The sequence below is a fragment of the Siniperca chuatsi genome, linkage group LG9 (assembly GCF_020085105.1).
Source record: "Siniperca chuatsi isolate FFG_IHB_CAS linkage group LG9, ASM2008510v1, whole genome shotgun sequence".
Classification (NCBI taxonomy): domain Eukaryota; kingdom Metazoa; phylum Chordata; class Actinopteri; order Centrarchiformes; family Sinipercidae; genus Siniperca; species Siniperca chuatsi.
In genome coordinates, this window is record NC_058050.1 from 23,669,329 (window position 1) to 23,740,424 (window position 71,096).

The following is a 71,096-nucleotide window of genomic DNA, read 5'->3' on the forward strand; positions in this document are numbered from 1 at the left end:
ATCTTTGATAAGCATGCCCATGATGAACCACGGAAAACAAAAGATTATCCACTGCAAGCCATACAACAGATACATATAGAAAACATGGTAACAATGGTATTAAGGTTAGCATGCATGGTTTGTGTAAGTGCTCATGTCTGTGTTTGTGTGTACGTGAGTGTGTGTTTAGGGGGATCTGTTACGTTTCAGACAGAGGGATTTATTACTGCTTCTGAGTGTTGGGGTGCAGCCGTGCATGCAATAAGTCTGTGTTTCTTTATCATTTTCAATAAGTCTGTTTTTTAGCCTCCTATACCTCAGCGCCCACTCACCAACACAATCACACATTCCCAAACACACACACACATAGATACAGAGAAACACACACACAAACCTTTTGTACTCCTTTCCAAGCCAAATGATTTAAGCCAGTTCCTCATTCAACCAGCAGACGCCATGTGTTTCTCATGTTGCCCTGACAGTCCCTTTTTCATGAGATCTTCATGTTTTATTTCAGAGTAAAAGGGACAGAAAGTCTAATCTCTCTGTATCATGTTATAAAGTACAAATCACACTGAGGGAAAATGCTAGAAAAGAGAAGAATGAAAGGTAGGGGGCAGAAGTGGTGGTGTATAAATCTTCATGGGGTTTGCAGGGAAGGAAACTCTTATGCCGAGGAACAAGAAGCACATGTAGCAAGCAAGCTACCAGGAAATTGGTATAGTCTTGTATGATTTTATAGGGATCTTGGGCATGCCCTTCACATTAATTAGGATGTGGACTGCGGAGGTATTTTTTACAGGAAACTAAGTATGGAACCCCTGCTGTCTGCCTCGGGGCTCCAGCTCCTGAGTCAAAAAACCTAGAGGACTCTGTAACCAAAGTAAAGCAGGATAATGCAGGTCATATGCACACAAACATGCTAACACACACCAACAAGCACGAACACACACATACACAAAAGCATACCGTATGCACACATGAGGGAAACATTATTTGTTTTGAACAAACAAATGAGAAAATGAGCTTTTGGAGATTTGAGTGGCCAGTGCAGATATTTCAAGTTAATCAAAATTTTTTGTCACTGCACAACTTTGTTTGGTTTTTGACTTTAGAGTGATGTTGTTAAGTAACGTTTGCTAATGGCAATCTCTGCTACTCCTCTGTGGCAAAAAATACCTTAATTTAGGTTTACTCGGCATGTACTGTTTTTTCACATTTTTCACACAAAATTCACATTGTGGGGACTATGTTTGCATAGTCACATTATGACTCATCTCCTATTTGGGGACAAAAATATAATCCCCACAAGCTAAACTTGCTTTGTAAAGCTGAAACACTTCTTACCTCAGTCCCCTTCTCCTCTTTTAGCCCAGCGTGTGTGTAAGTGTGTGTGTGTGTGCCCATTTGCATACTCCTCTCCTCTCTGCCCACCCAGGTAGTTCGTCAGAAGTACACAGTGGTAACTTCATCCTCTGTCTACTTAAATATGGCACTGCTGAAATGCCTGCGTTCATTTGCTAACCTACTAACCTAAAATATTTATGGTCGACATTTTTCTTGCAATAGCCATTCAATGTATTTACTTTCTGTAATTACCTCTCTATAAAGTAGTTTTCATTGATAGTGGTAGAGTTCGCCACTCATGTGCTGCATTTAGTTTTTCTGCCTACACATGAGAAATTCACAGAAAATGATGCAATAGGAAGCATTACTAATTGTAATTGTATCTCATTGATATCAGTCTCACTGTTTACTGTTCACTCTCCTACAGATCTATCAGAGCTGTATTAAGTTACTGCTAATGGTAACCCAACATTTCCTACTGCTGCTGCTTCATATTAAAAGCATTTAACTGGCGAAACACAGGGTGGTTTTTATTGTGAAGCAGTCACAGGAAACGCAACGTATTTGTCACTGAATTTAGAGCTGACCGCGATTGTTCATCAAAAATACGTCTTAAAACCAAGACAATGGTAATTTTTCAAGACAATGGTTCAGTTTTGGCCATTGTCTTGGCCTTCAGTTTCATCAGCGTATAATTTTTAAGAGTGTACACCTCCAACTCCTCAGCAAGGTCACCAACTTTAGTGTGCCTTCTTGTGTGAGACAAAACTGCTCACACCATGCGCAGCATGAAATCAGATCCCCATTGCAATTATTATTGACCAACTTCTTTATCTAAACAACATGAGTGTGTTTGGCTACACCATAAACAGATACACCAATTGCTCTTTTATTTTATTTCTAAAAAGTAGCTGCTCATTGAGTGTTAACTGTAGTGTTAAACCGCACTTGCTGTTACCAACAGGAAACCAAATCAACCAGGACTGAAATCTTAAGGATTCTAACGTTAAAGTCATATTTTTTAAAACAACAAAACCTGCTAGCACAGTGAGATTATTTCAACATGTTTCCAATAAAAAAATCATTCAAAAATCATTGTCTGCAATATTTTCTAAAATAGAATTTTCTTGATTTTAGTGCAGTGACCTGCATTGTCCTTTTATGCTTCAAGAAATAAACCTGATTCTAGAAAAAGGTTTATTTCTAGTGGACACAGCTTGAAATATTCTTACTACATTGTCTGGTTTGTCACACAGACAAATCCGAAGATAGATCTTCAGTTGCAGAGGAGGAAGAACCATCGGAGTGTGTAGCACAGTGTCAGGACAAGCTGTGTCTAAACGTCTAGATGTATGTTTACACAATCTAATGCACAAGTTCAAAGGTGAAGGGGAAAAGGCCTTTTAATGTTTCCGGGTTTATTTATTCAGCCTAGTGTCTGGCTAAGAACTAACTCCCACCCACCCCACTCCTCCCACCCTCCTCACTTCAGGCCCTCCTACAAGGGTTCCCACCTCAAATGACATCGCGAAGCCTGCGATATGATTGGTGAAGAGCACAATGTGGTCTGTGTGAGAGAAAAAAAGAGAGGAGCTGTAACTTCTATCCACATGTTTTCTGAGGCAAGTTAAGTACACACAGTAGTATATAAGGGCAATAAATCAGCAAACAGCCGACCACAACAGTCCCGCTCATTTCTGCGAGGGGGGGTTATCAATTTCGAATAGCTCATGTAATTTTCTTTACAAGCGCAGATCTCAAGGTTAAATGATAAGCTGTTTCATTTTGAGAAGAAAAGTGAAATCTGAATTATGTGTGGAAACCTGTGCATCTGTATTGCATATGTATAAAAAACTAAATCTGTGTTGCTCTCATTCTGAGCAGATGTTCAGGCTAGTATTAAATGTGCACAAACACACACACTATAAAAATTGCTTTAGGTGGGCAGACGCACTATGCCAAACTTTAACTGTTGTTCCTGTGAGCAGTCAATCATAAACAGTTGAGCCATTTTATTTGGCCAACTCGCTGTTAGTGGAAAGTGTTGGCACTCCAGCCTGAGGCTCATAAAATTGACATGTCTGTAAATTCATGCATTTATTGACACAAATTAATAGATGCAATGCCTTTCTCCGCTATTTCATTCTGCACTTTTCTCTACATTCTCAACCAGTTTTTGGACAAGGTTCCCAGTCTAAGGGAAGTGCTTTTTTCTTTTTCTAAAGAGGCAAGTTTCAAAATCTTTTAGTAGAATGTTGCAGCCAGACTAAACAGAAAACAGAAAATTTTACTGTGCACAGATGCACTCAAGTTCAGTTTGAGTCCAGGAACTCAAGCCAAAGAGTCATGGCTGACTGTATATTATGGCTATCAGGGGGCTTTCTTCTTCAGACAAGGACAAACCATTACATTATGCAGCGGAGAGAATATTTTTGAGGGGACAGTTTGAAACTGGTGCTTTCTGTGTGGAGACTGCATGTGTTGTCTGTGTGGTTTTCCTGCAGGTAATCCAGTTTGTTCCCACAATTCAGACACATGCAGGTGAACTCAAAACTCCCAATTTTTCAATAGATGTGAGGGTGAATTTTGCTCAATCAATCAAATCTTTGTGACATTAAATAGGAAAAAGCAGATGTTGAAAATAGATGTAAAACAAAAATAGAAACATACATAGCAAATTCCTCCATGTGCATCTATCTGCAAGTTTACAAATGCCAAAAACAAGCAAAAACCTTCTCCTATGGTCTATTGTATTTAAGAACACTGTTTCTGATCTGATTCAGATCATTGTTGTGTTCAAGGGTCCTGGAGACCCTGCACCCTGTTTAACAGCTCAAAAAACAAATGTAACACTGTTTTATCACCTTGATACTTCATGACTTCTAAATTGTATGAGAATTGCTAATACACATGATTTTGAACTGATAACATGTTTCAAAAGTCCACTACAGAACATAATGCATTATGTAATTCAGTTTGTCTCACAGACCTTAGCTGTAAAACATGGAAAAACACAATAGATCATATTCTCTATGTGTGTGATTGGATTTCACAATACTTCTTATGCAGCACCGGCAAAATTTCAAATAAATACATTTAGATTTATGTTATTAGACCTTTTATATCAGTTTTATCAGTTTTAATTGTTTTTGACAAACAGACATATGATAGTCAAGCCGGGGAATCAAGCAGGCAGGAGTAGGACCCAAACGCAGACGACCAGGCAGGGTAGGTGCAATATAAATAATTGAATGAATGGGAAAAAAGCTTACACTGATACAGGCAGGCAGGAGTCACACAAAAACAGTCCAACTAAGGCAATCAAGCCCAAGGGAACAGGCAACAAACAGAATCCAAAGGGCGAAGTCCAAAAGAAACAGAAGACAATCCAACAGAGCATACAGGTAACCAAGGGACGCCTGACAAAAAGACAATAACAATCTGACAATGAGACAAGGGAATGACACAGACTTAATACACTGAAGTGAAGGGAGACAACTAGACACAGGTGAAACTAATTAGGGCAGTGCAAACAATCAAAACTGGCGGGAAAGCAAACAAAAGACAGGAAGCAAAACTACACAAGACACGTGAGGTAGCACACATATAATATTTCCTTATTCAGTGTAATAACAATGCTTTATGGTCATTTCTGTATTTTGTCACATTCATCAAATATGCAAGCTCAGTTTGTTCCAAAGGAAAATCTTACCACTTCAATACTTTTCGACATACTGGGTTTTAATGAGGTCAGAGGACAAGGGAAAAAAAGTATACATGACAGAAAAAAAAATGCAATTATTATTTTTATTCTTACAAATACAGTGTTGGGGTCTGTGCGACCCCAAACAATGAGGAAGTAAAGCCAAATGTCAACAAAACAGAGTTTAAAAAACAGTTATTTCAAAGTAAGTGTTACTGCCTGTCTGTTTGGTTTATTCAGTTGTATAAGAACACAACAACTGGAATGAGACCTTGTTCAGAATCTGGTTTCTGATCCACCGGTGATCCCACCCAGCGACAGGAAGCACTGTACGTTACGGGTTAAACGTGCCATGAATTATGGGTTAAGGTTTTACCCCGGAAGAGAGTCCTTTCATGTCCCAAATTGCTGGGAAGTGAAGGAAGGAATGGCTCTCACGTGGCTTTTGTTGATGAGTTATGGTTCTTTAGTAATTTTGCTGTGTTAGATGTATTGAAATGATGCATTTATGCAACTCATCCCACTGATTTAAACCAAAGCAAACAGGCTGCAGGCTTGAGAACAAACTAACTCTGCTTTCCCAACCTCATTTTCTCAATTTCACCCTCACTCGTCCCCTCCTCCCCGCGCTAACAAGATGTGCCAGTCACAGGACACCCTACTGGCTGCAGAGAGCATTGCCTCTGTGGGACAGGTGAAGAGCAGGCTTTTGCCGATCAGCCTGGCTGGAAATCAGGAATGCCCTCCTCCTCCTCCACCTCCGCCTCCTTCTTCCCTTCCTAATGGCTCATACCAAACTCACCAGGAGATCTGTGACCGCACCATCCTCAGACCATGAGAAGACTGCCACCAACTTCCCCAGAGGTGGAGGATTATGAGCGCAAATGATTTGCATCTGTGCATGCCAGAGTGCTATTTCTACATAAGCTAAATGTAATGGGAGGCGGTCCCAGAGAGCTCTTTTGCAAACATAAAAAGACAAGATACTCATAGATGTTATTCATATTTCATATCACTTCTGGAGTTTTCATTCATAAACTATTAATTATAGCCTGTTGGGAGACATTGTTGCAATTTAAATGCAGTCATAGACAAGTAAATGGCACTCTGTCATGAAACTGTATCCATCAATGCACACGCTTGTTAAGAGGTTTTATTTAAAAAATGCTGAAAAGATGTTTCACTACTGTTCTGGTATTTTTATTATTTTATTTTTATGAGAACATAATTTTTTTCCTTCCTTTCCGTTTTAGTTTCTTTGCCTCACTTTACATTCTCTTTACTGCCTCTTCTCCAGAGTTCAGCTGGAAGTGCTCTGTTTTCTCCACAAGAACTTTATGACTCTCTAACAGAGTGTTGAGACACAAAACACTTAAGCAGTGCTGGAAAAGACGGCGGGACGGGACTGACAAACAGGGACACAAAGCCTTGGAGGAATGAGGAGGGAGCTGGAGACAGACAGGAAGAGAGAGAGAGAGAGAGAGAGAGAGAGAGAGAGAGTGTGTGTGTGTGTGTGTGTGTGTGTGTGTGTGTGTGTGTGTGTGTGTGTGTGTGTGTGTGTGTGTGTGTGTGTGTGTGTGTGTGTGTGCGGCCAACATATTTCAGCGTGATGACCAAGCATTTCTACATGTTATTTAAAGTCATTTCCAGATCTCACAGGAAGTGCATTTGGCTTCCAGAGGACATATGGCGTTAAATGTACCTGCTCTGCCCAGTTGTACTCTGATTTGACATTGATGAGCTACATCTCACATGCTTAATGGTTCACAGCAGCCCTGCAGCATCTGTTCAGTGTCTGTCTGAGGGTGGATATGCATTTTTAGGGCCAATAAGTGCACAAGTGACAGGGGTGGATGGAATAGTTCGCCCCAGATTAATCAGATTCAGTGCAATGACCCTGCAATCCTAGAAGTCTGAAGAGAAACCCTGGATCTTAATTCAGACTTGCATTTCGAACTCCTCTGAAGTAGACAAAGAGGTAATTTGCAAAAGCATCTGGAACCGGTGGCAAAGCAGGCCGGCCAGTGGAGTGCGTTCCCATCCACAGCCCCTCTCCCAAAACCCCCTCCACCCAACCCCCTTTCCCCTCCAACCACCACCCTCGTCTGTTTATCATAGGATCTCCAACACACAATCAAACATGAAAGGATGAGTGCTCGCAAGAGCCTTTTTAGATTTTGTGGAAATGTGACATCTCTGGAAACATTTAGCCTGTCATAGCTGCTGCTGCTCTTCAAAGAGCGCCAAGAGGAATAGATTAATGTCGCTTCTGTAACAAACCGTCTTCCTGTCTGTCCTCCTTTCCTGCTAAACACGCTAGCTCTCTATATCTACTGTAACCATACACAGAGATTACTGACTGTATAGTAATACGGCAGCAAATCATTTTAAGATGTGTGTGTATCAACATTGTACTGGCCATGATTTCAAACTGATAAGGCATTTGTGCTATATCACAAAATATTTGCTTCTGTATCCCATTATGTAATCTAGATTTAAAGTAATCTATATATGTCTTTGAGCTATGCCAACTAAATAGGAAAGGCATGTGAACACATACCGTACACTTATGTCATAAAACCAAGGGGAGGTGCTTTGCATGTTATACTGTATGTTTTCTGCATCAGCACAGGTCAATGTGAATTCTACAGAAATGAACGTGAATGCATCAGTGTATCTTTCAAACTAGGTGACTCACTGACCATACAAACTACCGGCCACACAAACGTTCCTTTAACCGTTGACCTTTAATTCAATCCCCTTCATGTCAGTGTACTGGAGATGGACTGGAGAGACTATTCAAATGCTGTGACAAGGTTTTCTTCTCATCCTATTTACAATGTAGCCTATAAAGCGATTTAGTATTACACTCTCATAAATTTGGGGGACTTGGGAGACACAGATTTAAAAGAATAGTCAAAATCAATGCAGCAGAGATATCCTGACTTTTAAGATGTGCTCAGAAAGAATTTTACACATGGCATAATTGCATACAGAGTCAATGGAAAGACACTAGACATGGACACGAATAGACACAAATTTACCCAGGGTGACGTCAACTGAGGCAAAGACAAGTCGGGACAAGTTGAAAATGTTTCTATCTTGAGCAAAAAAAATTGTGCTTATCCCAGGGCTTTATGAACATGGCTTTACTACATAAATGTACGCAGACGAGAGGGAAAATGAGACAGAGAGAAATGACAGAAAGAAGTGGAGTTTCTGGTGAGTTCTGAGATCAGTCAGAGGCTGAGCTGCCACACACACAGGTTTACTCCACACACAATCAGTCGGCATGTACGTTGCCAGCAAGCTTACAGCTAATATCTGATACATACACATAAACACAGACTGCACAAAAATCTGACCCTTTAAGTGCAGCGACAGCAAGGTGAATTTGTGACTGAAGATGAACCAGCCAGATCAACATTCTGCATCTGCAAAACTACCCATCATTCTAAGATGTGTGACACGTGCTGAAGTGTCTTTGAGCAAGGCATTGAATCCAACTCCAGATGTGCTGTTCTGTAGCTGTCCCTGACCTTTGACCTCTGAAGAGAGTAGAATTAAGAGACTTTTCTTTAAGTGATCAATGAAATGAAAGTATCACATTATTATTACTATAACATTTTTACTTTGACTGTTTTACACCAAGTACAGTGTTGGTGTTTGGGTTGAGTACCTACCACTTTTCTCTTTGGCTTAATGATGTAGCTCAAATGCATGGACACGTCACATTAGGGACTGCTTCTTGTTGAGGCCACACAAGGTAACTCTGAATGTTGCCGTCTCCAAATGGTAGCAAGAGGGAACTGATTGAACTTCAATAGCTCGAAATGCTATAATTCAACACAAACGTGATGTGATGTTTTATACCAAAGGATATAAGGCAGGCAGAACATTATTTTGCTGACTCTAGCTTTTGATGGAAGTTTTAGTGTGTCACTTTCGCTGAATAGAGAAGCCATCAGACGTGTAATCCAATGAAAGGATATCCTTGTCAAAATATTTTTATTAGAATATTTATTTTTAAAAAGTGGGGTGGGGAGGGGCAATGTGGGGGCAAACAGTTGAGCGTAGCCAATTTTAGCTAGTCTGGATAGTGACGACTTTCAGGGCAGATATGGAAGACCTTTCTTGACCAGAGCCCCACCGCCAACCCCCAACGATAAATGAAAGACCAAGGAGGTCCTGAGCCTTACCAGTTTGAACCTCTGGCCTTGTCCACGCCTCGTTAATCAGAGGCTGGGGGCTGGCCTTGTAGGCACCGAGATCCAACAGAGGAAGGGATAGTACAAAACTAACCTTAGGTTCTCTTTGGCTTAGGTGATGATGGAGTAATTAGACATTTACGGCCATTTTCAATTTTCATTATACAAAATTTTCACCCTAATGACTGTCAATATATTCTCTGTGGAAAAAAGCAAGTTAGCCAATGTTCTACTTTGTACTACTGCTATACCAAAAGGATGGGGGGTCAACAAACGAAATACATGTCAGGATCTTGGCTATTTCGTCACGGTTGAGAAAGAGCCACAGAATTCAGCTTCACTGACTTTTCAACTCCAAGGAGGCACATACAAGCTAATCGAAGAATCATCTGTATTAATATAAGATGCTAATAACAATCTGTGTGATTATATTTTACAGCGCCAAAAAAAGTAATTCAAAGATGTAAATGTTTTAATAAGGAGGCTGATTGTCAGTCAGAAGAGTGGCTCTAGTGGACACCAGACAGCAGATACAAACTGGGAGGTGAAGTGCTTTTGCTAATATAGACAGACTATAAGAAAGACGAGAAAGACAGACAAAAATAGGAGGCAGGGAGGGTCCGACAAAGAGAAAGGAATGCTGTTTACTCATTGCACTCATCCATAAGAGGGCTCCATCTCAACAGCTAGTCAGCCGGACGTTGCTTTGAGTTCAGCATCACATCCAGCCAACAACCCCCTTCTCTCCCGCAAACCCCAACCCTAAACCGCCACCACTTTACCAACACAAAAAGATGCAGCACGGCACTTTCCTTTTCACCCTAGCATGCAACTCCCCCCCCCACCCACCCACCCCCACCTACCCCACCGAACACACATACACACACACACCCCTGGCCTCCCCCTTTCCCACCTTTGTATCAGTTGAAAGGCATATGGTTACTGCCATCCGATTCCCCTCGGCTGAAAGTGCCTTTCACTTTACCGCAGTTCACAAAGAGGTCAGACTATGGCAAACAGAAATATTGTGTGAGAGCTCACTTTTTTGTGCTTGAGCTAAGAGATGTGAGCGACACAAGAATAGCAGGGGAAAGAGAGTCCCTGATAAAGTTACATCTGGTCAAACAAACCTCACTCCATTTCTCATGCCAGAGCGGGAGAATTTATGTTGTAGTGAATAAAGAGCAGTATTTGAGAGAATTGACAGAAACTAACCTCGGACATGGTCAGCCGTACATCCATGCACGGAGATTTCCACCCAGTTCAAACAGCTGCAGTAGAAATTTACCGTTTGGATCTACAATAGTGGGATTTTCAGTAAAGTCAAATGGTGACAAATTCAGGACTGAGAAGACAAGGGCGTCTTGTTTGAGGTGACCATCACAATGAGAAAATCAATCATCGATGGGCAGGTAGGGCTGATAGGAGCGAGGTGTCAGAAATATCACAGTGGTCGGTGTGTGTAACATGATGAGGCAGTGTTTCAGTCACAAACCCCTGGGTCCTCTGGGCTATCTAGTCTCTCCAGCTCTTTGTGCTACTCTGGTAAATGATTAATAATGAGTGTTCCTCTGCTGACCTTGTTTGTTAAAAGACTTGTACCTGACAACTTTCCACAGTTTGTGCACGCAAGGAAAACTATTTCTGACTCAGACAGGGACCTACTCTTATTTCAGACCGTCTCCCTGTGCTGGTTAAACAAGTCATAGAATAAGTTGAGCTCTTTGAAGCTTTGCAATCTCTACCCCAGTGTCCCTATTGTTAACCTTAATAATTGTAGCCATGAGTTGCAGGGTAAATTTTCAGACCGCAGCCCTGTAATTTGACTGCCTATTCAGGCACCAATTTATGACCAATATTTTTCTTGGCATAAAAGCTACTGAGCTAAAGATTTGATTTCCAAACGGGAACTCTGGGAAACCACACCAAAACAGCCTCTGGAAAGAAACCACGCAGCCAAAGAGTCTTCAGCACTTCAAACACTTCACTGCGAGCTAAAAGAGATTAATTCTGAAAAGCTAACTGATGTTTACTTTGCCCTTTATGATGGTTCCTTTTAGTAGGATAACATTTGGTGAGAAAGTGTCAGACTTGGTTTTATTATTCGAGGCCTGCTGCTTCCCCGCAGACCAGGGACTCTTCGAGGAGATCTTCCCCCCCCCAGACTGACAACCGACGTGGAAGTGTGCCTTGTTCCACAGGTCCATCAAACATTTATTCATCTCATAAGCTCACTCACAGCCGCGGGCACTGCAGTGAGCTGGGCAAAGGGAGGCCAGGTCAGGATCACAGTTATGACATATAAAAGATAATGCAGTGAATTTATATGCATTTCTGTTTCGGTGTGTGTAAACACAAGCAAGCAAGCATGCGTGTGTGTGTGTGTGTGTGTGTGTGTGTGTGTGTGTGTGTGTGTGTGTGTGTGTGTGTGTGTGTGTTTGTGTGTTTGTGTATTAGGGAATGCAGTGGTGAGGGGTTTTTACCACTGAATGGAAGACTGCCTTGCACCGTAAATCTGTCCCTCATTGGGAAGACAAAATGAAAATGGCCCCGTCATAAAACATCTGTAATAGCTCCATCCACCACCAACACATAATGGGGCAATTACCAAGAAGGGGGCTGGGACAGCATGAAGCCTTTAGCTCTCTTTGGTACACCACACAATGCTTTGGTGTATGTGTTTGTGTCTCATATGCATATGTCTGTGTATATGCATGTGTTAGTGCATCATTCCAGCTTAGGACCACTATATGAAGATCTTAAAAGAGGTACAGAGCGAATCATGTTGCAAAACCCTGCTACTTTTACCTGTTCATTGACCCTGGACCCCTGAAACCACTCTGTCCATTCTGCACAGTGACAGACAGGCACATCTAATCTGAAATTGCATTATTGATGCCCGATCTTTTGCGTGGCCCAGCCCGGGCCCTGCGTCTTCCACACCTCGTAATCAAGCATAATTGAGGTTAACTGTACGGCACGGCTGAAACGCTAGACAGGTAAGCCGCAGCCTCTCATGATTAATGTAGTGTGTTAGTGTTCTGGGCTCTGACCTTTTGAGATAGGCCAGGCACCATTTTTAAGTGAAAGCTCTGCCTCTGCCGAGTTGTGGAGTTGTCCATCAAGTCCCCCTGTACCCCGCCACCCTCCACCCCACCATCATCCCCCATTCCAAAGTCAGATCCTTGTCTTGCTGCCTCATTGCCCCTGACCCATGTTTGTTTGCCTACATGTCTCGTTTTACAATGCAGAACCAAAACCTCTTTTTACCACCCAGGTCACCCTCTTTAAATTTGGATATGTTTTATGTATTGGAGAGAAAAGGTTAATGGGCATTGATCGAGCATGGCTCAGGAGAGAAAGTATTGTCCTGTCTTTTCCTTTGACATTGCAAGTCAAATCATTCTAATTTGTCCACCCGTGGGCCGAGTGTTCAGACAAGTAAATGCCATTGTCCGGCCCCTGTTAGTCAACAACCCTCCCTCTCCTCTCCACAAGCCTCCGCGGATGTGAATTGGCGGCGAGGTCATGTCCTTGCCTTGCTCCCAAACATAAGCATTGTCAGAGTTAACTGAGTAAATTTACTTTTGACTCAAACTCATTCGGACCCTCACACAAACACACAGACAGACACTCAACAAAAAGATGAACTGCGAGCGTACAAACAGACAATCTTCCTTTCTGCAGAGATTTGCAGGAGAATCAAAAGGTGTACTTGTTAATCACGGATGGCGAGGACCCAGGTCACCATCTGTAACATAGACCAGGGGCAGTAAATGGATGAGGAGGGGTGAAAGGGCACCCTCAGACATTCCTTTAGAAAATAAACAGAACAAAAGCAGGCTTCTCTGGACAGGTATTCCAAGAAGCTCTATCAAGTTAACTTTAGTTTTTGAGTTTAAATGTACATTTAATGCATAGATTTTTCCCAGATACAAAAAACATAAATGCACATTAAAGTAAAGTTTCTACTGCAGTTGAAATAAGCTACATGAGCAATGGCTTCATTCTCACATTTCAGTTGGGAGTGAGTTTAATGCAATTAGCAGGTTATCTGTGGTGAAGTGGAGGTGTCTCTCTTCCTGTTACCTTATGGTCTGACAGGAGGGAAGGATGGCTTTCTGTAGGACCACAGAGGAAGAGACGGGCAGATGCCCCGTTAGAGGAAACACCCTGGTCTTTTGTTACACTATGACTGGTTTATTATCTGTCTCTGCTTAAACAGCAGCTGCCAAGTGCAACCAACCACCACTCTCTTGAAAGACTCATTTTTACAGTTTTGATTCTTGTTCGGGAAGTGATTTCAAACATTTCTACAAAACACATCTTTGTTTTTCCAAAATAAGTTTAAAAAAACGGATTGCAGAACAAAAGAAGTAGTGACCTCTGGCATTAAGGCACAAGCAAGTGTATTTAATGTTTAGGGCCGCCCCTGCCTTTGTGTTGAAGCCAGTGGTTCAATGAAAGGCGGCAGTAGGGGTCACTTCAGGCATCTGCTGCTCTCCTGCACCACTCATCTGTCCATCTGTGTACGCTGCTGCCCTTCTGTCCACTCATACACACTCAAAGACACACAAATGCATGTTGGAAGACACACTCCTGCACGTTGCATGTAAATGCACATATACTGTAGACATGTAAGTCTGTCAGAGTGTTTTTATTTTGCATCTGTTTAGTGCAGAGAAGCACCACCTTGCATTGGCCTGTGTTCTTGGCTGGAGAAAGGTGTCAAGCTTTATTATAGAGGGAACTACAGTATCTGCAAACCATAATGGTGGGAACTAGAAGAAACCAGAGAAGGAGGGACCCCTCTAGAGGCAAAAAAAAAATAAAAATACTGTGAGGAGAGAAACAGTCACTGAAAAATATATAAGTTCTTGCTGGATTTTATCAGTAGCAGTTTAAAAGTCGGGCCTTGGCAGCGTCCAAGCTCTTCTTTTCTCTTCCCATCTCTACATTTAGGTTGTTCCCATTCAACAAAACAAAGCACGAGATCTAAGTCCTCACGATACATTTTCTAATGCTTCTTAATGCCCGTTTCTGCTTGCTTAGAGGTCCTCGCTGTCTGAAAGATCAGCGTGATTTATGCCTTTCCTGTCGCTGATGAGGACATCACTGATAACGGAGAGGTTAAGTATGAGGAACATTTATGTCTCTGTACGAGCCAAGACGTTTTTTTTCATCTTGGAGAGGCTCCCGGGCTTTCCACTCTGAGCAACACCTAGTAGATCTTCACTTATGCAGCCTTTCAGATCTCTAAAACGGACCCTCCACGCACAGATGTGGGGTGTCAAGACTATTTGTGTTTCTGATGAAAAGGACCCGTCTCTTTGCCAATTTCGGTTTGCTTAGACTAATATATTAGGACCGAATTTCAAATAAACACAACTCTCTTGTTTTACTCTCTCTGCCTCGTTGTGGAGCGGAGGGACAATAAGGCAGTTGTGATGAAGAACTTTATAGGAACATTTAACTTGAAAGTGAGGGATTGAAGCGGGTAAACAAAGCATTCCTTTCCCTTTCATCACCATTTAACTGTTCCCTTAACATTCAGTCTCACCTCCAGGCCAGTGCCCACCAGACCAGGGAAGTTGTCAAATAAATATAAATCAAATAGTAAAGGTTTATCCCACAAGTTACCATGAAGTTGCTTAGAAATTTAGACTCAATTGTGCAACATTACAGTATTTCTAATCCAGAATCCGCTGCAACGACTCATGGTGGTGCACAGTATCTCCCACAGTGCACTTGCGAGCAGCAGGGATAGCATGGCTCCTAGTAGCACCCCGGTGATGGTGTTCCAGACTTACAGCCTGGAGGGCCATTTGGTTATACTCAGGGGAATAGTTGTTGTGTCAGTCATTTGCAGCGAACGCTAAAGAGTGCACTTAGCATCCTCTGTTTCCCCCTAGCAAACATGTGGGGAGTGACATGATACTGTACAAGAGCCTGGACAACATATAACATTTCAAAGCAATTTCCTAATTGTTTCCAGGCCAAGGTCGATAGCTTATATGGAAGCAATCCCTTCTTTCAAACTTTTTTATCCACAGATTGGGAAACATTAAAGTGTTAGGTAAACTTGACCCAGCCAGGCTAATTCATTGGGAAATAGCTGGGGTTCCTACATTCAGTGCCATATCAGTGACAGTCAGTCAGTGGATTTCCTTCTACTTGGATGGTCACCATATGTTTATATGGTTTTTGTGGTGCAATCCTGAGCCAGCCAGTCACTGAATGATGACATTTGTTGTCCATGATGAGAGACTGTTTACAAAGGGGAAGAATAGATTAGCTTGCATACCTGAAGGCAAAGGTATATGTGCTCCATATGCACTGTACATATCTTATTGGGGGATTCTTTAGGCCGACATAATTTTAAAATATCAATCTAATCTACTGATAAAAAGAAAGAAATTTCTTGGCCTCTTACTCCCTCATAAAGAAATGCCCTACAATGGTCTTATTGGATTTTTGTGTTTTTTTGGGGAAGTCAAACTCTCTTAAAAAAACACATAAAATGAATGAAACGAAATGCAAAAAGGGTTGCATTAATCATCAGAAGTGACAGACTTTGTTTTGAATTTTATTTGTACAGTAATGGTGTGGAATATTATCCAGTAATATATGTATATAAATGATCTTATATATCATTGTAAAAGCTCTTTACACTCTAACTGAATGCACCTCAAAACTCAGATCCTATATGCAATTATGAGGTAGACATTAATAATGGTATTTTCCACCCTCTGCAAAAAAATATCGAATACACCTTAAATTACTCTTATCAATGTAAGAAATATATGATTATCATGAAACTCTGTACATCACAAATAATAAAATAATTATAGAATAGAAATTATACCGATTTGAGTGCATTTTGTATATTTACAAAGAAATGCCGTTTTCTCATTTCTTCATTCGTTGCACTTTGTAAAGTTTTCAACTGTACAAATATTTACAGCTCAAACAAATAATGAACAGCAGTGCATTCAAAGCTAATGTGCATTTAAATATCGTCTCCTGTGCGAGTCTTTTTTCTTATATTTTCGTCATCAGAGAAGACAACTCTCTCGCTGACCACATGTCCTTGGCGCAGTCAGTTGTGGAAGTGCATTTCGTAAAGATGCAGACTTTTGAGCAAAAAGTTCGCCTCAGTAATGTGTGCTTTTTTTTTTTACAACAGGGCCCCAGTCAGGCACAAGTCTGGTTTTGTGTCCTTTCTGTCCACAAAGGCGCACGACGCCTCTCCCAGCGCCTCTCAACTGGTCTCCAGTAAAGCAAAAATCTCTTGAAGGCATTACCACCACCATCTTATCTCCTCTCCTCAGACCATTCTGTGTCTGAGTGTGAGTGTGTGTGTGTGTGTGTATTTCATGTTCTTATATCCCGGTGGGGACTTTAACCTGAATGCACACTAACCCATGGGGACTTGTGTTTTTGAGGTCCCCATGAGTGGAGACTGTTTTTTGAGGGTTAAGACTTGGTTTTAGGGTACAGGTTACAATTAGGTTAAGGTTAGGGTGAGGGTAAGGGTTAAGGTTAGGCATTTAGTTGTGATGGTTAAGGTTAGGGTAAGGGGCTAGGGAAAGCATTATATCAATGACTGTCCCTCAAGGGGATAGTGAAACAAACGTGTGTGTGTGTGTGTGTGTGTGTGTGTGTGTGTGTGTGTGTGTGTGTGTTTGGTAGATTAGACATTCACCCCCTTTTTTGGAAAGCAGGCACTTGCTCGGGCCTGTAATGACTCCAGCTGGACAGTGGTAATTACGGCCTGGATGCACATACCCAAAAGAGTCCGGCCTGGCTGGCAGGATCACACGGCAGAGCTGCAACAAAGCGCTGACAGGCAAAGCCCACTGTCCTCTGGCCTCGGCACGAACAGGTGCACAGTCGCACTCAATAGGCTCCCATCTCGCCTTGTACCCATTCCTTGTGCCATATGGACACGTCTCACGTCTCTCGGGGAAACAATAGCCTGTTTGATGAGTGATGACCTGTTGCATGGATGGGAATGAAGGCGTAACACTTTAAGGCATAGATTGTGAATTATTGTGACTGTACTGAGTCTGAATAAATAGCAGATATCGCCTTTGTGTGCATCCCTTTTGGATAAAGACAAGGCGCGTCATGCGTCAAAGCATTCAGACCTGTGAGGACTTTATATCTTTAACCTGGGACCCATTAAGACTTAGCTTTGATTTTTCTGTCTTTTAAAGTTTTTTGCATGAATAAGGGCCGCTACCTGCACCCACACTGCTCCACCACCATGTCCTCGTACTGTTTGTACACCACGTTATTGCCTGAGTCTATGTACAGGATGCTGATGGGGCTGAGTTTGGTGGGGACGCAGCAGCTGGGCGGGGTGCTGTTGGGGTCCATGGAGTTCATGAGCGTCTGTATGATGGCGTGGTTAGTCGGCTCGAGGTGCGACCTCAGGGGGAAGTCACACACACCCTCGCAGTGGTACGCCTCGTAATCCAGGGGCGCGATGATCCAGTCGTCCCAGCCCAGCTCTTTGAAATTCACATGCAGCGCCTTTTTGCTGCACCTGGATTTGGATTTCTTCCCGTGCCTCTTCCCGTGCCGGTTGCTCAGCGCAGTCCTCCGCCGCCGCCGAGGCCCCTCTCCTTTAACCCCCTTCGGCGACACCCCCTCCTCCGCCGCCGCCTTCACCACCACCGCCTCCTCCTTCTCACCGACCGACCTCCGCGACTTGATCTTCTCCTTCATCTCGTTGAACAGGTTCTCCCTCTTCTTGGAGCGGGTGTAGGCCACCAGGATGGCCTTCTCCCGCTGGGACCGGCTACTCCTGTCCAGCCCCAGCTGCCTCAGGTCCACCTCGGTCTCTGATTTGCCGAGAGTGACGCGGAGCTGGAAGCAGAGCTGGTTCCCCTGATAGTGATGATGGGGATGATGGTAATGATGCTGATGTGCTTTAAACATGTCCCACACGTCCAAAACTTCCCAGCCGCCCTTGGTGGAGTCCAGCGGGTCCAGAGACCTGGAGTCCAGCAGTCTGTCCGAGCGGCAGGGGTAGAGCTGGATGTCGTACAGACCCGTCGTCTGCAGGGAAGTCTGCAAATCCCCGGGCGCTCTCCTAAATATCCTTAATTCCGCCCCGACCAGCTCCTCTTTGTCTGAAAGGGTTGAGACATCAAACAGATACTTTTGTCTTCGCAGAGGAGAGTGCAAAAGATCGTCTGCAAGGATAAAAGAAGAAAATAATTGCAGTCAGATTCACTTAGGGTGTACAGTGTTCAGAGGGATGGAGGGAGGGAGGCTCACATTCTCCCACAGAGCCCCCTCTATCTATCTATCTCGCTTTCTTGTTTTTCAAATGTCCACCCTGAACCTGCCTGAAACAAAGTACAGCTGACAAGTCCTTTGAATGAGAATGAAAAAAACTGTTATTGGTTAAAAAAAAACTGTTGGTTATCCAGCCTCAATCTATGACTATATTGTACTTATAAAGCGTCTAATTTACTTTGATTTGATTCAATTCAAACAGAATTCTCTTGATAATAATATCTGGAGCATCTTCTATAATGCTAAAGGCTGAATGAGGGTTAAGTTTACAAAGCCTGCTTAAAGACTTCCTCCCTAAAATTGTGGTTCCTCGAGTTTCTTAATTTCATTTCATGCAAATTTGTTGCTCATGAACAATTTGATGATATTGTGATGCAAAGCATACAAAGTTCATCTCATATACATGAAGCATATAATCTCGCTTGTTCCAAAAAATGTTTATATATATATATATATATATGTATATATATATTTATTTATCCACCAATCACCTGTCATTATTGGGCCAAAATTCGATTCTGATATTGCAGTGACAATAATCCAATAAAATCTGGCAAAAATGTAATGCCAAGCCACTTTTAATCAAAGCCAGCATGTTTTAATGGAAATAGTTCTGCTTTCATTTCACAGATTGATTATTAATTTCCAGCTCCTTGACAGAGTGGAAGTAAACTTTTCCTTCTTGACAGCCTCAAAAGGTCTTAAATCTAAGCAGCAGTCAGAACATCAGAAGTGTGGTTAGTTTTCTTTTTGAGAACTCTTGCAGAGTTGTAAGGCAAAGAAAGGAAGGGGGAACAAGGGGCCTAGTGATGTGAAGGCCCCTGGGTGCTGCCAGACACAACGGACCAAAGGCTACATACTGTACACTCAACTGAACAATACACAATTAATGCATTATTCCCTGTTGGAGACCCAGGAGGCCTGTAAATATTCTATCAAGGCGAACCAGTGAGACTGGAATACAACAATGCGTGAAAAGGCGTTAGCGTTTACAAAACGCATTAAATATCTGCATTTAACAAACAAAGGAATTCAGCCTCCCCGAGAGTTTTTTAATACATTTTGGATCAGAATGATTTGTGTTTAGTATATGTTATCCTGTATATCAAGCTGCAACTTACAGCATATTAAATACAATTCAATCTTTCTTGGTTTTACTCCAAACAAATCTACTATTACAACTTATTTTGTACCGTTTTCCGTGTATATCCTTTTTCTTGTGAAAAACAGAAATAATTCAGCAAATAGGCGTGAAAATGTCCTGCATTTGTCCTTTTCCGACATTGTTTCTGCAGCGACTGTCAGTAGTTTGAGTAAATGCAGAATCAGGGGGAGAAATTATCACGAAAATGACATTTAATTCAAGATCGTTTTTAAAACACGTTGATTTACGCCGGGGGGAGTGAGCAATAACTTTCTTATAAATGTCAAACGTTTCCACTTATTTAAAAACGGACGGGTTTAAACCTAAAAGCGGAATTGAATTGCTTGTTAAGATGGATGATTTGTGGTCTTTTTTGAAATTAAATAAAAGCATCTTGCCTCTGCTGATCGTCTCCATTTCTGTCTGAGCGTGTTTTTAAAAAATAAAAATCACATGCCTACATCTAAACACTCCTGTGATATAATTTGTAAAACTCGTTCTAAAGAGATATTTGAATCTTGATGTCAGTTTCCCTCCGCGAACCCTGCCGAGTCGAACAGTAAAAGCAGATTGAAACCTTGTGCTCGTTTCAGTGACTTTGCGCGTATGGTCTGCATTAGGATTCTTTTTTTTTTTTTAATAAGACCTCAAACAAATCGAATACAAGTTCACCAAATAATTAACAGTTCTGAATTCCCAACTTCCTCATTAAAGCACTTCCCCTCTTATATTTCATCTCATCCTGCCAAGGACAACATTCCCCTTAAAACGCGCCTGCACGGACTGACTGACTGAACACACTGTTGGAATTATTGAGCGATATTCGTGTTGACAGTTAAAAACGTACAAAGTTTTGTTAATTTCATTATTATGTAAAAAGCCAATTTTTTCCATTACGCGTAAGATGCTTGACGGTGGATAATTGGGGGAGAATGCGGTGGATTTTACTGCTTGGTTAAAACGGCATCCTGTGCACTTTTGTTTGACCTTGTTGCTTGTATTTGAACAAATGCAAAACATGTTTTTGTCATCTATGCCTCTGTTTAGAGAGAGAGAGAGAGAGAGAGAGAGAGAGAGAGAGAGAGAGAGAGAGAGAGAGAGAGAGGCCGGGCTGCACCATCTGCACTTTAATGAGTTACCCCAAGTGCCAAAAGTAATTTTCAGATTCGGGTTATTCTTTTCTGATCTTGCCTTTTCTGACCTCCAGGGAATACCCTGCCTGGTTTTATAAGTAAATTTCATTTACCTACAAAAGTGCGAAAGCCAAAGAAGCCGTAGATCTTAGGTGCACTCAGTAAAACTGTCTCTGCATGGATGAATAATGCGTAAAAGTCGCAAAACCTGTTACTTTACGCGTCAAAAGCTGCCCCCGCGTGTATTTCTTTCCTGATGGAGGCGATTTGAATAACGCAAACTCCCAGCTGAGGTTCATTCTGCAGGTTAATGCAATGCAACACTTAGGGGATGCTGGGAGGAATCCCAAAAGAAACCAGGCGCTTGAGCTGAAAGAACGGGAAGAAAAATAATTTTCCGTAATTAAAGTGGCGGTCGCAAAGGGAGGTTCCGCAGTAAAAATACGAACCACTTCACAGCGGAGGAAGTGCTCTTTCATTTTTTTTTCCCCCTCGTCGTTTTTTGGTGATGTGCCCATCGTGGCCGAGCTGGGTCATTATGGGAGAATAGACAGTGTTTGATATGTTATGACATGAACACTCAATTAGATCACCGAGTTCAAATACTCCAATCAGCCGTTCGATGCCAAGCAGCTCTCAGAGGGTCCAGCTCGGGGTCATAGCCAGTGACACATCACATCACAATCACAGGAGAAAGTGAGGCGTTTTTCCTATCAAATCAGTTCACACTGCAAGAAATGGCCACACGGACGAGCCTTTTAGCTCCATATTCATCCTGAAAACGTCCTCTTTTGTCTGAAAACGAGCAGTTGTGTGAGAGAACACCAAATGCTGTTACGTTTTCTTTTAAGAAAAAGTATATCAAACCTTGAAATTGGCCTACGTTTAAAAAAAATACATTTAATTGAACATAAGCCTTGAAAAAAAGTTGTTTTGCCCTGGAAGTAATTGCGCCTCATCAAACAGGTAGATAATGCTATGATTTAAGCAGCCGACTCTGGACCAAATAACTCGAAATGATGGATATTTTTTGCAGCGCGCAGCTGAGGCTCGGAGTGTTTCAGACAGGAGGGAAGGGAAACAAAGATAGCTTTTATTTCTCCTGCAAAGATTAACTCGGCTTATGTCCCCCTTGTGTGTGTTGGATGTGTTTGTGTTTATCAGATTGTGTTTGTCCTCGCAGGCTGGTCAAATCACTTGGTTACACATGTTAACTGACCCAAACACCTGCTTCGCACACAGACCCGCACTGCCATGGCCCCCAGATCCCTTTGTCAGCACAAGTTGGCCAAACTGGGCACCATAATGGCAACAGATTGAACGTTTTAATTTGTGCCGGATTTGGGGACTTAAACTCAGTTTGTATTTTAAACCTTCGGGTTTATTTCATGTTGGTTGCGTTTGGAGATGAATGAAAAAATCGAAAATGAATCAACAACCGAGTGCTCTCACAAAACTGAAAAAAAGTTCCCTCTGTATTCACGTGGAGGTGTGGAGCAGAATAGTTTTTGCTGCAGCCTGCACTGACAGTGATTTACAGCCTTCATTTAGAGAGCGCCTTAATGAGTGTTTTACTGTCGTGTTACCCAGAGGTTAATTTAAGTGTAATATAACTTAATACTCGGAAAAAGTTACATGTTTCGGCGGCTGTGCGGCAACTAGATCCGAATACAACCACGAAACTGCTCGTGAACAACATATAATCCTGCAGCTTTCAGCACTTATTCTTATGCTTTATTGATATTTTAAAATTGCATTTGCGCATTAGTTTGCCCGATCGAAAAAGTGCGTAAAAGTTTCTGCTGCGAGCTTGTTTTTTTTCTGCAATTTTCTTGCATTACTGTAGTTTTTAGCCACATTTTATTAAGATCTATACAAGAGAGAATCTTAGACCAGTCAGTTGAGGAAAAGCTGTGCTACAGAATTATGCAAGACTGAGGTGATGGAGCTGGCAGCGGACTGAAACCAACCTGTTCCTCTGTCCACAAAACTTGTTATGGTGTTGGCAGATTTAGAGGAGCGGAAAAAGCTTGCGTTTAGTCCGAGCTTCTCTGCAGCCGAGTATGTCCTGTATATAGAGAGCATGTATTCATGCGGCACAATAGCGTCCTTTAGGTCTTCTTTGTGATGGCCCGCGATAGGATGCGAAGACGCGAACATGTCTTTTAGGAATTTGGATGACCTTTGTCCGTCCTGATGAGGGATCCTGGCTCCCCTGTTTCTCCTCGGCGCAGAGGGAGAGATGATAGCAGCAGACTGGAAACACGGTATATTCCCAAGGAAAACAAGGAGCAGGCCCAGATATAGCGTTACGAGTCGAGATGCGTCCATGGCTGGAAGAGTCACCGGGAGATGTTAAGCAACTCTTTATTTCCCGCTTAGTGAAGTTGGATTCGGGGGGGGGCGCCGGAGTTGGAGATGGTGTGCGCGTCAGGATCGGAGAGCTGATACTTTTGCGCTCTCCGGTCGCACCAGAAGAAGTGCCTTTTGCGCTCTGGACTCCACACAAGAGCGGAGACTGTTGGGCCGAGAGAAACACGCCCACATTGTCACTCAGTGCAGGGCTTTCCAAACAATTTCATGTCACAGACCTCCAAACAGACGCGCACCAGAGCCAACGGACCGCCACAAGATACAGACACGAGAGCCCATGTGGGGAAGTTTTTGCTGATGGTGGTCTAGTCTACACTGTCCATAGAGAATAGCGGATGACAAAAACTTAAATTATGATATGAATTACTGACTGAAATTACAATGAAATTAAACTATTGCCAATTTTGCTCCTTCCTCAAAGACTTATTTTAGACACAGGTACTATCAAGTTTATAAAGTTGACCAAAGTAGATGTAGGTCAGAAAAACTAAAACAGAGTTACAGGGCTCCTTATCACAAAGTCTTTGAGAGCCTGAAAGCTTCCAAGGACACGTCAGATCACATTAGATTAGATTAGATTTTACGCACAGATATGCTGAAGACACTGTGTGCACAAGGGGACCATAAAGCAGTGGCCTTTTTTTTTTTTTTTTTAAAGAAACACCATGAATTTTGCAACTGAGTTCCACACGTTATTTACTGGAAGATTTTCGTAAATTATATGGAATGAATAATATAACAAGGAAGGTGGGATTTCAGTATTTGATTTCGTGTTGAGCGGATGGCATTTGAAGAGGAGAGAACCACCTCCTCAGAAACAGATACATGGTTCAATGAGCTGAGGGCAGAGGTCTCGTGCATTTAAATGTAACCTAGAGGTGTGATCACAGGAAACCCAAAACAATCAGCCCTGATGTGGAGTCATTCAAATGCATCAAACACATTTAAATAACACCGGTGACCTCTAGTGGCCATTCCCATGTATTACAACCGGATGCCTCCCATATAAAGAAACGAGGACAAATGCTGCATTCAAGTTATCTGGGACAATCTAGTTGTAGGACTCTATGTTAAACAGTTTGAACTGTGCGGTGGCCAGCGCTCCCCCGTTCAAATCGTTTTAAACCGATTTTTTTTAAAGAAGACGTTGATCATTACCGTTTTCCTGATCATCTTTCACGCCTGGGCTTAAACATCTGGTTTTAGTTTCACAGCATTGCAAACATTTCAAGATAATATACAAATAAAAAATGAGTGAAAACAATGAGTTAAGGGGTTATCATCTCAAATGATGAAAATAATTCATTTATTTCATTAAATTTTAAGTGAACATATAATTCCAAAACCTTCTGTACAGGTCTTTCTTTGTGGCCAGCACTCACAATTCAGGAGGTCAGAGACATCATTGCAGAATTCAAATGTTCAAATGTAGTAGCCAGTGAGGTATTGGTTGCAGATTATATTAACTGCAGGAACTTGTGGATTATGCAGTAGGTTACACTACAGTAGCTACAATAAGCTGCAGTGATACAGTAGTGATTCAGGTCATATGAGGATCTTAAAGTGGTAATCTCGAAGAGTTTCGTTTAAATGCATCTCTGTTAAGTCACTATCGATCACTGAATGAGGCAACACAATGGTGATTGAGCTCATGGCCCACTGATGAAAGTATTGCAAAATTTATATATTTGCAGTATTATGAACTGGGTGTCTGTGGCGACAAAAAAATGCTGTATTTTTAAGTTACTGCTAATGCAAACCGAACATTTCCTACTGTTGCAGCTTCACATTAAAAGCATTTCACTGGCGAAACACAAGTGGACTCTTATTATGAAGTAGTCAAAGGAAATGCAATGTGTTAGTGAGATTAGCACTTAACGCTATCTTTCATCAAAAATGCCTCTACAAAACAAGACAATGGTCATTTTTCTTTTGACAGCGGATCAGTTTGAAATATTGCAGGGAGTAATGGAACAGTCAGGAGCAGCCACAGCCAGCTGTTAGATGAAGAGCTGCAGGCGACAGGCTGCACACCTCCAACTTCTCAGTAAGGTAACCAACACATGCCCTGTGCAGCATTTGCTCTCAGAATGATGGAAAAGGGCCAATTACTGCAATAGTTAGTTTTGCTTTCACTTTTGTTAACCTGCAGTGTATGACATCATCTTGTTGTTCCAGCAGAGGGCCTCCAGTGATAAGGAGACAAACCGCTGACCATAGGTCACATGCTAACATTTGACTCAGTAGGCTATCACTCAGTGTCCAGAATCCAATCAACACCTGTGCAGTGCAGTCCAGGCAAGACTCAACATTACCGTATGGCCAACACGTTATTTCAGAAAGATGCATGACACCATTTGATTCCTCTGGGCTACAGTGACTGTCAGTCGGGTTTCTGCACTCATTTCCCTACTTGATTCAGTGGCGCAGTTGCTCGGGCAAGCATTTTGATGTTTTTACATGACAGAATCTGTATATGACTGGATGTAATTTGGGACAGGAGCAGCGCCTACCTCCCTGATTTCAGCACCATGGAGAGCAAACTCGCTCTTACACTGAGAGGAAGTCAACAGACTGTATTTGGCTTCGTGCGCATCACTGTACACATAGACCTCCTGCGCGTGTTGAACATATGTTAGGCCTTTATGTCATGCTGGGCATTTTAGCTGGCGTCATTGTAATGTGAGTCAGTCAGCAACTTAGCCTTGAGGAAATATTATAATTCACAAATCCATGCAAGAACTGTTAAAATACAATAAATATTCTAAAATATAAAATGATATTTGGCGATGAGTCCATACTCATATATTGTTCATTTATGAATAATGTATCGAGGCATATGTCATATGTAAAAATGGCAGTCTTAGAGGAAACATAGGGACAACATACATTTAAATTGACATCATACGTCAGCACATAGAGCCTACATGTACAGCAGCCTGTAGCTTATGGCTCTATATGATGGAGGGGAGTCAGTGACTAAGTAATGCCTCACGCATTATGTAACCCACTTGGGATGGGAGTCATATTGTGTGTGCACTGTCAGTGGTCTCGCTTCTTGTCCAATCGTGTGTGTCCTCAGTCTGCACACAGCTCTCCTCCACCCGACATCCAAACAGCAGAGCGGAGACTGGCACCGCCGGAGCACCAGCAGCGGAACGACCCTTTGTGCTTCACCGCCTGACGCGCATCCTTCTGAGAGGAACCACCATCAGACATCCAGGCAAGCCTTTCGTTTATTTTCCTTTCACGAAAAAATATTTCAAACCAGCCCACGATTACCATTAGCTTAAAAAACACATGGAAGTATTCATAGGATGGGAGCAGGTGGGCTGAGGAAGAGCTGTTTACAAGTTCGGGAACGAGTCTTTTGTCAAGTCATCCAAATGTGCGCACACATCATACATGTTTTGGGGGCTGCTGGGTGAAAGGTGGACACATTAGGTCTGAAGATGGATGTTTACATCATTATTGGTTACAGCTTATGTCGCACTTCGCGTGCCTTTATTCTAGAGGAATCTCCACGCCTGAGAAAAACATCCCCAGCAGCTGTGGGGGCGCCAGATGAAACAAAACAAAATCCCATTGCTGGGTATAACATAATAAAATATAATACAAGCCATCTGAAGGCAGTGTGGGAGAAGATGCTGTCATTATCAGGGGATATCAGGACACAAATATGTCATAAGCCTTTAGAAACAATAAAAATGGCTTTGAAGTGTGGTGTGGAAAACAAAGGAAGGCATGTAAACATGTAAACACATGGGAGGGCATTTTCAAGGGTTCCTTGGTTAGAGCAGTGGTTCTATTTAATGGCTGATATTCTTAAACATTGTTACATTTAGTTTATTATGACCATTTAATGTATTTTTAGCACCATAAAGGTCCTATGTGGAACCATATTGTGCTACAACACAGATAATGATTCTAGGGCTCATCAAAAGCAGTCAGCTGCAATTTCTATATGATACAAGCCTAATAAACATCTTCTGTAACATCAGGAAACCATTTATCTGAATGTTGGTGTTGGTTTCAGTACAATTATTTCCTGCTTGACATAATAATTTTAAAAAAACAGAGCGTTTGGACATAGATGCTCAGTTAAGTTCACGCCTTTCAAAACTGTGCAACAGTCTGTCACTTAGGAGTTCATCAGTGTGCATCAAATGTCGTCATCACTGAAATGACACAACTCAACACCTCATTAACAATCACGTGAACAGGACAAATGGGCCGAGTGCATCATGGGGTTAATAGGAAATTCGGAATAAACAGCTTCACATTAGTCCATGTGCACGATCAGCATTAGAAAGCACATAGACTGGGACGGATTAAGGGAATTTATTATTCACGCCCACGCCATGCTGTTTTAAAAGTAGACCATCTGGATAAGGGAAATAGCTTCAGAGGAGGCTTAAAGACTTGTTTACCAGTCATGTACACATTATCTCAGCATCCCACTGACAGCTTTTATCCAAATCTACCTTTCCCAGTACATCCACTTCCTAAATCAGGGCACTCTTGTGTTTGGATTAGTTTTTGCAGTGATTGTGTGACCCTTACACAGGTAGTTTGGTTGTTCGTCATGCTTAAGAGAGCTGAAAATCCTGTGTTTGCAACTTAGATAATGCTTAGCCTGTCGCTCAGTAGGTAGCCAATCAACATTGTCTGGAGTCAAGCAGCGGATCTGGGTGGAGGGACCAAATACATACTTTACAGGGGCTAGTTCAGAACAGGAACAAAAGCGAACGCAGTGGAAACAGGCAAAATGTCACCATAGATAAGAGTTCAAATCTAGTTATAGTAACTACAGGTAGCAGAGCATGCATGGGCAGGCGTCTGTATCCAAACACCTCTCAGGGTTTCAGGTTACAAGCTATTGAGTGGGACACTAGCAAAGGAAGATAGTGTTGCACTGGAACAAATAATATGAGATGATTCTAAAACAGTTTGAATGGTTTGGCTCCAGGACGCTAACGTCAGCTGATCTCTGACTCTTTATTCTTCATATTTTGATATTACTGCCCTCCTGCATTTCCTTCAAATGGCTGCTTGTAGTTGCATGAATTTATAAATGTCGCTTCCTAAGCAAAAAACCTTCACACCTCTCTCCTCTCAACCACACCCTATTTATTGAATTATTTCTCCTCCTATTCATTTGCTTCAGTTCTTATTTCTTTTCTAGCACTTTACTATTGTACATAATCATTCTGAGTTCATTGGAGGATTTCTCTTTAAAACATCCATCATCATGGCTTTATGGCTTACACCCTTGTCTTTATCTTTAGTTTGTTTTCTTTGTGTTAGATTTTAAAAATGTGATCTATTGCACTCCTCATAAGAAAATCTGTTTAAAAAAAGCAAAATATTCCATATAAATTCCAAAATATACCATAATCATATGCTACAAACAGCTGAAATGTAAGTCAATAGTAAGTATATACAGAAGCTCCCCAAGCTTACACACGCCGGCTCAAGGACAGAATGTTCATTCAGTCTGAGAAGAACACAGTACAGCTGAATGGTGAACACCTGCACATGGCCTCGGCACACTCTAGATATTTTGTGAGTGAAGGGCAGCATCTTAGGATGAGCAGCAGAAGCCTACACTACAGCCTACTGCAGATTTACACATAATTGGCCCCATCTAGCTGGAGTCGTTCGTGCAGCATTTTTCCCTTGGTTGCTAAGACTGTTGCTAGGGCACGGCTCTGGTTGCTCTGCCCTGCTTGGTGCCTATAATCCGATTTTGCTGTGCCAGCATGCCAGGCAGCTGTGCATTGCTACAGTATGATGATATTGTGGATGCCTGAAAATACAAGTGAAACAGTAGGCAAGGTGGTGTAGGCCACCCAGAACGCAAATCTAATTTGAGTCTGATAAAAGGAGGTGGAGTTTGATTCCCACGACTCTCTGCTCTATTTTTGCACTCCTCTTTGGGCCTCGGTGGTTTGAAGAAAGAGGATTTTGAGTCTAGGCTGCTCATATAGGGAACGTGGCTTATATTAGGTCTAGTGCTGATATTATTCTGTTATTGATGGAGGATTGTTGGAGGAGGGGAGATGATCAAGGCAAGACTAACATCTCCAGCCAAAATTTAAAAAAAGTTACCATCTGGATGAAGCGAGGGAAGACAGGTTCAGATTCACTGATGCGACAGCAGCACACAGGCCTTGGGGTCGATTACATCATTCCCAGTGTAAAAAAAGTGGGGGGGGCGCATAGGCACTTACGCAACTGACCCCGTTAGGCAAAGACGTTGAGAGGAAGTCAACAGGCAAGAGGAAGTGAAGTGATTGTATAAAGTTTATTCAAGCATGAGAGAAATTCTGCATTATTTAGCTTCAAAGCATCAATAAAATATGTTTCTTCTTTGTTTAAATGTACATGTACAAAACAAAAAGTTCAGCATTAGACAAGAGTTCATTTCTACTTTTTTAAAAAGAGGATATAATATCGCTCCATCATCTAATATACCTCAATGATAGAAGCACTTTGTAGCTTTTAGCAGGCAGCCCCACAGTTTTGGCACAGAAGGCTGATGAGGAGAGTTAGTGTATTTTTGCTTAGCAGAGTGATATACTAAAGTTGGACATCTTTCATCTATTACTGTGCTTCGTCTGATCATCTTAATCTGGGATGACTTTGATGAAAAACCAGAATATGAAAGGAGTAATACCAATCTTTCTTCTTTATAGCTGTATCTGTGTAGACTCTGAACTTTCTACTTTTTTGAAACCACAAGCAGATGAGTTAATTGAGTTATTTTAAATCTATTTGTTTCATAAATTTGCTTTTGTCTTATCTCTTTTACTGTTTTTAGCCATGCCAGCGCTCTATGGCAATGTCTGTCTGTTGGTCAGCCCACCACTTTGGTCCTGACTGAAAAATCTAGACAACTATCAGATAGATTGCCATGAAATGTTGTACAGACATTCATGTTCCCCAAAAGATGAATCCTAATGACTTTGGTGATCCCCAGACTTTTCCTTTAGCGCCACCAGGAGGTCAACAATCTTGGTTTCTATTGAAATATTTGGATAACTATTGGATTTAGGGCCATCTTCAGGTCAAAATTTCAGTTTATCCAATACTTTGGTTTATGATCAAATACTTGCAAAGCTAATGACATTCCTACCAACCTCATCTGTACTTGCTGATTCGCAGGTATATGTTTAACATATACCTGCTAAACATCAACATGCTAGCATTATCATTGTGAGCATGTAAGCATGTTGACATTAGCATTTAGCTGTGCTTGAGCCGCTAATATTGCTATAGACTCTTAGTCTTGTTATCTCATATTTTTAACCTTTTTACTGTTTTTGCTCTTGAATTCATTTGCCTCCATTTGATTATTAAATAACTACAAATTCTGATTTAAAAAGGTACTTGACTTTTATTTTTAGGGGTGACGTGTAGAATTTGTTTCATAAGGTCATAAATTTGGTGTGTGTTGGTCACGGCTGGCTCTGGGCTTGTTGTGCCATCTGTACCAGGCAGGATGTGTGTGAATGTGTGTGATGGTGGTGGGTGGGATTTAGTGGCGTAACAGAGTTCAGACAGAGGGCCCTTGTTGAGCGCCACGTCAAAACGCTGCCACATCCACAGTCCACAGAAAAAAATGACTCACCTGATTTTTCTCCTCTTTTTCATTCATCAGGGGAAAACGCTACATGAAGCACAATGGGACCGTTCCAAGAATATGAGGTGAGTCTTATCATTGCTGCTGGTCACTGGTGACAGATTTCTGCATGTTGAATTAGTCTGAAGAAAAAGATGGGTAAACTGTGACCTTACAGTTATCATCGTAAGGCAAACAACCAACATGAACAAAATTCAGTCTTTTATGAATTTAAAAATAAGGTACACTGAGTTAAGGTAGGTGGCTACATCCCTGCCTGCAGCTCTGACAGATGTTGCTTCGAACAGGAAAAAAAGTCACAGGAGAAAGGAAGCCCCCGCAGCCGCATCCCACGTTTGGTCCTCCATCCCTTTCGACCAAAGGACAAAGGCTCGCCTCTGTCTGATTCACCTTTTTCAGAGGAGGAGGGGAAGGAGTGTGACATCAGCTCAGACCACTCCAAAAGGACCATCAGCACCAACAGCTTTTGCTCTGGTAAGAAGTTCAGCTCCAATCTGAGGACAGCTGAGTTCATACCTGAAAAAAGCCTCAGAGACTTGCAAAATGGTGCAAGATTGTGTTGCAATGCTCTTTGTTGGTTGGGTAAATATAAAATCCTTACTGAATGTGTGAAGAAAGCAGTGGTGGCAGAGGTATTCAGATCCATTACTTAAGTAAAATGAAATAATACTCCATTAGTAAAAGTCCAGCCTTAAAAATCCTACTTAAGTAAAATACAGCACTGTTATCAGCTAAATGTAATTAAAGTACTCATTATGCAGGACAGCACTTCTGCACAATAAGTAATATATAACATTTTATCATTATTATTATTTTAGCTGATCAAGGTGGAGCTGATTTTAACAGTTTTATATGATGATCATATTGTGTTTCTTTTCTAAAATAAGTCTTAAAAAATATTGAGTCTAGTTAATTGTTTCAACTTGTTTCTGACAGAAATAAACTTGTTTCAAGAACTTTTTAGAAATTAGTGTGAGAATCTTGAAAGAAGGGTTAGAATCAAGAAAAATGTCACCTTGTTCTAGAAAATGCATAAAACTCTCTATTAACTCACCGATATGGCAGATTTCTCCACTTGTTTTAAGAAGATAAGACATTTAGGACTCAATAATAGACACAAATTACTAGAGCAGAGTAAGATGATGTTTGCACTATGCAAAATATTAATCTGCAAAGTAACTCACATAAAAGTAGTGGAGTAAAAAGCACAATAAAATGAAAATACTCAAGTAAAGTAAAATGACCTCAAAATTGTACAGTACAGTGCTTGAGTAAATATACTTAGTTAATTTCCTCCACTGGATGAAACCTTTGATTCGGATAATATTTTACCTCCTCTTCTAGCACAGCATGCTGGATTATATGACCTCAAACAAAAGCACTTAGTTATGTTTATTTTATGTTCACCCAAAGTGGCTTTCTTAACAAACAGAGCAAATGAAAGATAAAAATTACACTGCAAAAGATGCCTGTGTGTATGTACAGTAAGCGTGCATGTGTGTGTGTGTGTGTACACTGTGTAAACCACAACACAACAACCACTTGATAACAACTTTATGAAAGTGGCAAGCCATTGTGAAAGCTGTCGTGCTGTCTGTCAGATAACACCCAGGCTGAACCTTGAGCTCTGATTGACTGCTTGTGTTCGCTGCATGCCCTGCGCTGCCTGTTCTTGGCTATTACTGTCTATGTGCCTGTTTACAATAGATGACACCGGCTGCCCCACTAGTCAGTCTGTGTCCCCCTCCAAAACCCCGTCAGGCTCAGAGCAGAGTGCCCACGGCTCGCCGATACTCCCCGAGCGCAAGACCAAAGTGAAGAGGGTGAGGGTGATGGCCGAGTGGAGCGGCGAACCACGGAGCGTGCAGAGGCACAAGAGGGAGCTGAGGTCGGCCATGAAAGCCAGAGGTAAAGAAGAATACAGAGATAAACATTAAACATTTTTCCAAACAAAGCAGAATGAGAATCAACATTTAAAATCACCTTAGGCCTGCACTATTATGATCTGATCCTATACTGTATGGAAATAATCTGATGTGTGTGTGTGTGTTGACTCATTAAAAAAGTTTTACATGCACAGACTTATATACAGCATACTGCATATGGAGCATATACTTGTGCATGCCAGTGGTTCTCCAAAGACCAAAGTACAGTAACTGTGTATTTGTCACATGTCAACAGCTAGCAGATTCCCTGGTATGTTGACTTGAACAAACACTGGCTGGGAAGCAGCTGCTTGCCTAAAATGAGAATAATAACTGGAGTGGATTGTTGTCTGTGCATCTGTGCTTATATTTTTTAGAAACAGTGCACTCAATTAAATTAAAAACAATTTAATTTCCTCTCTTTTAATCTGGGGAAGGAGAAATGAGGAAGAAAGCTGATTGGTTGAGGAAAAGGTTTGGGAGCTTAGCCAATTAGGCTGATTAACAGGAGGTTACTACACTGATTGAATGTGCACAGACCCTCAGTTGACTCACAAAGTGGTGAAGGATCACTTAGTTTTGAACAGTTTTATTTGTCACAGTCATCACTGGACACAGTAATATGGTTTTATTTGATGGCAAAAGATGCTACTCAGGTATGGCTTTAAATAGAATCTTTAATAATTTCAGCACAACATTTAGTGACCAGTTTTTCTCTGCTTAAATAATTAAACTGGTGATGTTCTAGGCTTCAGTATTGTGCTGAGGCTTTCTATATACAGTGTCTGTCTTGCAACATTTGAGTAGAGCAGATTGTGTTACACATAACAACTGGATGTTATTGACTAATTGTGGAGTGTTAATGGCATTTGTAAGCACAAGGTTGTTTATCTGTCTATCTTCAAACTCACATTAGTCTAACAAAGGGTAGAGATTATGGGGAGCAGCCCATCCAGAAGCTGTTGTATGAGAGTATCTGTTTTAGGCTATCTGTTCAGTCCTTCCATCAGTGAGACTTGATGGAAGTCCTGTTTACAGAAACTGTAACATGATAGTCCTGTTTGATTCTGCACTTGATCCTAACAGGCCTAGTAGAGGAGAGAGGCTAGTATAAACAGTCAGGAAAACAGTAAAATTGGACCCAAATGCCCAATGTGTTTACATTGATAAAACGGTGTGTATTTGTGTTCACGTTTGGCTAAATGTTGCGCTTTGAGGTTTAAAGCAAGTCTATAACTTTTTCTGAACAGCAACCATAGAGTGTGAGTGGAATGGGACCACAAGCAGGAAACAACAAACATGTTCCCTGGTGAAGTAAAATGTGTTTACTTATGGTGTACAACCAGTGAAATGTTTAGCTGTCATCTGCTTAAATATGGTGTGACACTAGCATAAATAGAGATATTAAAGTCAACAAACTGACTTAATATCTATCTCAAGTTAACATTAGCCACCACTGCAGCAGCAAAACTCCTGAGTGTGTTGAATTGAGCAAGAGTGTTTTATTTCTAATGAATTCAACTTTTCATTTAAAGAGGAAGCTTGTGTTGGATCACCTTTCAAAAGTTATATAGTCTCGCTTGAAGTCTGCTGGCATGCTAATGCGGTGATGCTTCTCCCTGCAGGTAGTGAGGCAGACTTCAGTTCTTCCAGCAGCACAGGCAGTCTAAAGACCAGGGGGAGCCTTACTTTCAGTTCAGCTGGAAAGAAAGCTCCGTCACGCAGGTATGCGGTTCATATATTTGTATCATCAGTATGGTCTGTTGGGTCACTACTAGACTAAGACAGTTATAGCTAAATAAGAACTAAAACAGGACTGTTCATGAATTAAAAGTTACATTTATCCTTTTTTTTTTTTTTTTGTTAAGTCAATGAATTTTTTTTTGTTTAGTTTTTTTTTTTTTCCCCTAATGCTTTCTTTTATGAAGTCGCAGCACCCACATCAGACCGCTCCCAGTGTTCAAACCAGCTGGGAGCCCTACAGCCAACCGCGATGCAGAGCTCTACGCTCCCTACAGGACTCCTCCCAGAGCTGCCTCCTCAACCACCAACAGCAGCAGCTGCAACTCCAGCCCCACCTCCAGGTACCAAACATGGCTTTCAAATCATACACTATTAATAATCACAGAACAAAGATTGTGGTTTTAAAATTGAGGGAGAAAAGGTTGTTCAGTTGTGACCTCCTGGTCATGTCTAACCTTTCCACATTTCTCCACGTGGATTCGTTACAAATCCAACCTTCCCTGCTTGAGGTAGAAGCAAGTAGGATTTTGGAGACTTGAGAGATTTTTGGATTGTGGCTCAGGCAATGTGCAGCATAACGATGAGTGAGTGGGTGGCTGGATTAACCTCAGACTATTTTATCATTTCCTCTCTTGCACCCGTCAGGGATTATATCGGTCATGATTTGGCTGTGGTTGGGATTATGAGGATTTAATAAAGCAAATGTCTGAAAATGGTACCCAGGCAGTGACCCTACTGAATGCAGCTGACTCCTAACTGGATTAGGATGAACGCACCTTGGTTTGGAGGAGAGAACAGGGTCATAAATATTTCAGAATGGCAGAACTGATTTGTGAACTTTTTGTAGCCTGAAAATCAAGTGTTTGGGACCATCATGAATTTCTGACATGGTGCTCCAGGCTCCGTATTACTTGGAAGGTTTACTTCTTATGCTTTATGTTTGTTGGCAGCTCAGCCCTGCATGAGGTTTAGCCTAAAAATCCTCTCAGCAGTATAAATGACAAACATTCAACCCACAGCCTCTTTAGTTTTTATACAGTAGCAGAATCTGCCCTCTTTATCTCAAGTTTACAGCTTCCATTAATGCATTATAACCCGCCATTCTTGTCACTTTAAGACATTTCCTCTGCCTAGCCAAGTGTATCTTTTCCCCTCTCATGCTACCTTCTCCTGGGCTGTTTCTATTTCTGGCAGGGATGCAGAGCACTAGCATCAAAGCCTCAACTATCCTAGGTTGCTAGGATATTGTGCTAGTGGAAGAGAGGGGCTTACATGCTGCTTTGCATATTCTCCAAATCCACCCACTCATCCTCTACAAAAAAAAACAAGAATCCTTTTCAGTTCTTTGAGCATGATAAAACACTCATCATAGGACATGCAAAGGACATTTGAATGCTAATGCAATTCGTTTCTAGAAGAAGGTGGGGAAGTTTTTTTTGTTGTTTTTTTTTTTCTAGTAAGTTTCTTGCCGACTCTGCTTGTATTTAGATAAACCAGCATTTTAGGGTATTTTGCCCCGAGTCTACATGCCAGTAATCCTGTGTCAGACTAATTCCAGGCTTCAGAGCGCATCTGCCCTGACAGCACTCTCTCAGACAAATTACTGCCTGCAGGGAGTGATTGATTTATTTATTTATTTTTTTTTTTTTACTTTTAAGTGGCAAATTGGTTTGTTTTCTGCTGTTGCCTCAAATTGTCTAGTTGGGAACTGATGGATAATATTGATTCTAAAGGGGTAAACGTTGCATTTAACCAACATAGTCGTCTCTCTGGCCAACAGAAGAGCAACCCTGGGCCGCTACCACTCCTGTGGAGACAACCATGGCGTCAGACCCCCGAACCCCGAGCAGTATCTCACCCCTCTACAGCAGAAGGAAGTGGCGATCAGACACCTGAAGACCAAACTGATGGAGTCTGAGAATAGAGTCCATGACAGGTTAGTTAAGATTTAGCAGCACAGTAGCTCCTGTGCTTGTATTATACCATAGCCTATAAATAGTTCTGCATTATATTATCCATAATACAATTTGCTTTCTTGCCAAGAGTTGGCTTTATTAGACTGATACCACTCATGTCTATTAAATATGAGGCTACAGCTGGCCTGGCTCTGTCCAAAAGTCCAAAAATCCTAAATTGGCCTACGGACACTTTTTAAATCTCACCTAAAAACACAACATGCTGTCTTTTAACCTTTTTTGGTTTTTGTGCAAATATAACAAATAATGTGAGCTTCGGAGGTACAGTTGGACCAGATTTTGTGTGGAAAGGCTTGTAAGCATGCACTGCAGGAGCTAGCATGGCTAGCCGGCTAACAAAAACATTCCACAAGATGTAAATAAAACAGCTGGATATCTAAGCCTTTCTTGTCATAAACTTTAAATATCCTTGCACTCGCTACAGCCAAGGAGCGTCACTACTTCCTGCTGCTTGTATTCTTATGCTAAGCTAATTGGCAGCTGGCTGTAGTTTCATATTTAGCATATACATTTAAGAGTGGTATCGATCTTCTCATATATAACTTTCGGCAACAAAGGGAATAAGCACATTTTCCAAAAGGTCAAACTATTCCTTAAGTAACCCTGGACATTTTCCCTCTATTAGAGAGACAGAGATTGAGGAGCTTAAGGCCCAGCTCAGCAGAATGAGGGAAGACTGGATTGAAGAAGAGTGTCACCGGGTGGAGGCTCAGCTGTCCCTCAAAGAGGCTCGCAAAGAGATCAAACAGCTGCGTCAGGTGGTGGAAACAATGAAGAGCAGCCTGATGGAGAAGGATAAGGGAATACAGAAGTACTTCATCGACATAAACATCCAAAACAGGAAGTTGGAGTCCCTGCTGCAAAGCATGGAGCTTGCCCAGAGTGGTGCCAACCTCCAAGACGAAAACACCTTGGACTTCATCTGTGACAGCCCTGATAGTGGTGGGAAGAAGATGGTGGGGGAGGAAGAGGGTGGGATGGAGCTGGGAGACCAAGGGGCGGAGGCGATGGCGGACAGCGGGCTGCTGGTAAATGATGAGATGGCCAACAGAGCGGACATTTTGGAGCAGGTCTTGATGTCCACTGCGGTGGACTTCATTCAGGACGCTGGCGGTAAATTAAGGGCAGAGGCCGAGTCTGGGCCTGGGGTGTCGGCGCTGTCAGAAGAGGGACAGTTGATTGATGAATCTACTGCATCCCCACCAGTTCTACCAAATGCAGTTTCCACCACTGTCACCATCTCCTCAAGCACACCTTCCCAGCAGAACATAGAAGATAAAGGAATCCAGACCGACGTAATGCCCATGTCTCCAGACCTGCAGGCTCTGCTCCTCCAGCTGCTAAAGTTCCACGGGGCAACAGCAGGGGACACAGCTCTGTCAGCCTCCAGCAGCTTTCTGGGCTTCCCAAACCTGCCCACCTCCAATTCTACCACAGCCAATCTCCCCGACTTGACACCTTCCCCACCCAGCATGCCCAGTCCTGCTCCCCCAGAGAGCCCCGACACCTCCACCGATTCCGGCATGTGCTGCTCGGAACATGCAGAGAGCCGAAGGTTCATGGAGGAGCTGGACTTTGGTGTCAGTGGGGAGGAAACTTATCTGTCACCGGGACTGGATGTGGTCGGCAAGCATTACTGGAGCAACAGCTTCCTGGTGGATCTGGTCGCAGTGGCAGCCCCAGTGCTACCCACGGTGGCCTGGCTGTACTCGCGGCACGGTGTGGACGGAAGCGCTCCGGTGTACAACATTGCTGCTCTTATCAGGGGCTGTTGCATCATGGGATTGCACTCTCTTCGTCACGTCGCTCACAGGCCAGATGCATAAAGGCTTATACCCCGCATGCACACGCCTAACCTTGAATTAAAAGCACTTAAGCATCTTTTCAAGAGTATTCAAGAGTATTTGACATTCGTTGCATTTGTTAAACACTTGATCAATGCAGTTATTTTGGTTCCAACACTGTTACTTTGCACTGTGCAGTTACCATGAGTTGAAGCAAAATGGTGACATGAAAGGGATTATTTTTAACGGGGATTATTTATATATTTATTTAACATTTACACGTATAAACTGATCATCTGGGTAGATGGTTATGTGTTATCATTGTCCGGTGGTGTCCCTAGCTGTCCTTGTGTTTTGGCGGGGGGGAACAAAGTTCTTAGGATGAGATTGTTAGGAGATGCAAGATTGAATGTTAGTTTCTGTTTTATGGGTTCTGAAAATTCAACAGTTTTGCGTTGTTCAAAAAGAAACCTTAAATCTTCAGCCAAAGCTTTATTGTGATTCACTATTATTGTTTTGTGAAGTGTTTTTTTTGTTTGTTTTTTTCTCCCTGGGAGTAAAGCTTTATTCGGTACAGCCTGTGTTTAGTTCATAGAAATAAGTTGACGCTTCGAAGCAATTGACACTTGTTATGTGCCTGAACTATGTGCAATACTGGTGATTTACATCAAATGTCCTCGTATCTTTATTATTAAAGCATGATAAAGTCTGGCCACGTGTTGTGACTCGTGACATTTTTAATTTGACAGGTTTGTTGTGTGAACAGGAACAATTGTTTAAAGTTTTGTCTTTATGTAAGACTTCTGTTAAAATGCTAGTGAACACTGGGAGAGCCCAAATTTTTTCATTTGCACAAGATGTTCACATAAATTAATAAAAGGGAAAATTGAGTGAACCGAAGTGCAACCAAGCGGTGTTCTCATGACAGCTCATCTTACGTAAAAGCTTTCCCAGCCTGCATTTTTCAGAGATCCCTTGGGTTGCGGCGCTGACAATGTAAAGTGCATTAGATCCACTTTACTGAGATCTCTCAGCAGCTATAAAATGCTGTCTGTTATTCACCCAAACAGCTTTTTCCCTTTCTGAAGACTGATGACGTGCATTCTCCCTTTTTGAAAGTAGGTCAGTCTCAGAGGCTTTGGCAGGCAGGCAGTGTCCCCAGACAGATGGGAGTCACATCATTATGATGGGGGTCAGATGAGTGATGACAACTGTCCATCAATCCAGGCTAAAGGGCACTGTAGTGTCTGACATGTGATATTAACAAGACTAGAGTCTATGCTAGCAGGACTGTGAGGCAGTACTTAAGTAAAGTGGTCCTCAGAGCTAAATGCTAACAACATGCTCACAATGACAGTTATGCTGCTGTTTAGCAGGTATGTTTACCATGTTCCCCATCTTAGTTTAGCGTGTTAGCATGCTAATAAGCACTAAACATTATAGCTGAGGGTAATGGGAATGTCATAAGTTAGCAGTCATCAATCTGTAATGATACCTCTACCACATCATGTTTCCTAAATTACACATCAGCAGACTCATGACCAAAGTTATTCACCTCTAGAGGTATGAATCAAATAATTTTATTAAAAACCTGTGTAGGACTAATACAGCAGGCATACAATCTGCCAAACCTTCTGGATTGATTGAGCATGTGAACTGGTTTATGCTCAACCATGACAAATTTTTAGAACATGAAGTCTTACACATCGATGATAAAAAATGGGTGAAGAACAAGGGGTTCTCTGCGATTCATTTTTGGAAAACTTAAATGTGCAAAATGACAAAACAGAACATGCAGCTTTTCTCAATGAAAAAAGGTGGGAAAAGAGCATTTCCAAAGAAAACACAAATCCATGTACTTGAATTCCCTTAAAATAAACACCTGCTTAAAATCTTCAACATGATCATGCACCAATCAGTCATTTTATCTTTTAAGTTTTAACAGAATCAGCACCTGAGTGTGTCAATAATCATTGCTTGATAACATTAACCCAGTATTTCTTTAGAAGCATCAAATAGCTTGCAGAGCTTTTCCAAATGTAACAGTCAGTATAGAAATTTGCCTCCCTCACCTCCAGCCAAGTCATTTATGAGATGTCATAGACCAGAGACATATTGTATCATGTCTGCATATTTCTTTCTTCACCTGCAAATGTTTCCATGACAACAGCTTGCCTATTGGCACTAGTACTTTTTCTAACACTGACTGGTAATTTCATTATAATGATGCATAACAGGATACTCAGTCAAAACCATTCATTTCAACTGTTAGCCTTGCATTTTCAGATGAGAAAAGAAGCAAGAATTGTAATTAATATTTTTCATGTTCTTATTGGCCAAGGTAACCAGTCTGAGATTACACTGTGATAGTGATCCATGTTTTATAAAGACAGCGTCTGCGCTGTGAGCCTATCAACTATTTAAGAGCAAAGTAACACTCCCTCCCCCCGGAAAATAAAATCAATGCCATGATCACTGGATATTTTCCTTCAATATGGAAAGCTGACAAAGGAGGATAATGAATGGCAGATCAGTAGCCATGAGATTACCATAGGAACCCACAGCTAACATTTATAGTTGGGCTAGATTCTAGTCTATGGTCATTTATCCATACTCACATTGAAAATCTTCAGCCTTCATTTTAATGCAGATTTCCAGTGTAGTAAGGGCTGCACAGCACAGGGAGATAATGTGAAATATCAAGCAACATTCATTAGAAAAAAAATCTGTTTTCAGACAATGAAAGACATAAATATAAAAACCCAATAATCAAGCAAACCAAGGGATGTCACTGGTATACAGTGATGCCTAAAATTAATTACACTCCTTTGTCCTTTGAGGTTATAAATAAGACAAAGAAAAGAAATTGCACTCCCTATTTGAGTTTCAAAAGGTAGCACAGGTACTTGTTTATTTACAAATGTTCCTGGGAAAAACCAAAATTGAAAATTTTTCTACCCTACCTGACAGATTTAATCCAAATCTAAATGGCGCCTTTTAATGCTGAATCTAACCTTTAACCTAAGATGAACTGGATTGTATAAATATCGCTTGAAAACCAGAATGACCTTGCCACATGAACAGCCAGTACACCAGGTGTGTTATCTGCCCTCAAGGATGATGCATTTTACACTGCTGCAGCTTGAAAACAGACTAAAATGGCTGCTGGTGGAAACAGGGTGGAGGAGGATAGTTTGCTAACAGATAAGTAATGTAGGGTGATAATCCTTGCCGGTTTGATGACTTCAAAGACATAATAACGAATTATTTAGTGTCTTTGCCCCCCCTACCCCTTTGGCTCAAAACTGAGCATTTCTAAAATGTTACGAGAGCTTGACGGCAATCTTCTGCTCCTTCTTCATCATCCTCTGAACCTCTTTCTCCATCTTCTTCCTTTGCTGCTCCATGGAGCGCTTTTCTCGCTCAGCCATCTTCTGTTGTCTGTTAGATAAAGGCAAAACAAACATACGATTGCAAGCAATGTCATTACAGCGCACATCAGTGGAAGCTAGGTCAGTTGGGAGTGGGGAAAACAAAATCTTGTTTCTTGTTCTTATGTGTTGTAATAATGGCATACACTGTCACCTACTGGCCATTGTGTGAATCTACACTCCTCAAGTAGCCAGGAAGCCTATTTTACGTGTTCTTTGTATCTTCCTTTCAACAAAATCTACCTTTCCATGAGGAGAAGAGCAGACCAAGTCCTGAGTGTTACAATTATGTTATACACTGATACTAATACTGTATGTTTGCAGACATCTTACATACAAAAACACACAATGCTCAAATGAAAAATCTATGTACTGTATATAGGCACAGAAGCATTCTTGAAATATTACCTGAGCACCTCCTCTGCCTCCCAGGCAGCATCAGACTCATCCTCCCAGGCATTAGCATCCCCCTGCCAGTTGTCCATTTCTCCCAGTTCAGCCTGTACAAAAGGACAGTTTACAATTACATTCATGAGGATGCTAACTATGCTAATCTATTGCAAGAGCAATCATTTCTGAATTAGACCAAAGTATTTTACATCATATATTACCTCTTCACTATACAGTTGTTTTGGATGTCTCCTCTAGCTTTACTAGAGATTCACTGTACAATTTATATTGTTGCATCTCTACTAGTTTCCAACTCAATGTCCTAATTTAGTTAATTACCCCTTAACTGCAATGGTTGCAATGACTGCGCAATCTAATATGCAAGCACCACAGGGAGATGAGTTAGTGATTGACCTTCTACTGTAAAACTGTCTTAACACATCTGTCACAAGCTAGTTTCTTATGAAAAATAAAGGAAAATTCATTTTTACATCTCTGGTCCATTAAATGTTTATTAAATTCCAAAAAGGTTTGATTTGTTGTTTTCTATGGGCCTGGAAAATATCCATAAATGACACCATAATTTCATTCGGACCAATAGGATGAATAAAAAGTGAAATAATGCTCTTTGCTGAAGACTCACTTTGTCATTTTGACTGATAATATGGGTGTGTTCTTACATTCAAGTCTTGCCTCCTGCAGCTTTAACAAAATTCTTTTCAAGCTTAACAAGTTGCACAACAAGTTTTACTTTCCTTTCATATCCAAGCAACTTTCCCACATTAATACTTTTAACAACACCCGATAAATCTGCATTTGCAAAGTAACATACAGGCTATATAACAATTAGTCTACATACATAAGAATAAGACTGGGGTCTCTACACATTGTCTGTACTTACTGAGGGTGGACTGAAGGTCATCATATCCTGAGAGGCTGCCAGTCTGCTGGAGAAACCTGCTGAGCCGTCAGGCACCGGGTAGTTCAAAGGCTCCCTTTTCTTCAGCAATATCTGAAACAGAGAGACAGGGGCTGAAACTTAAACTGAAGCACTTTGTGACACATTACAATTCCATTCTAGGCATAGATTTTGTAATTTTTCTATTAACATTTGACTAAATTCAAGCAAATTACAATGAAGTTATATATGTATTCAGATGACTTTTCATTCATTGGTTTAACCTGATATTTCAATCAAAGTTTGATAAACATTAAATGCAAGTTTAGTGCATTATGGTCACACTCATATTATTATATAGTCTATCATAGCAGGATGATTTTAGTTTAACATTTACTTGTTTATTGATATTGTTATAAAAAGAATAACCATCATTTTGGGAAACTCGGTTATTTCCTGTCTTATCAAGAGGTACATGAGTGGGTTGAAATTCATTTTAACGTTGTGTGTCCACTATAGAGATAGATCAGAGGCGTGCTTTGTCCAGTTTTGCCCAAATATTGGAAGCAGGAGGACATACTGTAACTAGTCAAGGTCTGTCAAAGACGCCTTCCAAAACAAAAAAACAAAAAAAAAACAACTGTTATTTACACATCGTTGTACGTGGGTATTTATTGTAACATGTCTAGAAATAGAAAACATGACAATGCAGTATCGCAGAGGTTCTGTCCTCGTGGTTAACATCACAGCTTTGAACACTTTCTTAATTCTACAGAAAACCCATCTGACTCTTGGATATGCTGGTGACAAGCTTGGTGGCTAACAAGATACAAAGTGTACATTAGAGTAACAGTGTTTTAAAGGTGAGGCGGGCGACCTCGCCTGAAACCAAGACCAACTCTACTAACAACATAAAAATCAATACACTTCTATGAAATAAAACATTCACCTTTGGGAAGAAAGACCATATGCACTATTTCAAACAGCAAATGCCACATATTTAATGAGTGTGGCTATTGTTTGCGCTGTCACCTACTAACTAAGTTGATCAAAAGACGTGTCAAGATCTGGGTGGCTTACCTCCTTGGCTAAAGAATTTCCTGGGAGAAACCCTGCATTGCTAGAAAACTTACCCCTACTACAGTCTTTGTGATAAGCTAGGGCAAACACATGAAGAAGTAGCGTCCGTACTGAATGTGCAGAGATTAAAATCATATTATCTAAAAAGACAGCAAACAAACACATTTCCCTGGATCATCTGCAATGTCTGTGGACATACCTTCTGTGTTTTCCTGATGGTGGGGGCCATGTCTTTGAAGTAGTCGGGCTCTTCGTCTAACTCACTGGGTGTAGGGGAAAGGTTTCCGTTGCCACCTTCAATCTTAATACTCGTAGGTGCCTCTTCATCCCAAGAGCTCCATTCTTCAATCTCTGGCTGTGCAGACAAGACAATAAAATAATACTTGAAGTCAAATGCATACATGGAATTCAAGAGCACAAGTTTGTGTAGTTTAATTGTATAACCAAATACATGAAAGTTTAGAATATTTGTCCAATGATCATATCTGTTATTTGCCTTTCCACACATTGAACGCTAGGCTCTGAACTTCTAAGGGCGGGTGCTGTTGATTGATGTGATACTGACCTGTTTTGGAACCGATGATGAAAAATCCACTGTTGTCGGGAGAGTTATTTGATCACCACTGAGCTTGCGGCCCCTTCCACTCCTGCAGAGCAATACAATAAAATGACCAGTCAAAGGGAACTCATTTCATGTTGTAAACAGCAGAAACTGAACATTGTTATCAAACACTAATGTCAGATCTCTTTGGTGTAGGGAGATTGATCTTCTGACAGGGATTATTTAATTTTCTTCTAGCATTACAGATGCACATGTCTTGGAACATGAACTGAGACCCTTTCTGAATCGCTAGATTCCAGTGGTAAATCAGCATGCACGTGATCCACCAAGCAATGATCTGGTTGGTCTTCCACCAAAACATATCATGGTGGGTGGTAGTGAGTATGACGAACAAGCAATAGAAATTAAAATTAATTTAAATAAACTGCTATTTAAGTTGTGGATCAGATGTGTACAAACTTTACCTGGATATCCTGTCAATTTCTCAAAAAGGTAGTAGGTTAGGTTTTTCAATGTATTTATGTTTGCCAATAAGAAAAGTAGTTTTGCTCTGACAAGATCTTCATAAAAGGAGAATAGTATGTATTGGGGGTGTTCATTTGTGCTCACCTGCATATCAACCTTTTAAAGAAAGAAAGCAAGCTGGCTAGAAATGTGCAGATCTTGAAAAGGCGGAACTGAGTGATGGCCATAATGAAATGCTGGTGGGAAAGAAAAGAGAAAATATTAGCATTTGGATTTACAATAATGCACATGTGTGTCTTGTTTTGCTCCAGAGCACCAGGATGTGTAGTAAAGCAAGTCTCCAGTAGACCAATATTTTTGCAGGGTAGCATGAAATTGAGAATAGTTGGCCAGGAGTCAGTCTTCAAGAAGAAATGTGTTGGCGTATATGAACAACCACTCATATTATTCGTAATCTGGAGAGCCGTGACACTAGCCTCTTATTAAAATGCTAACGTTACCCTGCTTGTGGGTACACGGATACACTTGGCTAGTTGTATGCAAATTTTAACAATAGATGCAATAAACATAGTTAAACACCAATAAATGCAATTATAATGATATATTTATACTTTTGTTTAATACGCAATTTTCACCATAGGGCTAAGGTTAACGTGAGATATCATACAAGTTATACCAATATTTATGGTAAATTAACGCAACTAAATTATGTCTTCAGTCCACATTTGATTTTTGGACGTCTTAGCTATCATACAAATAGATACTCACCTTGCAAGATGTCAATACACCGTATGCAGAGCAGCTGCTTTCTTCTTGTATGGCAGAAGAGACAAGTTCATTTATTTGCTAACCGTTGCTTGCTAGCTTTGCCCACAGGAAAACATGGTATTTCTGAATCCTTTAATTGTCTTCGTAAGACGACACATTGGCAATGACAAATGATCTCGTTGTCATGTCAGAACCACGCATGTAACAGCTGTACATCCCAATAAGGTTTCATGACAAAACTCCTAAATTTATGTCGTCTCTCATCTCTGTCCCATGGCTGCCATCTTTGAGCTGGGAGGAGCAGGAACAGGGAAGTAATTTACAGCGTGGCCCTGCTGCATTCAGGTACTATCGGAAATTGGGGGAGCGACAATACTTGTCATTCCCATAGTGTAATTCCGATTGTAAACCTTTGAATTTTGTCCGAACCAAGATATTATATGTATTTATTTATATACAGTGTATGGTCTGAACTAACTATCACAACACATGCAAGTGAGAAGGTGCATCAAAACAAGAAAGGAATAGACTTAGTGCATTTTTATTGTCACCTCGGATGATGTATTTTCTCCCAGCAATATTCTTTTTTTTTAGCAGACTTTATTTTTCTACTGGCGGAATTTACTTCCCCTAAAAGAAAGAAACAAGAAGCAAACCATGCACATATTGCCTTGACATCACACATCTGTGAATTGATTGAACAGATGGTAAATGAGAGGCTAATGTGGGTCTACTGAGGATCCAGTGTTGTGTCTGGAGGAAGAGATAAGTTAATAGTTCAAGTAAATAAAGAGACAGTGGCAGCAGTGTTTTTGATGTTGACAAAGCATATATGACATGTTGCTGATCAAATTACACTTAATGGGAGTCGGAGGGAAAGTTTTCAATTGGGTTAAGGACTTTCTAAGCGGAGAAAGCAGATGATGGGGGTTTGTGGAAAAGAGAATCAATCAGATTATTTGAATATGTATACTGTTGAACTGTTTGCAAGGCTGATGGCATTAAAATGGGCGGAACAGGTCAGATCAACCAAAATACTCATGTGTAGTGACTCAGCACTCACAAGAATTAGGTACAGCTAGTAATCATCAGGATCTGCTTTGAAGTCTTGTTCAACAATTCAAGAATAGTTTGTCAAGGGACAAATATCACATTCATGTGAGTCCCAGCACATTCAGGTATCCCTGGAAACATAAAAGCAAACAAAATGTCAAAAGAAACAATCATAAAATAAATTGTTGAAATTGTTGAAATTAAATTATTAGACTTTCAAAAGCAGAGGGTAAAAGCATAGCGTGGAGGAAAATAAATCAACAGTGGCAACAGTATTGGGATAACGCAACAGAAGGACGACATCCACACTCAATCCAAAATAAAGTAGGTATGGTAAGAAGTAGGGGAACTAACAGGACAGAACAAGTAACAATAAGCAGACTGCAACACAGCAACCTTAACAGTACACTTTTCATTATGGGAAAACATCCAACAGGCCATTATCAGTGTCATGAAAAAGAGACAGTGGAGCATATTCTAGTAACATGCAGAAAATATACAGAAAAAAGACAAGTGATGATCACAAAATTACAGAAAACAGGGCAAGTAGAATGGCAGGGCAGAAAATGGCTATCTGATTTTATGAGAGCTACTGGACTAATTACACGACTTCCAAAAAAAGAACATTGAGGAAGACTATATCCAGAAGGAGGCAGTTATGCAACGTTAAGGATGCTAACTGCCTTAAAACCTCAGAGAAGAAGAAGATTTACTTCCCCTAACTAAAATTATTTTTTTATTATTGCAAAACTGTGCACTGCCTGGGGTTACATTCAACAAGACATCAGGTTAAATTTAGTATTGAGTATTAGAATAAAAAATAAGTAAATACAAAATATATAATAATAATAATAACTTAATAGAAAAGGTAAGCAATCGTCAAATTTCTTTAAAGACTTCTTGCAGCATACTAACTATATGGGTAATTTTTTTATTGTTTATAATTTGGATAGACTCCAAGTAGTTCTTAAATTCAATCCTGAAAGGTTCTACCAAGGTACTTTGTGCTGAAGCCTATTGCTGACTTGTAAACCTAACGAACTCTGTCGTCATCATAAACTATCCAATCAACACACGACTTGGACGGAAGTGGCATATTTGAAAACTGGCAGTTGAAGTCGAGCCATTTTCCTGCCCCATAAGTGAAAAGGAATTAATGACAGCATACATGGTGAGAGCTTTTTTAAATGCAATATTTACTTTAAATGTTATTGAAGATTTTTTTTATACATGTTTAACTTCATCTGAGTTTGCGTGACCCACAGGGGAACCAATTCGCTAACCTATTTATCGTTAACAACACCGTTAGCAACATGTCAGCTAGCTAACTGAGCTAACTCAGATTGTAAACACGAAAGAGTAAATTATTTTATAAAGGAAGAACGGTGTCCATTGCTCTGTCTTGAATATGTCAGTGAAACTCTTTCTTGCTTCGTAGCAAGTATACATACCAGGTATCTTTAAGAGTCAAGTCAGTAACGTTAAGTTACATTTCGTCAGAGTCGAAACGTGAACAAACGATCCATAAAAATCACATCATTGTGGTAAATTAACGTTACGATTGAATTTTTGGAGTAGTCTGAACGTTATTCTGTTCACCACATCCTTGCTGGTATGTTAAATGTCACTTATAACGTTATGGCTTTGGCAGAGTGTCTTGTAAAGATTTTTAAAAGGTCTAAAGTCATGTATCACTAATGCACATTGTCATACCAAGTAAGGAATCGTTAAATCGTCATTCTTTTAAACCGGATTTGGTGTCCTTGGTCTATATCTTCAATCAAGAGAACAAGCATAACCGTATCTGGGCTAATGTAATGTATCTACCCCTCAATTTCAGATGGAGGAAGAGGAGCATACAGATAGAAAGCAACAGCTTGCCATGCTTTATCAAAAGCTCAACAAAATTAAAAAGTATCTCAATGAAGGTAATGGTATGCCCAGTAGTCCTGTCACTGTAAGATCCATATACATCAGTGTCCATGTGTCTGTAACGTTACTTCATAAAGTCATCATGACACTTTGCACTTGTTACAGATGACACAGACAATATTAACCAGGTTATTGGCTCAAACTCACCTGAATCATGCCTCTCATATTTGATGGACCTGGAGAAGAAAGGGGACCCTCACCTGGATCGTAACCACCTCACCAGACTCGTTGACTTTTACACCAGAGTATTCTCCAATATGCCACTGGGGAAACACTGTCAGAATGAGAGCTATGCCAGGATGTTGGTCAGATTTGCAGAGCTAAAAGCGTGAGTAACCAAAGTTATTACTTGTACATCAAAGACCTTTGTCCTCTTTCTAGTTTTAATTCAAACATTATCAGTAGATTGAGTAGGCTAGATTAAATACATTATTTTGATGTGCTTTTCAAAAAACAGTATGATGAGCATTTAGTCTGTTTTTCCTGTTTTTTCTTTTATTAGAATTCAAGATGTCAATGAGGCAGAAGCCAACTTCAACGTGGCAAGATCTCACAGCCAGAACTTTGCATTTGTTCACATTGCACATGCGCAGTTTGAACATTCTCAAGGTAGAGAGACGTGCTTTATGTTATTCTTGTACATATAAACGCATGAAATGTTATCTGGGGTATTTCATTGTCTGCTATATCATCTTACCAGGCAACACAAAGAGAAGCATTTACATTTTGCAGAATGCTTTTGAACTGGGTGCCAAACCAAAGGAACTGCTGGAGGCTGCCTTGCAAAGCATGCAGATGGGGAAAACACAAGACTTCTGTTCAGAGGATAAGGAAAATGCACCACGTGAGTATTCATGTTTTATTCCATGGTGTTTTATGGTTAGATTACTGGTGTACAGCAATTCAGAAAATCAGAGTTTACTGTTACAGTGCAGTATTTTTATATATATAATTTTTCATTGTCTGATTTTCACATTTTGCTGTGTTTTCTTTCTGCCAGTATTGTCGAACAGTAATGTGCACAATTCTGTCAAAAAAGGCTCTGCATTCCAGAAAGTAAGCAGAATATCAGACGGGACAGGCGAACTGCAGCTCTCCAGTATTTTTAGTTCAGGGTAAGAATAAAACGACAGCCTTCAACGTTTAATAAGGTGTCTGTTTGTTTGATTTAGGGAATGTGACATCTTATGTTGATCTCTTGCCTGCAGGACAGAGGCCCTCGGTGGCTCAGCAGATGACCAGCTGCCAGGCTGGAGATCAGGCTCTCAACGCAAGAGAGCAATTGGCATGGTGAGAGTTACATTTCATCTTACTTGTGTTTCTACAAATTATTTTACCATGCTTTTTTTTCTTTTCCAAAGATTGCATGAAATTAATTACCAAATAGTCCTTGAAGTTATAAAGTTGTGTTCTGACCTTTTGTATTCCAGCCAGGCAGAGTTCCCATAGTACCTTTCTCTATCCCAGAAAAGGATGACGACGATCACTACATTAATGAGAAGCCCTCAAAGAGAAGTGATGCATCAGTCCACACCAGTTTGTCCAGGTAATTTTTTTAATTTCCAAATGTATTTAATTTGATTATGTCTTGAGGAATGCTGTATGAAAACAGTTTTGTTGCCATATTAAATGTGACATCGCACATAGTATTGAAAATAGCTTCTTATACTAATGATAGGTTACTTATACCATCATCCTGCTTGCAACACCCAAGGTCCCTTGCAAGAACAGCAGGAGTTCCCCAAATGCCACTTCAGAGTACAGTAATGGAAAACAAACAAATTATTTGCTTTATTTTATGAGTTAAATCAAACAATTTTCCACACATTTTATTTAACATGCAGTGCTGTGTTTATTGAGCTGAGGAATTATCTCTTTTCTTGACATAAACCACAGGGCATCACTAGACAAATGTATTGAATCATGACACCAGTGTAATGTAAGAAATAGAATTTTGTGATTTGTCCCATCCCTGTTCACTTTGCATGCAAATTCTTGAATATTTCATTCAAATGTGTAATAATTCATTTCAAGTGTTGTATGTGTTATCGTTTGAGTTGTTTTAATTTTGTCTCAGGCAAACTTCTGGTTCAAACATGAACCCAGTATTCGGGCTTTCATCAAAGAAAAATGCTGTCAATGGAGTGAGTATAAACAGGATTCAGTAGTTTCGGTCTAGCAATGTCAGAATCAACACTCATTACCAATGCCCTGCTAAGCAAAGATGTTCGGCATGGGCTGAAGAAAGAAGAGTAATATGTTTCTTTTATTATGCTGCGTTATCAGCGACCAGCTGTCAGCCCAGAGCATTGCCCTTGGGAGGACCAGGCAGCTGTGGACTCCACCACCACACTCCTTCACACACATGACACAAGGGACACCTCGAGAATGGAAGGTACTATATAACCTTGACAATATGCTGCACTGAATGCTCTTCAGTTTGTTGAGTAGTCATTAAAACTTTTAGAGGTGTGTGAACAATGTGCATTTAGTGTTGTTACTGTTTTGATGACATTTAGTTTTTCCCTGGCAGATGTAACACACAACTTTGACCAGGTCGTCAATACAAATTCCCCCGAGTCGTGTTGGATGTATCTGATGAACCTAGAGAAAAGAGGCAACCCTCACACAGACATCAACCTCCTTAATAAGCTCAAGGACTGTTATTCTAAGATCTTCTCCAGGCTGCCAATAAGACAATTCAGCAAAAATGCCAGCTATGCCCGAATACTGGTCAGATATGCAGAACTCAAGGGGTAAGTGTGGATGAAAATACTGTATCTACATTACAGTCTTGGGACTTTGTGGTGTGTGTTAGGGTGTATTTAACTACAGGTGTGGTTACCGTTGGGCTTTGCAGGAAAAAAATAAGATTTTGAACATTTTCACAGCAATAAGAAATGACAAATCAAGTCAAATCATTTTTCAGTTTTTTTACTGGAAGCTCAGCCTATCATTTTTAATTATATATGTAAGATGTCACACTGATGGATTTTTGGCAAACTTTTATTTTTATCATTCAGACATGACACTGTGAACCCTAATATGTCGATTTTTGTCACACTGCAATTAAATGGAGAGAAGCAATACAATATTATTGAGTTATTGTCCACTCCAGGCGTGTTGTGGTTTTGGTGATATAGAGTGACTGAATTGGTGTATGACATTTATTAAATGTTAACATCGTCATACATGTCTCATGTGTGTCTGTATGTAATGGCTCTCTATTCTAGCTCTGTGGGTTAAAATCAGTGCATACAGCCCTTCAACCCCTCAAAATAGGCTATTGTTGCCAGAATCCTAATCTTTGAATTTTACCTTCAAATCTTTGTCAGGGCCTTTTTAATTGTAACCTCATTTCTTTCTTTCTTTCTTTCTTTCTTTCTTTCTTTCTTTCTTCTTTTTTCTTTTGAAGGATCGAAGATCCAGATGAAGCCCAAGACCACTTTATAGTTGCAAGATCCAACTGTAAAGGCTTTGCATTTGTCCACATAGCACATGCCCAGTTTGAGGTTTCTCAAGGTAGAGTGGCTTTGTATTTATTTTAGTTTCCAGAAATCTGATACATGGAATAGACGGACAAATAGCGAGTTGTTGTTACAGATATGCCAGTGTCCTAAAACTCTTATAAACTCAAACTTTGTTTAGTCAGTGAAGTGAATACTTGTCTAACCAGCCTGTCTCTAAAGTATAGTGAAATTATAATTTTTCTTCCTCCTTTCCTTTAAAGGTAATGTCATCAAAGCAACTTCAATTCTGCACAAAGCCCAGGCATTAAATGCCAGGCCAGCAGAGCTCCTGGAGATGGCCATACGTAACCTGAAAGCTGGGGAGAAACAGCTTGTGCCCACCAGGGAGGAGGAACACCCTACAGGTAGAGATTTTTTGAAGAGTCTTTCATTGTTAAGGTTTAAAGTACCCCTCCACTCAAAAATATGTTTTTCTTATGTTTATGTCCCCTAAAATGTCAGACCTTGACTTTACTGACATGTGTCTGTGCAAAGTTTGTCACTAGAGAGGTGTTTTCACATTCCTCTACTGAAGGGGGATATGTCTGTACACTTGCCTAAAATCTGATTCAAACTTACTCCGGGTAAGATAGATTTGGGACGTCACAAATCCGAAAGCCAATCGCAATGCCACCGGCAATGAAACCTGAAAGAGTGAGAGTTTGCACTAAGTTAGCGTAGTGAAAGTTTTGAAAACAAACATGGTGGAGTATGCAGTTTTTGGATGTAAACCAGACCCTGGAGCTTCCTTCCACTATCTACTAACGTTATGTAATATAAATGTGAACACACTGTCACATCGTAGCAGATATTATTGTATGTTTCACAACCATTAACGCTGTGTTAGCCACTGCCAGTTACAAGCTAACAAACAACATAAACAAATAAAAGATGCTAATTACACTTACCATACTGATACTTCATCTGGGTCTGACTGAGGCTCAAACATGTATGGCTGAATCTCTCAGATGTTTCCTCTAACTCTAGCTATCTTTACCTGCACCGCTCTCTCACCATGGGTGTATGTCTCTCACTCACATCCATGCTCTCACCGGCACCGGTCAACCTAACACGCAGCTGTGTGGGTGGGGCATACAAATCCCGAATTTCCCCTTTTCAGAGTTAGGTTTCTACTTTTTATGTGGGATAACCATATTAAACAAAATATCAATCATAGCAACTTTGAAATGTCTGGAGGAGAACTTTAAAGCACTGAGTTGGACATGGTTTGTAACTGAAATTTTTCTAATTTCTACTGTTTTTATTGTAGAATTGCAAACAGTTGTTCCAGTAAGTGTGTCTACTTGTGGAGGAAACCAGGAACTTCAGCTTCCTGCTCGGGTCCCTGTGAACCGGTCAGGGGAACAGCCTAAACCTGCCAGCAAGGAGCCCCTATCAGAGTGGAAGATGCCAACTCTCATCAACCGGCATGTTTCTCCAGAGGTCTGATGACTATTTTCTGTGCATTGCATTTAGAGCAAATGTTTAATTTAAAAAAATAAATAAATAAAAATTTTAGAGTCTCAAATTAGCATTTTGGTAAGCTGTGTGGAGTGTCGGCAAGTGTTACTGTTAGTTTGTTGTTTTGTCTGCCCTTCCTTGCAGGCAGATTTAGGCACGAATAACTACTGATTTCTCATTTGTAACTATGATGACAATTTACCATATGAGGGAATCTCTACAGATATGACAACATGATCATTTTCTGCTGGTTCCATTTTGCCTCTCCATTCTGATATGATTCTTTTTGTTTATGACCACTTCAAATAATTTATTAATTGAACCAGATACTGTTTTAGTCTCAAAACCATTCTAAATCATTCTAAATTATTTTCTTCCTAGGATAAACGCACAACACCTCCTGACCCCAGACCTGTTCCTCGTGTGCTGGAGTCACTCCCCACTCCATCCCTCCATCTTCCGTCCAGACTGAACCCACAAACAGTCTGTCAGACACCAAACGGCTACAGAAACCCCCCAGCCAACAGGTATTATCTTATCTGACTTGGGTGTCTGCTGGTCTGGAACAAAATCAGTAGCACTTAATTCCTTTGTCTTTTAAAGCAAATTATCTTGTTTCTTTATGTGCTTCTCTGTACCATCATAAAATTTGCCCAGTGACACCTACTCCATCTTTCTCCCTGTCAGCTTTATTACTCCAGTTGTAAAGAGAGGCCCTGAAGTGTCTTCCTCTGCAGTGGCAGCACACAGAGCTGGACCTGTTCAGCAGCCATGCACACCACTAAACCAAGCACCATGTTTCCAAACTCCACAGGTACAGCATGTCCATGCCCTGCCTTTTCTGTTATCTAATATTCATTTTTTAGACTCAGAGGACATATTTCATGTGTCCATTAACAAGCTTTTCCGTGACACCAAACACCTGTGTAAGGGACCTCTAATAAATTTGAAAGATTTTCTGTGTGGTGCTTTTTACTGTATAGCTCGCTGTTACTGATATGAAAGTGTGAGCCACCATACAAAGAAATCAGCTTTTTTTCCACCAACAGGTACTGATGTTTCCGTTACATCTACAACAATAGACATAGTTAGCTTTCACTCAGTCACATGATAAGATCTGAGTCTTCTGTGTCCTACAGCATGGATAAATAAAATGATTAAGCAGAGATGAAATGCATTAATATACCTGGACATGTAGAGAACAGTGTAGCTTATGTGGCAGTATAAAATGCAGAAAGGACCTTTCCTGTTTTGAAATTACCTTCACAAGGAATCATTTGAAACTAATGACATGGTATGCTTTTGTTTGAATCTTATTTTAGGCTTCCTTCACTGCGTTGTCAAATGAATCCATTACCATTAAGGGCAAGCAGTTCTTCATACTCAAGATGATTGGACGCGGTGGATCCAGCAAGGTAAAACATTAATAGGGAATTCATATCGTGTTCCAGCATTCATACACTTTGCTTGTTGCTGTTTGCAAGCATAATGAATGACCGTTGTTTTGTTTCTTTCAGGTGTACCAGGTCCTTGATCACAAAAAGCAGCTGTTTGCTGTGAAATACGTCGACCTTGAGGAGGCTGATGCTCAGACAATAGAAAGTTACAAAAATGAGATTGAACATCTGAACCACTTGCAGCAGTACAGCGATCAAATTATTAAGCTCTATGACTAGTGAGTGCACAGCCTGTCTACTATATATCAATGCATTGCATAGGAATCACCTTGAAACTTTTGTCCCTTTTTTTTTTTATTAAAAATGTGATGTTTGTTTCTTTTTTGGGGGGGAAGTTGCAGCAATTAAGTAAAATTTTTATATTAAAAGGAAATATAATAGTTTATATAACAGGTCTTGAGGTCTGCTTGTACTTATGATTTCTGTTACAAATGATGGTTGTATTTGTGTTTGCAGCGAAATTACCAACAGCTACATCTACATGCTGATGGAGTGTGGAAACTTGGATCTGAACACTTGGTTGCGAAACCGCAAAGCTGTGAATCCGCTGGAGAGGAAGTTCTACTGGAAGAACATGCTGGAGGCTGTCCATACCATCCACAAACATGGTTCTCTTTCTCTATAGCTCTCACTACTGTTCCCTCATCGATTCTCAGTGTTGTTTACTAAATGGTACACTAAAATGACCTTCATTTCTAACCAAATATGTGTCTTCTATGCAGGAATTGTCCACAGTGACTTGAAGCCAGCAAATTTTGTCATAGTGAATGCTTCGCTGAAGTTGATTGACTTCGGAATCGCAAACAGAATCCAACCAGATGTAACGAGCATTATGAAGGATTCACAAGTAAGATTTATGTTGATGACAAGTCATACATTTAACGAACACATTGAGTCTCTTTCATGTAGTGTTGACATGAAGCCCTGGTGATTGGATTGTAAGTACTTGAAAAACAAATGAAATCCATGTGTAAATGCACTTGAGATACATTGTTAACCCAGTCATATACTGTAGCTGCAACTGGTCAGTGTAAGTCGTTAATGCTGTATACTGTGCCTGCCTTCTCATGGAAGGGCAAGTGTTAAATATATGTGAAATATGATATTCTGTGGAAAGTGAAAACAGATTTTACTGTAAACATAATTAAGCTGTATAAGATCTACACTCCAGGTGGAAAGGGCTCTACACATGTAATACATGGTTGTTTGTCAAACACAGGTTGGAACCTTGAACTATATGCCCCCTGAAGCCATCAAAGACACTTCGTCCCAACCAGGAAAAGCACGCTCAAAGGTACTCTTACTAAATCAATGAAGCATTCTAAGCAATTATTTTTCATTGCAGTACAGTGGTGAAAAACATTTTCTCATTTATCTATAATTTTTCTCCCCTAAAGATCAGCCCCAAAGGTGACGTGTGGTCCCTTGGATGTATCCTGTACTGCATGACCTATGGAAAAACTCCATTCCAGAGCATCACCAATCAGATTGCCAAACTGCACGCCATCATCGATCCTTCCCATAAGATTGAATTTCCTGACATCTCAGAGAAGGATTTGCTGGATGTGTTGAAGGTGAGAGGTCACGACTAAACTATGCTAGTGTGATGTGAACGCAAAAGATACTTGTCAATTTTACAATTTTTGATGGTAAACTCGCTCATTCTGACCGTTCAACTTTAGTGGTGGACTGATAAATTAGTCTGCACACTTGGAACATATTGGCCTTTTCTTTAAAGAGGCTAATCAGTCAGTATCCTATACAATTACTATAATGGATGTAACTCTTGCTGGTATATAAAAGCTTGCATATTGATTGACCCATTAAAATTCTACTGGAGGAATTTTATTGGGCTTGCACTTATATGTCCATGCACTTTTGTACAGTACAGTGCACTGGACACTGTATGCCATACATACATGGATGTGTTTGTTTGTTTTCTTTTTCATCAGTAGAAAAGGATGTAGGTCAAAGTGAGAATAAATCTCTACAATCTGTCTAAGTACAAATCTAAGACAAAATTATGATATGGAGAAGTTCATTATTTTGGGGAAGAGTGCAGGGCAATTATTTTGATTTTTCTGTCAATTTGATTTATCACTTTCACATCAAGACCTTTTCTGTTGATCAATGTATAAAAAAAAAATCCCAATTACATTCTGTGTTGAAATTCTCTGTAAAAGGTGGGAAAATACTTCTTATATACGCTTTATATAGTGCATACACATAAATAATTACTGTAATAAAGAATAAACAGGTTAGAAGCTGAAACAGACTGCCACTGTTTGTGCCCAACTGTTAACAGATTAAGAAATATACTTGCAACAATTTTTGTGTAGGACTGTTAACATTTAAAAAAGGGATTGTATTCTGTTCTACAAATGACTCCTGTATGTTGCAGGTTTAACTAAAATACTGATGCATATTTAACTACAAGTCCATAGATTAAAACAGTGGCTAACTTAGAAGTGTTTGTTGAAGTGATGTAAAATACAACTAAGCAGTTTTTAAGTTTTTACTGTCTGGTTGTTCCAGAGGTGCTTGGTACGAAACCCCAGAGAACGAATCTCTATTTCAGAGCTGCTGGAGCATCCTTACCTGCAGCTGAAGCCACAAGCATCACCTGAACCAGGTACACACACACACACACACACACACACACACACACACACACACACACCCTCATCACTCTGTGTACTTGGAAGCCAACTTTGCTGTTCACCATGTGACACTGATCTGTACACAATTCACCTGTTTCAGAACGTCCATGTAATAGTGATCTCAAGAAGATCCTGACGGACCTCGCAGCCCTCCAGTCTCCAAACAGCATCATCCGAGCTGCTAATGTAAGATTTGATTTGAGGAACTTTAGACTTTTTCTTCAACAGTGAGTTTCTTAAATACTAACTCTGTTTTCTGCTTTTCACAGAATCTGGCAAAAATGTGCAGCAGTGGCAGGAAGTTGGATGTTGCAGAGTGTGCAAAGTCATCAACTTAACTATCTTTTTTTTCTTTTTTGACCACACTAACCACTTCAGTACAGTAACAATATTTTCTGTTGTAAGATGTAGAACTAACAATTCTGTATGTTTGTTTGTTTCCTTGAAACAAAATCATTATATTGCCTCATTTTTACTTATGTCCTGATAATAAATGTAAGCATACAGTAGAGTCAAATGAACATACTGTATCATTAGGATTTGTTGGTTTATTTGTCTCAGCTGATATAAAGGATGGGTAACTGACATGGTATGCCTTTTTAACACATTTCTTTGTGAGAGGAGAAGGGCTTTATCAAAATATTCACTAAATGAAAATATCAGAAACAGAACACCGCAAGATAAACATGATGGGGATATTTTTTTTTTTTTCCTGCAAGCATTTTTCAGTTGCTAATAAGTAAATGCTTGTGTGTTTTTGTTTTGACGTTTCAATCCTTGTCATGGGGAAATAATGTGTGTTAATTAAAATAAATTAATCCCTGAGGAGACAATTAGCCTCTGGTGACAATAAGAGGGGGATAGCATGTTGACATAGCCTCTTTCAGACTTTGGAATCCACAAAGTTCGATCATTTCGATAACTTTTGGGGAGAATAATTTTAAAGAACAGACAGGTAATGCAAATATTTCTGGAGAGCTTCTTAATAAGACAGTATTTATGTAGAATCTAGCAAACTAGTGTGTCATTCTGGCTATTTTTACATGGTTTTATTATGGAATTAGGTGGTGATCGGCACCATCTTGTGGCCTATTTGAATTAAACACCCCGATCTTTCAATAAAGACAAGCTATAGTGTTCAGCAGTGTGATATCTGTAAAAATCCAGTGTTTCAAATTAGCAGCTATTTTACAATAGAGGAACATAAACTACAAGCTAAATGCTGTGAATTAAGCCAACTTAAAATAGCCCAAACTGCTTGATAATGATCATATCTGCATCTGAAATGTCAGAAATGTCAAACAGAATCACAGTTGTGTTTCTAGCTGCGCTCTAACAAGGGGTCTGGAAACTTCCGTCCAGGTAACAGTATTTATATAGTAATTAACAGAGGAACAATTCAGTGACCACTAACTGTTTCAGTGCACATATGGGCAGATGGGTATTGTTTCGAGACAGACAAAAGGTGAACCTATCTTTTAACACAAAAAGGCCAATTAGGTCTTATCGTTTCTGTGTTGGAGGTTGAGCTCTTCAAGCATAATTCTGACCCAGGTGCTGTTCATCCATGGAAATCAAGTACTATGAGAAAAGGCTAGTGCCCACTCAGTGACAACCCTACATAGCTCATAATATACATTCAAGCAGTTTTATACAACATGTTAGTCTAAATGATCCAGGACAGTGTTTCCCACAGGTGGAGAATGTATTTGTGATGGTTGACCCCTGAGCAGGCTCAAGTGCTGGTGGACCTGTAACACACCCGGAAGAGTCCACTACACAACAGCAGTGCATGCACTGTGTGTGTATGTACATACATATGTGTGTGTACATATATATATATATATATATATATATGTGTGTGTGTGTGTGTATAGCAACTTGGTGTGTACTGCTACTGTATTTTGTTCTTTTATTTATTTTTTTAGTAAAGAAGTCTCTTTTTGAAATTCATAGATGAGCACCAGATTTTGAAAATGCATGTAATTTTTGACTTAAATTTGTTGGCTGGTCTATGCAACAAAAGATATTTCAGAAAAAAGGCATACATATCTAAATATATATATCTTCCTAAGGCTAAAAGATATGGAAAATTTTATTGAAAGAAATGAACCAACTAAAAAGAGTTTTAGAGATGCATATAGGCTATACAAAAATAGTTAAATGAACAGTCTGTACGAATAACTTGCAATTTAGTTATTTATTATTATTATGTTATTTTATTATAACACCCCTATAAGGAGCTGATGTGAAGGATTCTCTGGTTGATATGTTTTGTCTCCACGTGCATCATTAGACATGATCATCATTTAAGCCTAAACAAAACGGGTTTCTTGCAAGAGTTTTTGCAACCTGAACCCTCATCTGTTCTATGTATTATTAATTTATAACATAAATTCAAAACTTTTTAAATTTTCTTTTATAATGAATAAGTCAGATGATTAATTAGTTTCAAGTAGATTTTGCTGTCATTGCTTGTAATATATTGATTTTGATCACATTTTTGTTATTTATTTTATCACATTTTTATTAGTGTGTTAAATCTTGCAAGATTTTAAGTATACATATCAATCTATGAATTGATCTGAATGATGATCTGATTGATTGAATCTTTTGAATTCAGCTAAATTAACTAAAACATCAACTATAACCTATAAAAAAATGTGAATGAGTGATTCATTCAGTTTATGATCATTTGAACACCGTTAATTATTAACAAAAACTGTGATGGGCCCCATTATATGCATGGTTGGATCAACCTGTTTGGGGGCCCTGGGGCAAAAATGCCTTGTAGAGCCCCTGTTGACCCCCGTCATCACCTGCCTTGGTTGACACATTGATGTGGATGTACTTTAGTGGTGGAAATCGACTAACACATTTGCAATGAGTCAAAATACCCAAAACCAATCACCTTTTGCCCCATTGTTCATCCAGCCTTGATTATATGGAAACTTCTTCAGAGGTTTACCTGAAAATAGTGATGCCCCTTTGTCTATAATATGATGTGAAAAGAAGATGCCTATCAGAATCAGAAATAATAATAATCAATAATAAAACTGTTATTTAATCACTACTAATAAATGACATCATCAGGTGCAGTTAAGCAGAGGTATAAGGTACATTTACTAAAGTAGTGTATGTATGTACAGACCACTATATTTCAGAGGAAGAAGCCTATTGTCCTTTTTACTTCACTGTACATTTATCAGCACAGTTCTACATTTGTTGGACTTTAAAATAACCACTTACTTTATCTATTACTTTATATACTTTGTGGCTTACAGCAGTATGATGTAAATATGCAGTCAGTAATAGAAAACTATATTCTGTACAGGTCATATCTGGTGATACCAAGAGAAACACAGTGTCCATGTTTCTTTTCACATTACAGCTGGAACATATAGTTAAACCGCCTTCAACATAAGACCTCCTGCAATAACACTGAAAGCAATGCATGCTTTTCCTATTGATAGTTTACTAATGCTAATACTTTTTCTTGTGTATATCCTAATTTGTGACTTTTACTTTGAATGGAGTATTGTATTGCATTGTGGTTCTGATCACAGCTGATGTTCGTGTGACAACTGAGCTTATTGACCATCATACCAAACGCTATAAATGCCGCACATTACCAGAAGGAGTGCAGACCTCAATACAATCAAGTGTGTCAGGACTTGAAAGGTAATGAGAGCCTGAGTACTTGAAGAATGGGGTAAAAGTGCAGTCAACTTTTAGAAAGCTGATGCAGACTTCTCTACGTAAACCCAAGACTGAAACGGCTGCGTGTGACTGACGTGAATTTGGCCACTTTCATATTCACGTGTATACTGTATATCTGTAGGCCACTTTCATTAGTGTGCTCACTGACAGTATCAAAATCTCTACGACGCACGCCGCCCTCCTTTATGACCAATCACAACCTTCATTTGCTCATGGCGGCTGGAGAGGAGGAAAGAGGAGTTGTCACTCTGCCACTATTCCGGGGTACCACAGAGAGACGACGTTCCTTTTCCTTCTCATACTAGCCTCTGTTTCACTTTTCCGACGCTCTTTCTACAAGATAAAAGGGATTTTCTCACCATATTCTAAACTAAATGGGTATCTACTATAATAGCTCTTAAAATTTAAACAAAATAAATATACGAATATATTGTTCAAAACCCCTCGGGATATCGATGTTGTATGCAAACAGGATTTCGGCTAGATGCCGGAATATAATGCAGTTTCTCTCCACTGAGTGATGCTGTCTCGCTTTACTAGACGATCTTCACACTTTGATTCACCTTACCCTTCCCAGTCAGCCATAACAACAATGATGGCGGCTGCTGCACGGTTCTTCATCCGAGGTGCAAACTCGAAACTTTGCGTCTCTGGTATTGGCACCGGGGCTCAGAGCTCTTTTGGTGCCAGTCTGCTGAAATTGTCGCCGAGCTGCAACTCCCATACAAAAACACAGCGAAGACATGCAACGCATTTTACCTACCAGCCTGACCCTGTCCCGACACAATATGGTGAGTGTCTGGTTAGCCGGCTAACGTTAGCTACGTTAATAGGAGAGACTTGTAAAGTTATAGCACTGGAAGCTTCCATAGTTTAGCTACTAAGCTAAAAAGACAAGTGACTTACCAGAATTGTGAACAGTTTCTGGTTAGGAGATAAGAAAAGGTTGTATTTACTCAAACGTTATCTATTCAGTTGTCCCATGTCAGTCATTTAACCGCACAGTCGGTAACGTTACAGGTTCAACGCTTTGCACCAAATATTTAAAGATCCCCTCTAAACATTTTTAGAAATAAATTTGTGTCTGGTATGTTAGTTCCACTAAAATGTTTAATTACTTATTTGAAAATTCTTTAATTTACATCTACTCCTTCTCTCTCACTGAAAATCTAGCTTTTATGAATATGTAAAATGTTGTTAATTTCAGAAGTGTAACTTTTAGACACAAGATGTCTCCCACTTCACTGAAAGTCCATTCTCAGTGTACGTCCATTGGAAGTTTCAGGTTTCTACATAACTCTTGTGTACAAAAATCATCTCATACATACACGTGTCAAACTGAGATTTAAGGTGAGCTCAGAGAAACTTTCCCCTACAGCAGATCTTTAAAGAACTTTAAAACATCCTTCTAGTGTCAAAGTCTGCGCATACATACATCATTTTGCACAGCGAAGCTCAAACATCCAAGTCAAGTAACAATAAGCAAAACACACTGGACTGGAGGGGGTCTTTAAAAGCAAGAGAGCCGATTTCTAACCATGATACCTGCTGTATGGAATAATGTTGGTTAACTATAGCTAAGGCAGAACTCTGTTTTAAAATGTTAATGCTGCCATTGCTAGTAAGCTCGACTACCTGGTACAAGATGGCGTAGGCTTAAATGGTAAAGCTTCTTGACATTTTATTGAAATGAAAGCACTGCATGGTGCATCAGGTCATTATAGCATGACAGCTCTAACGAACTTTTGACGTGGCCTTATCACACAAAAGAATGGTATCTGTGATCTCTCATAGTGTGAGTCAGTCCCAAACAAGGTATGAGCTCATTGTTTGTCCTACAGTTCATTTGACCAGGATGTTGGTACTCTTAAAAGACATGAACATACACTCAACATTTCTACTGGATCCAGAAAGACAACCCAGTGTTGAGAAACTGCTAGTAGTTCCTTTTCTGTAACAAAGAAGTGTGTGTCCCATCGATTGAAGGCAGTGAATCACTGCCAAGTTTCCTTAATGTGGTTTCTTTCCTGCAATAACTGGTCTGGTCACTTATAGTTGTGTATAACAGTGTACTGTTTGTCATATTAATTGTTGCTTGTGTCAGATCCTTTTAAACAGTTTATTTTTTTAATCTTAAAACCCTTTTAGGTCCCACCCAAAAGATGAACTTGTTCCAGTCAGTTACAAGTGCCTTGGACAACACTCTGGCCAGTGATCCAACAGCAGGTAGGATGCTAAAACAGGAAATGGAATTTTATAGCTGTTATTATATGAAAATCTACCCTTTTACCTAATTTATCATCAAACACTGGCTTTTAAATCATTTGTGTAAGACTAGATGCGAGCCATGCAAAATGTTGGACTATAATGGGATGCGTCACACTAATCTACAGATTAGATATATCTAATTAAACATTGCACCTTTTAAAATATTTGATTGTCTTGCTAAAATAATCTTACTCTGTGTCACAATTGTATGACTGTATGTCCAGGAACATCATGATGTAGAAATGTAAATCTTGTGTTAGTTACACATGTTGTTCCTTGTTAGTGTGTTATTGCATTACATCAGATTTTTAAGATCCATATAACAAGGGGAATTTATTGTAAGATTATACTAATGGAATTTGGCAGAGAGCTGTAGGCATGTTAAAAATAAAATAATCATACTTTTCCCATCTCATGTTGACTTTTTTGTATTTTATTTGGACTTGTATATTCTTGCTTATTCTATTCTTCCATGCCAGAGCACAGAACCTTACACTGACTGTGTTGTGTGTTTATCTGCAGTCATCTTTGGGGAAGATGTTGCCTTTGGTGGAGTATTCCGATGCACAGTGGGTCTGAGAGACAAATATGGTAAGATGCCTCATTCATCTTTTGATTCTCCCCATTCAAAAGCTTCTACTGCTGAGTTTGCGAGAAAAACAAAACTGTCAGCAACCTGTTCTTCCGCCTGCTTTACATGATCATGCCACTAGGTGGCAGCAGAGGACTGTGTAGAATCTCACCACCTCTTCTCTCATAAGGTCATATTACTGTTCACTGTTCACCCAGAGGACCAGAAGGATCTGTTTGCACTTATGTGTCCATTGTAGCAGGGTAGTCTTACAAACTTGATACAGTAAGCTGATATAGCACATCAGTGTTCACTGCTTGAGTTTGGTTTTAAATCTACTGTTTTTATTCTGGTGCCCAAAAGATGTGTTAGAATAGTATTTCAGTGCCAATGAATTAGTTTGCCTTTAATATGCCTCAAATATGCGTATGATTGAAGTCTTTAAAGGGTAAATCAGCTCTCAGTTACATATGGCAGAAACTGATGTTGCTCTGTTCTCTATGGATTCAGTCCAGGTAGCAGTCATGGCAGATATTAGATTATTACAGATATATCACAATTGGCATATATGTCAGCTGACAACTAGCAAGAAGTTGCAGTGCAGAAATGCTAAAGATATGTATAAGGTCATTTCAAAAACAGTGTCACCATTACATAATTTGTTCACCAGAGCGAGTTAATTTTTTAACTTTAAAATGAAAAACACATGGTCACAATTCTTTCAAGATACAATAACAAAATATTGAGTGTTTATTTTTCAAACATACAAATATCAACCTAAAATATCCATTACTGGTAAGGCTATAGGCACAGCAGATTTTTTTCCGTGATGTGAAATTACTGATTGACCTTTTTCATAGCAGACATTTTGACTTGTCAAAGTAGGAAAAGCACAGGTGTTACCAATAACATTATCAGTGGTTTTGTTGAAGTGTCATGACAGTGTGACACAACAAGGTGCCAGCATGCACAATACCAGGACCCTGAAACTGAAGCAGCTAAATGGAATTCTGCCATCATTAATTTTAGTATATACACCTGTGCATTTCCTACTGTAACATGTCAAAATGCCTTCCATGGAAAAAGGCTTATTGGGATGTATCTTCTACTGCAACTTGCTCTGAAGTTTGAACCCACAGAGAGAACTGCATCTGCAGTTTATTACATTAGTAATTTATGTTTCTACTCAGTATTAGTCAGTGAGGATTTGCCTTTCAAAAGAAGCTGGTCAGACAATAAACATAAATCTCTATGGGGACAGAAATAACCAAAGACATGGCAATAGCATAAAGCTGTTTTCTATATAAAATAGGCTATGGCATGCTCAAGATTGATGCTGAGTAAAGGAAAAGTTAGTGGTTGTAACAATTTCCCCCAGATTTATTGAAAAATATACAACATTTTGATCAAAATGTTGTTGTTGTTTTTTTTCAGTAAATCTGGGAACAACCAATTTGCAAGCTCACTTTTCCCCCTAGCATTAAGCAGCCCAATGTGTCTTCATCTAAATTCAGTTCCTCTAAAACTGCTTTAGAGTACAGAAACTGTGCAATGACAGTAATTGTTTTTCTTGTTTATCATGGTATAAAAGCAGTATAAAATAATTAAATGTCAGTAGATTGCCTTTCTTGTTTTGGGTTCATTTTCAGTTTATTTTGCACATTTGTTTTTAATAGCGAAGAGTCTTAAATCCACCCTACAGTAGCTGGCTTTGCCTTTTTGTTTTCATTGACGTCAGAAGTGTTGACCTTTTGGAGAGGGATCATTATTTTCCATCTCATCCTTGTGTACAATGACGAGCGCAAAGCTGTTTTTATCCCTCTCACTACTGAAAGGGATGGTGCCCACTTCTGCCACCCACAGACATTTTACAGAACAGAGGTTAATGCAGGGCGGACACTATATGAATGGCTTTTTACAAGGCGGATGCATTCACCTTGATGATCCAGCTCTCCCGCCGCTGGCTACTGGCTACTCCTGAGGGCTGTTTCTCTGAAAACAACACGCATTGACCCTATGCTCTGACTAGCTCTCCCTCTCACTTATGTGTGTAGCCTTTTATACTGAAAGCAGCGTTGGTGTCAGACAGCACTGACGATAGAAGTTACCCAAACATGTTGTCTATTTTAAATATGTATTCTAGACTTGTGTGAACAACTGAAGCACAAACGTCAGCACAATGATGCATTTGATAGTCACACATTGTGTTATTGTAACATCACTTGGTTGTATTTCTCTTGTCATTAGTTGACTTTGATGACACACAGAAGCACACGAACATGTCTTCCAAGGGTTTGTGGTGCTGTGGTTGCTAATTGAACTTTGTGAGCACAGAGCAGGGCACACAAGGGCAGAGTTTCACTGCTGAGAAGCACACTTCCCAGCAAAACAGAAAAAGACTGGATTGGCAAATACACAAAGATGAGAGCAAATATAACACTCTCGACCCAAATTTAGAATCCCACACTTGCGGCTCTTTTTCAGATTATAGGGTGGAGAATGGAAAATAATTTTATTGAAATTTTTTTTTTCTGTTTTTACTCCATGGGGGTGGTGTGTGCATCGCAGGCTTGGTTAGCTACAGCTGAGGAGGCACCCATAGACACCCCCTACAATTGTGGTCAGTGTTCCCAAATAAATAATTAAATACCATGGGCTGTTCAGTGATCCATGCCTGGGTAGTGGCTGCCAACCTTTCAACCTTAAACCTCTGTGTGAACTTTTCTTTCTGTGAAAGTTGATACAACAGTTAGTCCTCTAATAGTACTTCAGCTTCTTAGTCTTTTTTTTTCCTGCTCTCTTCTACTGTCTCCCCAGGTAAGGACAGAGTCTTCAACACTCCCCTTTGTGAGCAGGGGATTGTGGGGTTTGGTATTGGTGCAGCTGTTGCTGGTGCCACAGCCATTGCTGAGATCCAGTTTGCTGACTACATCTTTCCTGCTTTTGACCAGGTAAGTAAGGCTGCAAGTAATGATTACTGTCATTATCGATTCATCTGCAGATAATTTTCTTGATTAATCGTTTTGTCTATAAAATGTCCGACAACAGTGTAAAATGACTGTAATTATTTCTTGGAGCCCACGGTGAAGTCTTCAAATGTCTTGTTTTGTCCGATCAACAGTCCAAAATCCAAAGATATTCAGTTTACTTTCAGAATCAGAAATACTTTACTTTCAAGCATGACATATAAAATTCTTTACATTTGGGAAGCTGGAATCAGCAAATGTTTGGCATTTTTGCCTAAAACAATTATTCAATTATCAAATAGTTTAATTTTCGCCATACTAATCTGTTATGAGTAATCGTTGCAGCTCTATGGCTGAGGCACACTCTCTTGGTCAGTGACACACTGTCGCAGACTAATACAGTGTCAGCGCAAGACAAGAACTATTGATGTTGAAGAGACAAGAAGTCCCTAAATATTTTTACACTTTGCAAAGTAACATTTGAAAGTCAGAATGTCATTTACAGGTATCTTATGCTGGCTTTAATGTTGATGTGGTCCAGGAGGAACCTCTCTCTGAGCACCGGATCACATTCCCTGGCACTTTGTAGGTGTTTTGGAATGAGGGAAAGTACGCTGATGTAACTCCTGAAACCTGCATTTTGCATCAAAAATCCGGTGTCATATCTCAGTGCTTTACTCGGGAAAACCAGGACGTGCAGACATCACAGTTATTGCTAGAATCAGCACAGCGTACTCCTTTCTGATAGCTCAAGGAAGAAATTCTATTTAAAGGAGCTCCTAATAACCTAGATTAGGCCTCAAAATCATCATATTTAAACCTTTTCTTCTGTTTCAACAAAGCCGCTCAGATGAATCCCCTGGCTATCGTGCTGACTCCATGGCAACATTTTACATCCTGTTTGCTTCACCCGACACAATATGATCTAAACATATTAATCACAAATGGAAGTAGAAGGAAAGGAAAAACAACATGGGTGGGAGAAAAAACATGAAATTACCTTTTCTTTATTAACACTAATATATTTTATGTCAGTACTAAGGCTAAGAATGTCCCATCTACATGGTTTTTAGATATAGTACCACTCATATGCTAAATGATGGCATATCTGAGTGGCCTAACTATTCTGAAAATAACATTGAGTGACTATGCCATAGGCCTGAGTAAAAGCTGAGTAAATGCGGCCTTTAATTTATTTGTGAACTCGTGTTTGAACTTAGTAACTTAGCAACTATAGTTTGAAATCACTGTGCTCCTTACTACTATGCTGCAGGAATGTAGACAGAGGTTGTACTCTTTATACTTGCCTGATCTACCAGCACATACCTTGTGTCACTTCTGCAGGACTTTGGACTGTGGTCCACTAAGAGTGCATACCACCATTGTAGCACACAAACAAAGTGCAATCACTGAACCTGGACATCATGATCCAAGTCAGCAAAACGATGAATCAGTCTTAACAGTAGAGAATATGATTAAGTAATATATCTTTCTTTGGCCTGCAGCCATGTGACTCTCCTAGTACTATAAATGTGATACCCCCTATGCATATGCAGTTTTTATTTGTGCAGAAGTCATGAGGCCTCCTAGCAAAATATATAAAATTCAGTATCATCAGAAACACTTGAAGGAAGAACAAAATTAAATAAATTCTGCTTGCTGGCCTGGCAGCCACTAATGTTAGTGATTTTTCTGACTTGTCTTTTGTCTTGTATAGCATATTACTTGCATGCAGGTGTTTGATAAGCAGACCTCAAATTGTCTATTGTTTCATATTCCGCAATCGAGCTCGGAAAAATCTGTTAAACAAAAGAAGCCCGTTTCCATGTCTTCCTACTCCTGAGTCTTTCCTGTGGAAGATTAATGTGGCATTAACAGGCTGAGCAGTACAGTGGACTGAGCTGCTTTTTTTTACCATGCATACATGTTGACACTAGTGTCATTCTGTGTATTCTCGCCCTCTACAAGATGAATGTGAGTCCTTGCTATGTCAAGGCAACATAAAACAGAATATGTGATAATGGAGCCTGTTTCTAAGAGGCCTGTAACGGTGCAGAGTAACAGTAGATTAAATCTGGTGCCGGGCCTTGAATGGGCTCCTTCTCTCTCCTTCTGTGCTCTTGCTTAAAATGGTGCAGTCCAAACTGACCTTAGAGAGACATAAAAGCTGCATTAACAGCCCACCTGAGTTTCAGGGAGGAAAACCTGGGACAGCATATTGGAGGAAGCCCAGGATCAGAAACTGTAGAAGTAGGTAAAATAAACTAGGCACTTGAGGTGATTTTGCTCGTTAAAAATAAAATAGGGTTTTTAAAAGCTTTAAGAGGAATAGCAGAGAGAATGGATCCTAAATCCAGTGTGTCCACTGGTGTGGTCTTTAGTCATAAAAACCAAAGAAAGCGCTCTATTTTCTAAATTTTTGCTACAATTGATTAAACCAGCATACACTTAATGAACCTCATAATGTTTACATCACAGTAGCCCTGTTTCCATAAACGTATTTTTATGCACGTTTTGATGTATCTCATTAGAACAGGTTGATGGAAACAGCAAAAGTAAAAAGCAAAAGTTTTTACGCTCGCTTGAGGTGCTTTTTGCCTTTTTCGAAAACAGTTAATGCGCTTAATGGGAGATGGAAACACCTTTTCTGAATAAGTTCTGACGTAGTGAACATTTAACTCACATGACTGATCAGCTGTTTACCAAATTATTCCTCTCTCCTCTTCTGTTTATTACAGCCATGCGTAATGTAGCCTATACTGCCAACTTCTGACGAAACCACGCCGTAGCCTACTTTATTCGCTCCAAACCAGCTGACGGAAACACGCCTAATTCACATTTTCTTTTTTGTGATATTTCAAAGGTTTGCTTCAAATTCGCTTGGAAGATGGAAACATGGCTGCTGTTGTAATTTGTGTTTTTACATAATGAAATATGGTGTTTCCAACAACCCAGGTGCTCCATAAGGATCACTAAAGTTTCATCTTCTTATGTCAACTAGTAATGTGTGGTTGTGTTAACCTGAGTCATATTGGTCTCTTTCCAGATAGTCAATGAAGCAGCCAAGTACCGCTACCGTTCTGGCAACATGTTCGACTGCGGCAACCTCACCATTCGGGCACCGTGGGGGTGTGTCGGCCACGGATCACTTTACCACTCTCAAAGCCCCGAGGCCTTCTTCGCCCACTGCCCTGGCATCAAGGTCAGCCATGTAGTTCATTACAGATTCTGGCTTGTATTTGGTTCCCTTTATATTCTTTTGTCATGTCTTGCCCCAAAACATACAGTGTTTACATAAAACATAAGTAAACATATGGAGTAAAAACATAAGTGCTCTGGCAGAACATCACGGTGCATAGAATGGTCTGTTCTAATTACATTGGTGAAATACAGTCCAAAGTTTTAGTCATGCTAATACAACCATAATACTGAACGTAAATCTGGAAAGAAAATACAGAATGGGAGAAATAAGTAAAGTAAAATAAATATAAATGATTTTGAAGGTCAGTGTTCCAACAAGTAAAGAATGTCTTCAAGCTGAAGCAACAAAATCCAGGTTTCTCATATCTTCCAAAATAATATTGTCGCCACACAAAGAGAAATGTTGAACCGTGCTGAAAAAGTAGCAAATGGACT

At 40.2% G+C, this 71,096-nt stretch overlaps 5 protein-coding genes across 11 annotated transcripts in view; 3 read left to right on the top strand and 2 right to left on the bottom strand.

Moving 5' to 3' along the window:
- Positions 1–15,807: 15,807 nt before the first annotated feature.
- On the bottom strand, positions 15,808–23,388 carry gdf6a (growth differentiation factor 6a). Its single transcript, XM_044208666.1, has 2 exons — positions 22,794–23,388; positions 15,808–18,440 (listed from the first exon to the last, which is right to left on the bottom strand). The coding sequence occupies exons 1-2, from the start codon at positions 23,152–23,154 to the stop codon at positions 17,479–17,481; spliced, it is 1,323 nt and encodes a 440-aa protein (XP_044064601.1). The 5' UTR covers positions 23,155–23,388; the 3' UTR covers positions 15,808–17,478.
- Positions 23,389–26,190: 2,802 nt separating this feature from the next.
- Positions 26,191–38,980, top strand: sybu (syntabulin (syntaxin-interacting)). 5 transcript variants are annotated; one of them, XM_044208002.1, is made up of 8 exons: positions 26,191–26,419; positions 30,860–30,906; positions 31,129–31,315; positions 32,549–32,749; positions 34,392–34,491; positions 34,701–34,850; positions 36,290–36,445; positions 37,111–38,980. In XM_044208002.1, exons 2-8 carry the CDS (start codon positions 30,883–30,885, stop codon positions 38,309–38,311), a joined length of 2,019 nt encoding a protein of 672 aa, XP_044063937.1. In that variant the 5' UTR covers positions 26,191–26,419; positions 30,860–30,882; the 3' UTR covers positions 38,312–38,980. The 5 variants fall into 5 exon arrangements, with proteins under 5 accessions (XP_044063937.1, XP_044063936.1, XP_044063938.1 ...); XM_044208001.1 differs by having other exon boundaries at positions 26,195–26,419; positions 34,695–34,850; XM_044208003.1 differs by having other exon boundaries at positions 26,196–26,419; positions 32,603–32,749; positions 34,695–34,850.
- An 831-nt stretch (positions 38,981–39,811) lies between these two features.
- On the bottom strand, positions 39,812–46,174 carry ebag9 (estrogen receptor binding site associated antigen 9). Its single transcript, XM_044208006.1, has 7 exons — positions 45,864–46,174; positions 45,240–45,331; positions 44,634–44,715; positions 44,268–44,423; positions 42,992–43,102; positions 42,109–42,200; positions 39,812–41,710 (listed from the first exon to the last, which is right to left on the bottom strand). The coding sequence occupies exons 2-7, from the start codon at positions 45,320–45,322 to the stop codon at positions 41,593–41,595; spliced, it is 642 nt and encodes a 213-aa protein (XP_044063941.1). The 5' UTR covers positions 45,323–45,331; positions 45,864–46,174; the 3' UTR covers positions 39,812–41,592.
- A 1,769-nt stretch (positions 46,175–47,943) lies between these two features.
- Positions 47,944–58,520, top strand: ttk (ttk protein kinase). 3 transcript variants are annotated; one of them, XM_044207844.1, is made up of 25 exons: positions 47,944–48,087; positions 48,757–48,844; positions 48,954–49,176; positions 49,351–49,457; positions 49,549–49,692; positions 49,849–49,963; positions 50,057–50,138; positions 50,279–50,394; positions 50,926–50,992; positions 51,135–51,243; positions 51,382–51,604; positions 52,264–52,370; positions 52,579–52,722; positions 53,628–53,800; positions 54,200–54,345; positions 54,506–54,632; positions 55,141–55,233; positions 55,336–55,493; positions 55,732–55,883; positions 55,998–56,122; positions 56,495–56,569; positions 56,673–56,849; positions 57,811–57,907; positions 58,036–58,121; positions 58,205–58,520. In XM_044207844.1, exons 1-25 carry the CDS (start codon positions 48,073–48,075, stop codon positions 58,271–58,273), a joined length of 3,018 nt encoding a protein of 1,005 aa, XP_044063779.1. In that variant the 5' UTR covers positions 47,944–48,072; the 3' UTR covers positions 58,274–58,520. The 3 variants fall into 3 exon arrangements, with proteins under 3 accessions (XP_044063779.1, XP_044063781.1, XP_044063780.1); XM_044207846.1 differs by having other exon boundaries at positions 49,888–49,963; XM_044207845.1 differs by lacking the exon at positions 47,944–48,087 and adding an exon at positions 48,147–48,528.
- A 3,660-nt stretch (positions 58,521–62,180) lies between these two features.
- Positions 62,181–71,096, top strand: part of bckdhb (branched chain keto acid dehydrogenase E1 subunit beta) — a 60,331-nt gene continuing 51,415 nt past the window's right edge. The window contains exons 1-5 of the mRNA XM_044207847.1: positions 62,181–62,446; positions 63,804–63,881; positions 64,446–64,514; positions 67,312–67,445; positions 70,507–70,662. Coding sequence (XP_044063782.1) covers positions 62,248–62,446; positions 63,804–63,881; positions 64,446–64,514; positions 67,312–67,445; positions 70,507–70,662 — 636 coding nt within the window. The 5' untranslated portion in view covers positions 62,181–62,247. The remainder of the gene's footprint in view (positions 62,447–63,803; positions 63,882–64,445; positions 64,515–67,311; positions 67,446–70,506; positions 70,663–71,096) is intronic.

Excerpts from the sequence above, each read along its gene's own strand:
- gdf6a (XM_044208666.1), bottom strand. The coding sequence starts at position 23,154 with ATGGACGCATCTCGACTCGTAACGCTATATCTGGGCCTGCTCCTTGTT. Across the intron at positions 18,441-22,793 it reads TTTTGTGGACAGAGGAACAG|ACGATCTTTTGCACTCTCCT; the intron begins GTTGGTTTCAGT and ends TTATCCTTGCAG.
- sybu (XM_044208001.1), top strand. The coding sequence starts at position 30,883 with ATGGGACCGTTCCAAGAATATGAG. Across the intron at positions 31,316-32,548 it reads CACCAACAGCTTTTGCTCTG|ATGACACCGGCTGCCCCACT; the intron begins GTAAGAAGTTCA and ends TGTTTACAATAG. Across the intron at positions 34,851-36,289 it reads AACTCCAGCCCCACCTCCAG|AAGAGCAACCCTGGGCCGCT; the intron begins GTACCAAACATG and ends TCTGGCCAACAG.
- ebag9 (XM_044208006.1), bottom strand. The coding sequence starts at position 45,322 with ATGGCCATCACTCAGTTCCGCCTTTTCAAGATCTGCACATTTCTAGCC. Across the intron at positions 44,716-45,239 it reads TTTAAAAGGTTGATATGCAG|GAGTGGAAGGGGCCGCAAGC; the intron begins GTGAGCACAAAT and ends ATTGCTCTGCAG. Across the intron at positions 43,103-44,267 it reads CCATCAGGAAAACACAGAAG|ATATTGCTGAAGAAAAGGGA; the intron begins GTATGTCCACAG and ends TCTCTGTTTCAG.
- ttk (XM_044207844.1), top strand. Across the intron at positions 49,177-49,350 it reads AGATTTGCAGAGCTAAAAGC|AATTCAAGATGTCAATGAGG; the intron begins GTGAGTAACCAA and ends TTCTTTTATTAG. Across the intron at positions 57,908-58,035 it reads ACAAGCATCACCTGAACCAG|AACGTCCATGTAATAGTGAT; the intron begins GTACACACACAC and ends CACCTGTTTCAG.